This window comes from Prionailurus viverrinus, chromosome D1 (genome assembly GCF_022837055.1).
Source record: "Prionailurus viverrinus isolate Anna chromosome D1, UM_Priviv_1.0, whole genome shotgun sequence".
NCBI lineage: Eukaryota > Metazoa > Chordata > Mammalia > Carnivora > Felidae > Prionailurus > Prionailurus viverrinus.
Window position 1 is genome coordinate 111,460,446 of NC_062570.1, and position 69,376 is coordinate 111,529,821.

Genomic DNA, 69,376 nt, shown 5'->3' on the forward strand with positions numbered 1-69,376 from the left:
TTGTTCTGAGTTTGGATGAGGTTGTCCTCTTTCACAGTGGATTGAAATTTGTTTTGGCAGCCAACAAAGTTATTTGTGGATCAGTTTATGCCTTTTGAGGCTTGTTTTCTATCTCTGTTGGGGCAGTTCTAGAGTAGCCTATACTGCATGGCTAGTTTACATATATGACTAAGGCATGGCCATTCTGGGTTTCCACTGAACGCCCCAGGTATTCAACAAGGGCTTTCCATCCTAGCTGGTAGGAACTTGCATGGGTCTCGTCTCGGGTGAGCTCTGGGACCTGGCTGAGTTTTGCCCAGCCTTGTGCAGTTTCTCTTCACATATGTGCAACTTAATCTTCAACCAAATACTCAAGAGGACCCTGTGAATGTTTCTGGATTCTCTCTCTATAAATTCTTTCCTCTCTAGTACTCTGCCTCACGAAGTCTAGTTGTCCTGACCTCCCCCAAGCTCCCGTGTTTCCTCAACTCAGAGAGATCACTAAATACCCTTTCCCTGCATTCTGGGTCCCCAGAAAGAATGCCAAGTTGGCTGTGGGGCTCAATGTTGTTTTCTCCTTCTCTAGAGAATAACAATCTTAAGTTGCTTGTTTTCCAATACCTGAAAAGATCTGTTTCATATATTTTGTTTAGTTTTCTGGTTTTTAATTTTTTTTAATGTTTTCTTATTTTTGAGAGAGAGAGAGAGAGACAGAGAGAGAGAGAGAGAGAGAGAAGCAGGGAGATAGGGACACACAAAATCTGAAGTAGGTTCTAGGCTCTGAGCTGTCAGTACAGAGCCTGATGTGGGGCTCAAACTCACAAGCCACGAGATTACGACCTGAACCGAAGTTGGATGCATAACCATGCCACCCAGGCACCCTACTGATTTTGTTTTTTAATGAAAGAGGGTAAGTCCCATACCAATTATGTCTTCATGGGTGGTGGTGGAAATTCCACTTTTAAGTTTCTTTACCTGAGAAATTGGGATGACAATACCTACCTCCTAGGCTTACATGCAGTAAGACACAGGCATGTTGGACCCAATCCTCACGCCTTTTCAGTTCCTCTACTGCCTTTAAAAAAATCTCTTGGTTTGACACCTTATTCTTGTTGGGTCACTGCTCTGCCTTCAGACTTGGATGAGAAAACATTCCATGGGGAATGGGGTCCAGCTTCCTGAGCATTTTCTCTTGAGATGAAACAACCTTTGTGGTGAATCTTGACCTAAAGGAGATGGGACATGGGATGGAGCCAGGCTGTTAAATCCTCCCACCTCTCTCCCTTTTGTGGGCTCTTTGATGGTGTGATGGTGCGGACCCCTCCCCCCCCCCCCCTCCCCCGAGAGGAACTCCTCCCTGTCTCTGGAAAGCTTATTATAGAGCTTAGCTGGTGCAATGCTACATGGCCGTCCTCACTTCACGTTTCCTTTCCTTCTCTCGCATGCTCCTGAACCTGGGCTTGCTCACACAAGGTGTGGGTGCATCACACGCCATGCAGCACCAGGCAAATAGCTGTGCTTGGCGACCGGGACTCACCAGATTTCACTGGTTGATCTGAAATGGGAAGGGAGTGGCTATCCACACACACACACCATCCAAGGGAGTCAGAGTTCTAGATCTAAAACTCAAGGAGACAGCTTCTCCTTTAATTTCCACTTTAAACAAGACACAGAGGACATTACTGGATCTGAAGGACACAGTGAGGGCTCTTGTGAGGCTCCGGGACAGGTTAGAGAAGCCCTTTCCACTCTAAGTCCCAGACTGGTTGGGGGGGTGGGGTGTTGAGAAGGACCCCAACCCATTTATTTTGCTGACAAGAAGCCTGAGGGCCGAGGTGGGTTCCAAGCCTCTGGGTTCCTAGACCCAGCTGTTTCCCCTACACCATAGCTCCGTGCTTAGAAATAAGAAATTCAATTTTTCAAATAGGTTTGTGATTGAAACACAAAATCCTAACACTCATGTTTATGATCCTCGATTCTGCATTCCTTTCTGTGTGCCCAGCTCCCCGTGGCAGCCCTTAGGAGGGGGTCCTCCCCACGTCTACATGGGCAGGAGCAGCAGTGCCCCCTCCAGGTCACAAAGTCCCTCCCCACACCCTTTCCGCCCACTCCCCTGTCATCTTGCTCCCTTGTCCTAGACTTTACGTACATTTCTCACTCCCCAAACATTCATTAAACAAATATTTACCGAGCACCTACGAGGGTCTTGCTGGGTGCTGTGGCTGCAGCAGTGGGAACGTCGGCTTGGGACCCTGGTCTGCTTACACATCCCTCTTTGTCACCAGGGTCTCGGGAGAGAGATTTGAGCTGCTCAGCCCAGGATGGATCCTGCCTGGGTGGCACTGAGTCCTGATGGGGTCAAAACATTGAAATATGTTTGATTTACAGAGCAACTGAGCAGATAGCACATAGAGTTCCCATATGCACCCCCTTCACCCCTCCGTGGTTTCCCCTCTTATTAGCATCTTGTGTTGGTGTGGTCCATTTGTTACAAAGAAGGAGCCGATGTTGATACACTATTATTAACCAGAGTCCGCAGTTTACATTAGGGTGCACACCTTGTGTTGCACATTCTGTGGGTTTTGAAAAATGTACAATGTAGGGGCGCCTGGGGGGCTCAGTCGGTTGAGCTTGAGCGTCCGACTTCGGCTCAGGTCGTGATCTCCCGGCTTGCGAGTTCGAGCCCCGCATCGGGCTCTGTGCTGACAGCTCAGAGCCCTGATTCTGTGCCTCCCTCTCTCTCTGCCCTTCCCCTGCTCATGCTCTCCACAGTTCTGCCTTTTCCAGGATGTCGTGTGGCTGGATTGTACAGAATGCAGCCTTTTCGGATTGCCTCCTTTCTCTTAGCAAAATGCATTTAAGGTTCCCTCATGTCTCTTGGTGGCTTGCTAACTCATTTCTTTTTTTTTTTTCAACTTAAAAACATGAACAAATTTATTTCTTGACTGTCATACATTCACAGGGCTCAGAATTCTAAGGGCACTAAAATTCGCCTCTTACTCCTAACCCCCGGCTGTCCGGTTTCCTTCTCTGGAGGGCACCGATGCGAACACTTTCTTGGATGCTAACACAGCCTTCCGAAGACTCCTTTATACATATAGAAGCATTTTTCTTTTTTCCCATCTTTCTTACCGTCTTAAAAAACACACACCATAAAGGTTGCCATCTTAACCATTTTTGAGCGTGCAGGTCAGTGGCCCTGAGCATGCTGACAATGACACACAATTGTCGCTGCCACATCCACATGGAGAACATTTACATCTTCCCAGACTGAAGCTCCTCCCTGGAAACACCAGCCCCCCACTCGCCCCTCCCCCAGCCCCAGCCCACCATCCTACTTTCTGCCTTTGTGATTTGATGACTCTCCAGGGATAGGGGAATCCTTTTCAAGAGTCTCCAGGTGATTTGACTGGGGGGCCGGGTCGAGGTCCTGGAATCTCGGGGCGGTGGGTCCCCAGTATGGTGCCTTCCGAAGCGCGTCCTTGAACCTGTAAACGTGGCACTGCATTCCCTTTCTTTCCCTTTATATTTTGATGCAGCCTGTCTTTCGTTTCCACATTTCCTGGACTCAGCCGCGTTGCCCACCCCATTCACGGGCAAAACGCTGCATCTGTCTTAGGAGCTTGGGCATCCCTGCCCTGCTTCCTGTAGGCCTTGGGGCCGTGTGTGCCTCAGTATACCCACCTGCACAATGGGTGTCGGTCCGTCACGCCGACTTACTGTGGGCCCCCGGGGGTTCTGGCTCCCCACCCGCTGCACATTGTGGGCACGTGGTCTCATCCCCACCGTGTTTCCTGTGGCTCCCGTGTGGGGTCCCGTGCGGGAGGTTTGTGCCTGCGTGGGGCAGCGGGGGACCAGGGCCTGGGTCCGCCTGTGGGGACTGTGTGAATCAGAGCAGCCAGCCGCCGCTGGAAAAACCTGGCGGGACGCTTAACGCGGCCTCTTGGCAGACCGATTGTGCAAACGCCTTTCCTCCCAGGGAAACACGTCCGCCCTCAGAGAAGGTGCGAGAGCTTCCCGGACACTGAAGGGGTCCTGCTGGGTGAACTAACTAATTCTGTTCCCGGGCTCCTGCGTTGGCCCGGTGCCCAGCGCACAGCCGCGCGCCTGCATGGGGTCCCCCAGACGCTGGGCTGCAGATAGTCCCAGGGTCCCCCCCCCCCCCGCTCGGAAGTGCCCACGCCGGCCCGTCCTTGTCCGCTCGCCCGGGACAGACACCAGCGAGCTCGTCCTCTGGTACCTGAACGTCTTGTTGGTGAGGACACGCGGGTTCCCGTCTGCCTGCATAGGTCGGCTGCACGTGGGGCTGGGTTTTTGGCACTTGGGCTCGCTGTACCCCTCCCTCTCTGGGTCATTGTTTAGCCTTTTGTCACCTCCACAGCCCCCCCCCCCCCCCCACTTCCAGGACTGGAAACACCACCTGCTGTTACGACTTCCAAGTGGGATCATTCAAAACCCAAAGTGGCCAGACACGGGCGTCGAGAGCGACGAGATAGGCCTTGATCCCCAGGAGCAAGGGTGGGGGGGTATGGCTGCCCTGAGACCACCCCAGGAAGCCCCTCCCCAGGTCTCTTTACCACTACCTACCGCCCCCGCCGACCATGAGCTGGAGGCGACGCCTCCACCCCGCACCCATCGGCCCTCTTGTTTCTTCCCTGTCGCTTCCCGGCGTCCCACAGGCGCAAGAGCAGGGTCCGGACCCCGTCACAGTTCTTCCCAGCCACCTCGTCCCCCTCGCCCTGTTTCCTTGTCTGCAAAATGGGCGTGGAAGCCTTTGGGACATGCTTGTCCTGCAGAGCTGTTCCGGGACAGAGGCTGTTCTCGCCTCCCGGCTAGTTTCTTACTGAATCAACAAGCAGTCGCCTCACCTGGGTACCAGGGCACAGCACTGAGTACCGCCTGGTCCCTGCCCCAGGGAGGTGGCCGTGGGAGGGGCGGGAGCCTGGAAGGTGTGTTCGGGGGGACCCTTCCCAGGCGACACCAAAGGGCCCTGCGTGTGGGGGTGGCAGCCAGGACGCCGAGGTGGCCACAGTCATGGACGCGGATGCCAGACTCCTGGGCTCACATCCACGGCCTCCCCCTCCTGGCTGCAAGCCTCAGTTTCCCCAGCTACTCCCAGGGGGAGACTGGGGTGGGGGCGGGTCTTGTGCCGATGAAACGACTGAGTAGTTTTAGGAGGCACAGCTCAGCACCGGGCAGACGCTGCTCAGAGGTCGTGAGCACAAAACCGTCCTCGAGAGGCCAGAATGCGGCAGGTGGATGGGGACTTTGTCGCTGCTGGGCCCGATTTCAGTGTTTCTGAAAAATGGAGCAGCCAAGGGCACTGACCCCCGCTGAGGAAGGTCGGGAAAGGGCTCGGAGCGTCCTGTCCAACAGGGGCCGGCCTGCCACCCGCCAGCCACTGTCTGGGCTCCGGGGCCACCTTCCCGGGGGAGCGGGCAGGGAAACCGGAGCCCGGGGCGGGAGGCGTGGGGCCGTTTCATTCACCTCGGGATGGCGGCGAGTTCCAGGTGAAGCTATTGTTCCCGCGCACGGGTGGGGATAATGCGTCCCGACAGCCCCGAGGATGGGCCCCTGTGGGCCCCCGGGTTACAGACCGGCCCAAGAGTGGCCCCCACGGTCTGGCCTCTTCACGTGCTTCCGGCCCCCGGGCTTGGACACACCTGGGAGCGGTGCGGCCCATTCACTAAGCGCTTTGGCCAAGGTCACCATCAGCCGGGGACAGAGTGCGCCTTGTTGAGGGCGCCAGCCCAGCCTTTGTGCCCTGCGGGCTGCCCCCGACCACAAGAATTCCCCCTGCTCACCCTCATTCACACAGGAAGGGTGCTCACTGCCGGGGTGGGGGGGCTGCTCTCCCTCCCCCTCCCTCCCTCCCAGGCCGCCTTTGGGCCGGAGGCTAAAGCCTTCGCCAAACAAGCCTCGCCCACCATTTTCCAAAACCTAATTGCCACGCTGTGTCTGTGATGGGCATGGACCCAGGGCCGGGCCTGCCAAGAATTTCCCCGTGTGAATACCTGAGCAGGGCATCTCCTGTGGGAACCGGGAGTCACACAGGGCCTGGCGTTTGTCCCCAGCCTGTCTTGTGACATTAGGCGGATCAAAGCCCCATTGTAAAAAGTCATGTTCGCTCTGTTTGTCCGCCTGGAGCCTGCGTCCCGGGACGGCCCTTCCCTCGTCTCGGGTTCGGGGAGGGAGCTGACCATCGAGAGACGAGATGTGGGCCCCCGCATTCCTTCTGGAAGGAGCCCCGCCAGGAGGGAGTGAAATTGTCTCTCCTGGGTCGGAGGCTGGGCGCGCCCTGAGAAAGCACGAGAAAGCGTGGGGGCAGCCCAGCTCCCGGTGTCTTCAGAGGAACAAGCTTCAACCTGGCTCTGCAAATCGCAGCTAAAAGGCAGAGAAAAACGTCACCGACGCTGAAATCACCGAGGCTTCAGAGCCAGCGATGAGGGAAGGGCTGCGGGAAGGGGCCGGGGGTGGCCTCTGCCCGGCACCCCGGGGGGAGGGGGGATGGCGGGCGGGGAGGAGAGCAGGCTTGGACAGGCCTCGGCAGGGAGCACTAGGAAGGCGCTCGGGGCTCCCAAGGGGCAGCCTCCCTCACTCCCAAGACCTGCCACTGGGTGTCGGGGTGGGGGGGACCCGCCGCTGAGTGTCCAGTGAGGGGGGCCGGTCAAACCATTGAACCACCTGCATGGCAGCGTGTGAGCCAGAAGGGTCCTGCCACCTGCCGTGGGCCGCCCGGGGCACGTGTCGAGCGCCGGGAGGGCTCGATGATGTCTGTCTCCGCGAGGACGTGTGTGCCACCTGCTGCCATCCCTGGTGCGTTAGTCAGTAACAAGGTCCCCTCCAAATCTCCGTGGCTCAACCACAAAACTCGATTTTCTTCTCACGCGGAGCGCAGAGCGGAGGGGCGGCCGCTGTCCACGGGGCGAGCCCGAGATCCGGGCTGTTTCCGTGTCGCGCTTCTGCTGGGGGAGGCGTGCGTGCGCCTTTGGGCCGCTGTCCCCGGGAGTGACACATGGCTTTTACTCACTCCTCGCGTGTTCTTCGCCTCCCCCTCCTGGGCGCCCTGGAGGGAGGTCCAGTGGGTGTACACCATCACATCTGCCCTGCTCAGTGAGACCCGCTCGTGTGTTTGAGACGCCAGGGACGTGACGTGGAGCAGGCCACCAAAGGGACTGGGCAGTGGTCACAGTTGGACCCAGCCTAATGCTCATGCTGGCACTTTTTTTTGGGGGGGGGGCACAGTGCCACTCTATCTAGATCCCCTTTTCCATCCAATTCTCTCATGTCACCCCAGCTGTCCCTTCTCTCACTGGGAAGATGTAGGGACCATTCTGCCCCTGGGTGCTCCCCTCAGAAGCGCCGCGTCCTCTCGGCCAGGGCCCGGGGACTCGCCCAGCAGTGCTGTGTGCAGTCGATGAAGGCAAACCATAGGCTTCTGGAAGGAAATGTGAGGCTGCCCCTTAGCTAAGTGACTTCCCTTGTTCTCTAGAGAACAAGGCAAAGCCATGGAGCTTGATTGGGATTCTCTCTCCCTCCCTCTGACCCTCCCCTGCTTGTGTGCTGTCTCTCTCTCTCTCTCTCTCTCTCTCTCTCTCTCTCTCAAAATAACCAAACTTTACAAAAAGGAATGGCTGGGTCCAGAGGCTCAAATGCTATCATCAGACCTCAATCTCACCTTCTCCATTTCTCATTTCTGCCTTCCTCAGAGAGTTCTAATCCTCGGATTGGCTCTGATTGATAAGAATGGGGTCACATGTCTACTTCTCAATCAACTAGTTTAGCCAGAGGGGGATCAAGAGACACTAACTGGCCATCCTGGGTCTGGGGACCATCCTTGCCTCTCTTGAGTCTCGTGGACCGGGAAGGGGCATTGGTGCACGAGACACAGTACATCGCGAGGCTTCTGTCTGTTAACAGTAGCACACATTCCAAGGTTTTCTGTGCTGGAAGTGTAAACATTCTGCAGAAGCCCAGGGGAAGGAGACGCTTCCTCCACTCAGGGCATGGACGGTTAGAGAAGGCTTCCTGGGGGAGGTGTGTTTGCAGACAAAGGGGTGATAGCGAGGGCGTGGCAAGCAGTGGGAACAGAGGGAACAGCATGGGCCAAGAAAGGCCAAGGGCCAAAGAGCATGTCTCACTTGCGGGCTCCTGATGGCTCAGTGAGCCTAGAGAGTAGGGTAGGGGACAAGACCCATGGCAGGCGGTGTTGTCTGGGGCCTGTCTGACTGTTCCTCAAGATTGGGGTGAGATGGGTGGGACCCATCCCAAGGAAGGAGGAGGCACTGCGGTGGGGGGCAGGTCTGGACCTCAGGGTCTAGAATGAGCAGAGAACGTGCCATGGGCATTTCTCATGTTGTGGCACCCAGGACAGGGACGAGCATGGCCGCCCAAAGGGGCCGTTCAGGCAGAAATGGGGTCTTGGCAAGTGTGATATTGCGATTTATGATAAGAGATATCTATTTGGTCTTTGTCCCCTTTGCTGGCACAAAGCTCCTGAAACCCCTGGAATTTCCTGTGATGAGAACAGAAAGGTGTTTTGTTATGTTAATGGAGTGACTCTTGGAAAGTCCCTGAGGAGGGGGGCTGGCAGCCACGGGAGCCCACCCAGGGCTTGGAGGCTTTCAGACCCACCTCCAGAGAGGGGCTGGAGCTTGAATCCATTGCGAATGGCCAATGATTTAATCAATGAGGCCTGCGTAAGGAAGCCCGCAGGAAACCCAAAAAGACTGGGTTTGGAGAGCTTCTGGGCTGGTGGAGGTTTGGGGAGTGTGAGGTACAGGGAGGGCACGGAAGCCCACGGTGCTTCCTCACGCCTAGCACCTCTTCCATCTGGCCGTCCCGATTCTTTCCTTTTACAATAAACCAGTATCCTAGTAAGTAAAATGTTTCTCTGAGTTCTGTGATTAATGTAAAATTAGATCATTAGGTGGGGCCCTAATCTCATTTGACAGGTGTCCTTGCCTGTAAGAAGAGATCAGGACGCAGACACGAAGAAGGAGAGAGGCCTCAAGAGGAAGCAGCCCTGTGCACTTGTGGATCTTGGACTTCTGGTCTCCAGGACCTGGGGGAGAGGCTGGATCTTGGACTTCCGGTCTCCAGGATCGGGGGTAGGGGGGCTGGATCTTGGACTTCCGGTCTCCAGGACCTGAGGGGGGGAATGGATCTTGGACTTCCGGTCTCCAAGACCTGGCGGGGATGGATCTTGGACTTCTGGTCTCCAGGACCTGGGGGAGGGGATGGATCTTGGACTTCCGGTCTCCAGGACCTGGGGGAGGGGCTGGATCTTGGACTTCCGGTCTCCAGGACCTGGGGGAGGGGCTGGATCTTGGACTTTTGGTCTCCAGGACGTGGCGGGGGGGATGAATCCTGTTGTTTAAGCTCCCCCATCTTTGAGACTTTCTACAGCAGCTCGAACTGACTCTACAGATGCCTGGTTGCAAAGCAGTGGGTCTGTGAGAAGGACCCCAGGGTGCTGGGGACACAGGGAAAGCAGGCCGGACACTTGGAGACAAGGGCCGCTGATGAGTGCCAGAACACCGAGCGCACACGAGCTCCGAGGTGGACTGGGCGTGGCCCCGGGCCAGGTTAGAGCAAGGTCAAAGCCACCCTGAAGATTCCTGCTACAAGGACTGACAGTGGCTGTGGGTTTGCATGGCTCTCTACAAATCGGAGCAACGCCTGCTGTGTACGTCCCCAGTGCCTTCTTGGTGCCAGTGTCGAGGACCCCAAAGCAGAAATAACAGCGACAGCATTTTCGGCTCACTTGATGTAGGCCTTGCACCCACTGAGAGATGCATCGCCTCTGACCTTCACTGCAGCCTCCGGCTGATGTCCTCACTCCAGAGGCCTGGGAAGCCCAGGGCCACACTGCTGTTGGGCCACCCAGTTAAGATTTGAACCCAGGTCTATGGGACCTTGGAGCAGAGGCCCCTGGCCACTCAATTCTTGGCCTTGCTGCATCTACCAAAGGGTGGTTCTTGGCCACTTTTGAAAGAGTCTGGCGTTGATGCGGAGCCCTTGGCAGCTCTCGACTGGGCCCCCATACATCTCCCCTCATCCCCCCACCCCCGGATCCCCACAGTTGGGGGTCTGGGTTCGGGGGTGCTACTGGGCTCTAGAGCACCAGAACCCTGATGCAGGGACAGAGTGTGGAGTTAGGGACATGGGGTCACCAGGACTGCCCTTCTGCCAGGGAACAAGGCTCAGGCTGTGGCCTCTGCTTGTATTTTAGCTCTGGGGACAATAGGGCTGTGTCTGGGGTGCATGAAAACATCTCTGGCCCCCTGTGTGTGCTGATCAGAGACCTCAATCCCAGTGGCAGTCCAGGTGGCATTGTTCCTGCATTCTGAAGCCATAGCTACCCCTTCCTCTTGGGGTCCCTGTTTCCCCAGAGCAGGCTTTCGATTGGCCCCCAATCGAGAAAACTGAGAGATGGAGTCCTGTTCCCGGGGTCCCTGCAGACACTGGGGAGAAGAGGGATCTGGAGGAGAATAAGGCCGCACACACTGTCGGCCAGAGAGATGGGCCACAGCAACCTCCCGGGGGCCCCTGCAGGTGCCCTGCACAGGCTTGAGCTCTGTATGGGTGGGCACCACTCTATATGAGCTCTGGGAGGACCACTCAGGGAGACGGGAAGGGGATGGGTCCAGTGAGTGCCTGGGCTTCAGAATCACAGGTAGGCAGGAGGGTGACCACTCCTCTAGAGCACCTGTGTGCTCCTCTGACTGCCACCTGTGTGATCTACTGGAGGCTAGGTGCCAGCCCCTGAGCCTCACCTATGCTGTTCCTTCCACCTTCCCTACCTGGCTTTCATCTTCCTCTCCATGGTGGGAAGAAAGCTGAGGTCTCCTGTGTGCCAGCCCCCTGCCCACACTGCCATGTCTTGTCCTCAGAGGACAACTGGACTCACCTTGGGGTCAGCCAGAGAGCACTGCCCCACGGCCCACGGGGAATGACAGAGCCTTAGCCAACCTGGGGTTGATTTTTCTGAGATTTTCTGAGAGGGTATTTATTGAGAGAGGAAGTTGCAAGAGGTGAGAAATTCATCCAGAAACTTGAGGAATTGGATACTTAGAGAGCAAACCCTTTATCACAGGGGCTGTGTCTCCTTGAACCTATACACCTGCAGATTCCTGGCACTCACTGTTTATCTGCCGGAGATTAAAAATCTGAAAAAGTTAGTTGTTAGCATGAAAATCCCAGAAGAACTGGCTGGTGGTGATTTACATGAGAACATAAGCTCTCTCTGATATCCTGGGGCCCAGCCCAGGAGGTTACCAGTTTTCAAAATAGCCCTGACTCCCAGACCCAGTTGGGCTTCCTGCCCAGGCCTAGGTGGGGTCACCTGGGCCAGGGGTGGGAATGCAAAGTCTGAGGCTCCTCCTCAGACTTGCTGAATCAGAAACTCTGGGGGGCGGGGAATAGGGAGGTAGTCCATGTTCATGGATTGGGAAACCCAGTATTGTTTCACATGTAGATTCAACATGAGCCCAAAGTCTCATTAAGCTGTTTTGTAGGTGTTGAGGAACAGATTCTAAAATCTGTGTGGAAAGACACGGGTGACAGAGTAGTCAATGCAATTCTGAAAAAGATGAGACTTCGGGGGCAGGGTCAGCAACCTGTGTTTTAATAAGTCCTCAGGTAATGGGCACCTGGGTGGCTCAGTTGGTTAAGCATCCAACTTTGGCTTAGGTCATCATCTTCAGGTTCATGGGTTCAAGCTCCCCCATCTGGCTCTCTGCTGACAGCTCAGAGCCTGGAACCTGTTTCAGATTCTGTGTCTCCCTCTGTCTCTACCCCTCCGCCACTCACACTCTGTCTCTCTTTCTCTCTATCTCTCAAAAAAAAAAAAAAAAAGGTCCTCTGGTGAGTCTGGGGCACCGCCTGGGAACCACTGGGAAAGCACAGAAGTTGTGGGGGTGGGGGGTGAAGGGGACCACATCTGGAGGCTGAAGTGTTTAAGGGCTTCCTCCCTTAACACTCTTCCCTTAAACACTCACCTGGTGAGTGGGCATCTGCATTCTCCCACAAACATACCCCAAGGTTTCTTCTGGGGCAGGGGAGGGCGTGATTCTGACTGGGCCAAGTTGGAGTTGTGTCTAGCATTGAGGATCTGCTGGAGAAAAGGCAAGGTGTGCCCATATATTAATGAAGTCTGTCTCTGTCATATGTGTTTTAAACTCTAGCATAATCCTGGTGTCTTTCACAATCCCCCACTGGCCACTGTTCTGGTCCCTCTTGATACCTTCTAAAGGACCATGGTCACTTTCCTTCCCCTGGACTCCTCACCTCTGGGCTGGCTGCCTCCACCAATGTGTCTCCTATATGGGCCACCAGCATGGCCTTCCTAAAGCACAACGCTTTTATGTGTTCTGAGTACTCAATTTTAATTTTTTTCCCTTAATAGCTTCTGGGTTTTCTGTCTGGCCTAGGAATACTTTCTGCACTGTGAGGTTATAAGGATATTTATCTTTATTACTTTCCATATGCTTGAAGTTCAAAAAGCAACAACAAAACTCCTTTGCCTTTAACTCGTTTGGAAATTATTCTTGTGTACAGTGTGAGGTAGGGATTTAACTTTGTTTCTAACTGGATGGTCAGCTGTCCCAGCTCTTTTCAGCCCTTTGTCATGTTTTACGTTCCAGTGTCTATTGGGAAGAGCCTTTGAACTCTTTCTCTCCCATGGATCATTTTGTCCTCAAGCCACGAGTATACCATTTATTTGCCATAGCTTTGGAATCAGCTTTCATATCTGGTCAGTCACCTTCCTTCATGGTCGTCCTTTGCAGAGCCATCTTGACAATTTTTGTGGGTTGATTTCTCCCCCCTGAGCATCAGATTCACATGGTCCAATTTTCCCCCTAAAAAAGGAGAGGAGATTTGGTCTCATTTTTAAAGAAATGCCACAAACCCAAACTCAGAGTCTCGCTGGGATTCTGAAGAGAATAGAATAAGTATATATAATCCTTGAAGATTTGGCCAATTGTGATGGTCGATCCTTCTCAGAGAACATCTCTCTTCGTTTATTTAGGACTTGATTTAAGTTCTTTAACGGCATTTCATCATTTTGTCAAGGAAATCTTGTACGCTTCTGATTAGATGTGTTTCTAACCATTTCATGGCTAGCTCGGCGAGATTAGGGCCTCAGGACGTGGCAGGCCTGGGAGAGGCAGAACAAAATCTGCCACATGGTGATGAGGCACGTTTCTAGCAGGTGCTTGCTCTGGCCTTAAGTGGCCACACCAGCTTGTAAGCCCAGCTCGTGGGGATTTCCGGGGCCAGGTTTGGCTTTGATGTTGGATCCTTTTAAGCTCAGCTCACTGTCATACTGAACTTGGGTTATCAGGATTCATCTTGAATTTTACCATGAAATGGTGTCATGAAAGGGTGGGCTCCTCCTCTGTGCCCTCAATATGTCCCCGTGCTCCCTTCTTGCTATTGGTGACATAGTTAACACTCTTGCGACCCTTTATGATTCAAAGAGCCGGACAGCAGCTTTGCCTGGATGGCGTGAAGGGTTTGGCGGGATCTGAGGCTGAAGCCAGCGTTCTAGCGTGGCTCGCACACACAGGACTCGCATCCGTCCCTCGCACCAGCACGGTGCCCCTGACCCAGCCCCAGAGTCAAATGAGAGAGCCATCCCGAGCCAGGAGAATGGCTCTGAAAGTTTTCTGCTTCCTGAGCCGGTGGCCCTCGCCCCACATTAGTGCCTGCTTGTCACACCGAGCCCGGTTCAGAGGCAGAGGAACCACTATCCCTCGAGATGGCGAGATGGCGGGCTGGTGGCAATTCTTTATGTCCCTACAGGGGCCCCGCCTCTGAAATAGCTCTCCTGCTGGGGTGGGCGTCGCCAGTGGTCTTCTCCCTCTCACCTCTGTCCTTCAGGCCTTCTTGCTGGGCCATCTCTTGCCCCATGTGGGGGGTCGGGCAGATCCTTGACAGAATGTGGAGTGAAAGAAGCTGGTCACCAGTGGCCACTTACAGAGTGTGGTTCCATTTCTGTGAAGCGTCCAGAACAGGAGAACCCACGCAGACAAGAAGTAGACTAGTGGTTACCTGGGGCTGGGGGTAAATGGGGAGTGACTACTAATGGGAACAGGGTTTCTTTTTGGTGTGTCTAAAACGTTCTGGAAAAGACCGTGGCCACGGGTACGCAGCTCTGCGAACACACTAAAAACACTGAAAGTCGGTGAAGTCTATGGGACGTGAGTTATATCTCAATAAAGCTGTTACCAGGAAGAATATGGCCCTGACCTGCCTTTCCGGAACACAGGGACGAGAGCCAGGGCGCTCCTGAGCAGGCCCCCTTCCACTGGCCTCTCCCCGGCTCCCACGTTTGCCCCCGCTGCCTGGCCGCGGTCCCCCTCATCTCCTCGCTTCCCACCGCTCCGGTCCCCCCGAGCTGGGGCACGAGGTCGGCCCTCGCCACCCCGTGTAGCTCCCCCCAGAGGCGCCCAGTTCTCGGCACAAACGGGACCTCGGCCGCAGTGGACTCCCTTCCACCAGGCGCCTCCATGGTCCACTGGCACCCGTGGCCTTCATCCCCAGCACTGTATGTGGTCAAGGCGCTGGAAGGATCCAGAAGGATCTGAAAAGAACTGAGGGCTGGCATCCCATGCCTGGCACAGAGGAGGTATAAGGGAAGTCCTTATGGACAGGCCGAATCACCAGCGTCCCTGGTTTAGGCCTGGATGCTGGAGGAGGAATCAGGGAGAGGAAGAGGCGTGTAAGGGGGGTGATGGGAGTCTGGGGGCCTCTCGCGCTGCGGCCTCAGCCCCTCTCACCGTGCTGCGGCTCCTGGGCCCAGAGCTGAGGTTGGCCAAGGACGCTCGGCAGGCAGAAGCTTCCAGAGCAGGCAGGCACTAGCACCGTGGGAGGAACACGGAGGCAAGCCCACTCGCCACAGCTGTGACTCGCCAGGACCTGCTCAGCAACTGGTTTTGTCTGCATGTCTGGGCAGAATGGGACCATCCTGGGTGTCACCAGGGTGGCGGAATTAGGGCGGCTCATCAGCCTGGAGGGGACACACTCATCGCTGGGTCTTTCCACCCCTTTTGCGGACCCTTGTTACCAGACACCTTGCCTCGCAGGCCCTGACTTACTGTCTGTTGTTGTTACGTCTGGAAGCGTCCATCCGTCCTGCTCGCGTCGCTTGGTGCCTCGCGAGGGCCGAACTTTCCCACAGAGACGTTCCCCACCCAGCGGGCGCGCTGTGTGTGGGTGGCGGCCAGGGGGACCCGAGCGCCTGCTGCACAGCCCGGCACCGAGCTCTTTGGGGGCCCCAAGGGTGACCCGACAAGGCCGGCCTCCCGGAGCTCCCAGCCAGGCCTCGGGGGTTGGGATGGGGGCCAGGCTGGTGGAAGATGACAGCGACTAAGCCGGGGGTCTCCATGCGGTGCACGGTCTCCGCTGAGGATCCCACAGAGGGAGTGAGGGTCCCGCAGGGGGTTAAATCAGGCCCCTCCCTTCTTTTCTTTTAACTTCGTTTTTATTTGTGTTTCGTTTCAATCCGAGTTAGTTAATGTAGAGTGTAATGATGATTTCGGGAGCAGAATTTAGGGATTCATCACTTACCTACGACGCCCTGGGCCCCTCCCAAGAAGTGCCCTCCTTAATGCCCGTCCCCCGTTTGGCCCATCCCCCACCCACCTCCCTCCGGCAACCCTCCGTTTGCTCTCTGTGTTGAAGAGTCTCTTCTGGTTTGTATCTTAAATTCCACATGTGAGTGAAGTCGTAAGATATTTGTCTTTCTCTGACTGATCTCGCTTAGCATAACACCCTCCCGTTCCATCCACGTAGTTGCAAATGGCAAGGTTTCGTTCTTTTTGATGGCCGAGTAATACTCCATTGTATATACATCCCACGTCTTCTTTGTCCATTCATCCCTCGATGGACATTTGAGGCCCCCCTTTTCTCACCCTCAGTAAGAACTTATTGAGCACCTCCTGTGTGCCAGGCAGGCACCAGGCCACTTAAAGACACGGTGGTGAGGCCCTCGTGGTGGGGACGACGGTCTAGCAGACAATCCTACACACGCATCATTTCACCCCATGGAAAGGCCAGGGAGGTTCAGGGAGCGGAAGGAAGTGGCCTGTCCTGCTGGTCAGCTGGGGCCCGGGATGGGAGTCCCCCAGCGTGTTGCTGGGGGAAACGCAGGGTAGCAGTGGCCCGGGGAGACGAGACAGGGGCACGAGGCCAAGTCACAGGTGGGACCTTACAGGACTTTACCCTGGAGCCTCGCTGAGCTCCGGGTGCAGGGCCAGCTTCAGGGGCCGGCGGTCGTGCCCAGGACCTCACTCCGCCAGGCCCCTGCACTCGGTCTAATGCGTCATACTTGCCAGCTGGAAACTCTTACCCAGTTTTGAACAAGGGGCTTGCGTTTCCGTTTTGCTCGGCATCTCTGTGGGTCCTGCTGCCGCCCAGGAGCCCGAGCCGGGCCAGGGGCTGACTCCGGAGCCCAGGCCCCTCCACCATCCCATCCTGGCGGTGGGAGGAGGGCTGGGGCTTGCCCTCTCTGCTGGGCGGGGACGGGCCTTTCCAGGACCCGCTCCCCTCCCCTGGAAGATAATCTCCGGTTAGGAGCCCAGGCCCTCAGCGGCACACGGGCCTCTGATGTTTCACGTGGAGGGCGCTCCCCGGCGGGGCCTTGCGGGGGTGGACGGCGTGGGCCCGGCTGGGAAGGGGCGCGGACGCTCTCAGAGGCCGGGCCGAGGGCCCTGGGCTCGGCCTGGTCACAGGGCTGCCTGCCGCAGGCCAGCGTGAGTGCCAGGCAGAGGCACGCCGTCCAGAACATTCCTCCCGGAGTTTGGCCCAAAGGGCAGGAATTCAGGTCCCGGCACCCGCAGCAAGCGAGCATAATTCCTCACCTCACCTTGCTCATCTGCACAGCGGGGACAACTTCCCGTCTGCAGGGCGGTGGATGGGGGGCTTGTAACGGCTCCGGGAGCCCCCGGCCATGCTGGGCACGTGCTTCCTCTCATCTTGGCTCCCCAACAGACACACTGCTTCCAGAGAGGACCACAGACGCGGGCCCCTGTGTCTGGCCCAGAGGAGGCACCCAATGAGCACTGGGTTAAAGGAGGGAGTGGCTGACGTTCTGCTCCAGGAACGGCCCCCCCCAGGCTCCGGGCTGCCCGTGTCGCGAGGCGAGGCCATGGCCGGGAGGGAGGGAGACAGAGCAGGAATGTCAAGGGGGTGAGAAGGAGCTGGGCGTCCCTCAGGAGAGAGCGGTAAGTAAGCAGCGTTTGAGGATTAGGAAATACCAAGCGGAGAGAGGCCTGAAGGGCCCTTCGCAAAGCAGATGGGAAACCGGATTAGACACTGAATCGCTAGGAGAGCCTCCCAGCACATTGAAGACACGGCTTCGGAAATGTGGAAGGAAGGTCTGGGCACCCAGCCGTCCTGCCAGCCCAGGCGCCCGGCAGCTGGGCCAGGTGGTACCCGTGCCCGCCTCTGTGGCGGCCAGACCTCCCAGATCCTGGGGCCCCTGCGGGGCTCCTGGCCGGGGGAGTGGAAGGGAGGAGGGGAGGGTGGGCAGGGGTCGAGGGGCAGGAGCAGACCCTGCCTGCTGTATTCTTCCCAGGGGGACAAAGCCACCTGTACAGGCCCTTCCGTGTCTCCTGAAGCTTCCGCCGCGGGCTGTGAGCTGCAGGCTCCACTTGGCCGGGTCTCCAGGCCCCAGGAGGGGCTGCCATTGGGCCCCACATCCCTGGTGGTGGTGCCATGGGCTTCGGTGCCGCGTAATCTTCAGAAAAGGGAGGCAAGTCCAGGCAGGGTGGGCACCTTCCCTCCACTGGTCGCCGGGTGTGGGCGGGGCCGTGCCAGAACCTTGGGCTTGGTACCCTGAGCGCTTTATGCACCCACCTCCGACCCAGCTTCACACTGGGCTGGGCCTTCAGGGCTTTGGAAGCTACTTGGGCAGTTTCTCGAGGGTTCCAGGGAATGCTGCTCCCAGAAGATCCTCTAGGAAAAGGACTTCTGAGGTCAGCTTGGCTTGAGAAACTTTGCTCGCCGTCTCCTCTCGGAGGGGCCTGGAAGGGCTCCAGCCAAACCTCAGTGAAAACTCTGCTTCCTCCTGTGATTTCCAACCCCTGTGGCCCTATTCACGTCCCGCAGAACCAGAGTCTGCTTTGGGAAACGACTGTGCCCGCCCTGTGCTAAGAGGGCGTCTGCACGGCGGTGACCTGTCTGTCCTGGACCGGCTTTGGGCCTGTGAGCCTGCTCTGTCTGGAGGACCAGTTAGCTGCCGCCCTGCCCCAAGCTGCAGAGGCCCCCTCCTCCCCTTCCGGAGCCAGATACGCCCCAGACTCCTCCATACTGTGTGGGGCAGAGGGAAGGGCACCCCTTTCTGCCTGTGTGGCGGGAAGGAAAATTGCCAGCTGGCTAGAGCAGGGGCCTCTGTCCTGGCCGGGTGCTGGCGTCTCAGGCAGTTCCAATGAAACAGCATAGAGGTCTTTTTCAGGCTGCTGGCCCTGGGAGAGACTGGGGCAGGGGGCCCAGGAAGGATGCAAAGGCAGGAGGGCAGGAGGGTACCGCTGGGCCCGGCAATGCTGGCTGCGTGCACAGGACGCCGGGGAACAAGTCGCCGGGGCAGAGACGGGCTTCGCAGCTTCAAAGCTGGATGACCCAGGCCTACCCAGAGTCTGGTGGGGAACCAGGGACCTACGGCAGGCTGGGCAGGCTCGGCACACGGGGACAGGGCCAGGGAAATGCTCAGGGAAGTCAGAGTGGGGGAGCCAGGCATGCAAGGGGGATTTGGGCAGGGGTCAGGGATCAAGGCTTGGGAAGCTCCACCTGGAAATGCCTCGGAGCCCAGCGGGCTGCCCTGGGGGCAGGACACGGGATTCCCCCGGGTGAGCTGGAGCAGAACCCAGACCCTGACAGGGTGTGGTGAGGACAGCAGTGCAGCTAGCTATTTAGGAGAAAGCTGGCACTTTCCCAGTAGTGAGTACCCCATCTCTGGAGGTATTTCAGCAGGAGCTGGGCCCTACCAAGCAGAGATGGCACAAGATAGAGGTTAAGAGCATGAACTGTGGTATTCATCCATCCATCCAACCATCCATCCATCCATCCATTTATCTATCCATCTATCCATCCATCCATCCATCCACTCCCACATCCATCCATCCATCCATCCATCATCCATCCATCCGTCCATCCGTCCAACCATTCATCCAACCATCATCCATCCATCCATCCATCCATCATCCATCCATCTATCCATCCATCCATCCATCCATCCAACCATCCATCCATCCGTCCATCAGCCACCAGGGCCAAGACACAGTTCTGGGTTTGAATCCTACCTTTTCATCACTCTGCAACCTTGGGTTGCTCACTTAACTCCTCTGAGCCCTGCTTTCCTCATCTGAAAATGTCTGTGTTTCTATCCCTTTCTTCACTGGGAAGAGCGAGTCTGAAAACTGGGATCTTGAACAGCCCTCAGGGAATTTCAGGTCCCCAGTCTGGCCAAAGTGGGTGCTGTTGCTTTGGGGCAGCCCCACCCCCGGGCCATGCAGGAGGTGGAGTGCAGGTGTGGGCATGAGGAGGGACCCCAGTGCGCTTGCCTTCAGCCTCTAGCTGTACCACCTCAGCCTTTGTGGGACCCCAGAATCTACCAGAAGAGCATCGCAAGGAGGCCTGGCTCTCCCTTCCTCGGTGGGCCAGCTGCCCCTCCCAGCACTCTCCCCAGTGGCAAGCCAGAAAAACAGCTGTGTGTGCTCTGTAACTGGGCGACCGTGAGGGTCTCTGGCGGGCTCGGTTTGCTGAGTGGTGCAATGGGGACACACAGAGCTTCTGTGTGCAGACATGGGGACCCCAGGCCTGGGACAGGCAGGGATCCTGCCGCTTGGGGCCCCTCCTCAAGGGCTGGCACGGCGTGGGAACGGTCTGGCTCAGGCTTCATGTTCTCCAGCAGATTGACAAGGTCCAGGGCCTATGCTCTGCCTCCCAGGGGACAAGATTGACGGCTGATCGGTGGGGGGCAGGCGGCCAAGGCAGGGTGTGCTGGGAACAGTGAGCCCTTGACTCCCTTCTGGTCCCTCCCTCTTCCCCCAGTTCTGGCCCCAGCCCCTCTGTGGGGATATCAGAGGGGAAGAGCCCAGCACCCCACGGTGGCCCTGAGATGGTTGGTGCACCATGGCAGGAAGTCAGCCCTAGGCATCTGCCACACCGAGGCCGTGAAGTGTGTGGAAGGTGATACGAGCCCTCATTCCCTGAGTCTGCCCCTGGGTCTCCTGCTCCTCCTGGCTGCTCCTTTTCTCTGCCTCTGGAGCATGTGTGGCTCCCATAGCCCTTCTAACTCCTGCTGCAGGCCTGCTTCCTGTCAGCCCAGGACCTCTTGGACCCCTACCCCAGAAAAATCCATGAGTTCCTAACCTACACTGGCTCCCAACATGGGTGAGGGTAGAGATGGGAACATGGCACCTGGGGAAGGACAGAGATTGGCTAGACTGAATGTGGAGCCTGGGGAAGCCAAGTGTCTTGTCTTCGTCCAGCTGCCTTTTCCTTGCAAACTGTGACGACTCATTTTCATGGCCAGGGCCTCAGCCTCCTGACACTGGAAGGCCCCTTGCAGATGGTCCCAGCCAGTGGGGTCCGGAGAGCCCCGGGCCCTGAGGAGGAGCACCGGGGGCTGCGGCCAGGGTCAAAGTGAGGGCCTCTGGGGCTCCATCGGCTGCAGCAGACCAACTCCACAGGTGTCAGCCTTGTCCTCACTCCTGTCGGATCACCCACTGTGGTAGAGTCCCAGCCTTCCAGGGACAGGCATCAAGGCTGGAGACACCTCTAGGCCTCTTCTCTCCCATCCAGGGCTCTTCCTCTGGCTTCTTCAGGGGGATGGGGAAGGGGCTTCTGGTTCACGTGTGGCTTCCCAACCTCAGTGGGAGGAGAGGGAGCTGAGGAGGGGAGGCTGTGCCTGGAGCCCCGACTCGGGATCCTGGACTTGGCACCATTGGAGAAAACAGTAACCCCCAAGACCTTGGCCAGGGCCCTGTGTAGACTCCTGCTGCACATTCCACCTGCCAGAGGGTTGTTGGCACAGTGCAGGGGATGCTGGCTCCGTAAGGTGGCTTGACATAAGGTCCAGGCAGCACCTGGACCACAGAGCTGGACCTTGCTTGGGATGGACAGTGGGTATTTGAGAAAGAGTCTCCTTGTGCAACCAGAGTTAGATCAGAAGGACGCACCCATCCACTCACCATCTAACTTCTCACCCATCCTCCAGCCAGACTTCTACTTTTCATCCCAGTCTTCCTCGTAGCCATCCACCTGCCAATTGGTTCATTAATTCATTACTTACTTATCTGTCTTTTCAGTCATCTGTTGGCCCATCCATTCAAAGGTCTGTCCATCCATCCATCCATCCATCATCCATCCACACATCCTTCCATCCATCCTTCCATCATCCCTCCATTCATCATCCATCCACCCATCCTTCCATACATCCATCCACCCATCCACCATCTATCCATCCATCATCTATCCCTCCATCCATCATCCATCCACCCATCCTTCCATCCATCCTTCCATCCATCCATCCATCCATCCATCCATTATCCATCTATCCATTCACCCATCCATCCAGTCACACATAACCCTTTTAATCATCAATCCATTCATCTACCTTTCTACCTACTATTCCATGAATCAGTCTACCTGCTGATAGGTCATCCATCCATCTAACCACCTATCCACCCTTCCATCTTCCCACCCCACTCATAAAGGTGGCACTCCTTTATCCAGTTGTCCATCTGTGGTCTGCTAATTATCCCACTGTCCATCCACCCATCCACACACCGATCCAGCCAAGTATTCATGGACAGATAATGCCACATGAAGCTGCCATAATGGCAGAGTGCAGAGTGATGTCATAGTCTCTGAGCTCCTTGTCACCCTGTGCAGATGGCATCTGTCCTTCCAGTGCAGCTGACTGGTGCCAACACCAGGGAGGTCTTGGGGCCATTGGGGACCACTGGAAGCTTGTGATCCTCGTGTGGTCTTGGCCTGGCCTCCTGCCACTTGTGAGGGCAGCCCTGCTTCCCCGGCCAAGCCTGCAACCCGAAGACCCACGGCCCTGCACTCCTAGGATGCAGCTTCCCACTGCCCCCTCTGCAGGTATGCCCTGGCAGGTACCCAGATGCTGGGCATGGAGGCGTGCACGGAGCATAACAGAAATCAGAGCTGAAGGCCTCTGAGCTCATCTTTGCCCTAATCACCAGGCGGACCTGTCCCTCTCCCATCATAGGTAAATATAGGACTCTATTTACCTGGTAACACAGCTGGCCAGTGGTGGCCGGGTAGGTGGCTTATGTAATGGCAGCATGGCTCTCAGCAGCCCTTGTGTGCCCCTTCATGATGTGGCTTGTACACTGGGGCCCATCCCTGGGGGTCATCTGTTTGGTCCTGGGAGCCCCGGATGGCCCGGGTACAAGGCCTCACCTGCTAACTGGGCTCCTGGATGTTTTTGCGGCCCCTCTGGAGGGACGCACATCTTCAGGCTCATGAGTGCCCAGCAGGCCTCTCACAGAGTCCCCCATCGTCTCGTTACAGATGGGACACTTGGGGTCCAGAGATGAGACATGCTTGTTCCAGGTCACTTGGAAGATTCTGGAGGGCTGAGGCCACTGCTCTGGGCTGTCTGTCCTCAGCCTGGCCCAGGTGAAGCCTTCCCTGGCCCCCTCACCCCTGGGAGCTCTGAGTCTGGCAGCCGCTCTGTGTGGTGGGGTGACCAGGCTAAGGTGGACCCCATCCTCCTAACCGCCTCCCATCCATCACACGGCTCTCAATACCAGAAGCGCACCGACCCTTTCCACCTCTGCTGGAGGAACTCGGGGTGTCCTGCCCTCACCTGCTTGGGTTGCCTCCTCTGAGAAGCCCTCCCTGAACCCCAAGTCCCAAGGCCGAGGCTCCTGAGGCTCTGTAGACCTGTTTCATCATCTGCCACAGGGGAGAGTGACCCTGACCTGGCTGTCACCTTGTAGACTAAAGGAGGAAACCACTGTAAATTTCCTCCTGTGTCCCCCACACGCAGAAGGGGCCCAACAGGCGGAGTCTGCATTTTCCTTGGCCCAGGACTGAGGGGAAGGAAGAGCCGCTGGGGGGCTGAGTGGGTAGATGGACAGATGGACAAATGGAAGAATAAATGGACGTGTGATTTAATGGACAAGCAGGAGGGCAGGAAGGGGGGCAGGGAGGGATGGAGAGAGAAAGAAGAGGGGGCGGCTGGACAGCTTGATCAGCCCACCACCTCTGGAGTCAGACTAGGGCTCTATCCCAGCTCTGCCACAATAGCTGTGTGACTTTGGTTAAGGGCAGCACCTCTCTGTGTCTCATTTCTGTTTTTTCATGTATAAAAGAGAATATAACTGTACCTACCTGGCAGTGCTGTTGTGCAGATAAAAAAGAAAAAAAAAAACCCATCATGCAAGGGTCTTAGTGCAAGAACAGCCTCAAGCTCTTGAATTTCTTCTCTCCCAGACTGACCTGGCTCCCGTTCCCAGCAAGCCTGGGTATCTGCACAGCTATCCCTGCGCTGGGCGTGCCGCTGCCCTCCTCCCCCGCCAGCACCCCCACCCCCCACCCCGGCCTGTTAAAATCCCCTGGATCAGCGCCTCTCCCAGGTATGTCCGCTTATGTAATCATCACTGGAGCGGCTACACACAGACTCAGCTCTTCCCTCGCTCTCGCTCTCGTGTTTACTCTTTGGCTCAGGGGACGGTTCCATTCAGAAGAAATTGCTATTGTTTCTCAGCCTTCCCTTGGGAAAGCTGAGTTAGGGAGGAGCTCGATGAGCCAGAAGGGGTGGGGGGGAGGAGGGCGGGGTGGTGGCAGGACAGGAGGAGAGAGGGAAGCAGGCCCTGGCACAGCCCAGGGCTTTCTTGACACACACGCAGCTTACGATGCACTTTATTTCCTTAAAAAGAGAAGCCTCAGAGAAGTTTTTGCATGGGCTCATTTTTTGATACACCTGAAAAATGGTTAGGAAAAAGGTGGACTGTTGTCCAGTTCCCTGGTCGTGACCTTTTACCGTGTCTTGCCGTCCTTTTTGTTCATTCACACATGGATGCGTCTCTCCATCACACATCCACCTATCCACCCACTCACCTGTCCACCAATTCGTCCATCTGTCTCCACGTCTAGCTAGTTAGCTATCCATCCATTCATCATTCATCTATCCACTTGCCCATCAACTCATCCATCCATCCATCCATCCATCATCCACTCATCCATCCACCAACCCACTCATCCATCCATCCATCCATCCATCATTCATCTATCCACTCGCCCATCAACTCATCCATCCATCCATCCATCATCCACTCATCCATCCACCAACCCATCCATCCATCCATCCATCCATCCATCATTCATCATCCATCCAACATCCATCCACCCACTCATCCATCCATGCATGCATGCATCCATCCATCCATCCTTTCCTTCCTCTAGCATGTATCGAATTAGCAGTAGAAGAAATTCTGCACTAGAAGTTCTGGAACCTGGTTTCCATTCTCAGCACAGCCACCATGTTGAAGCAGATTTCTCCATGCAAGCAACATTTCAGATGGTCATCTGCTCCTGTCTGAGCCTCAGGTCTGCCATTTTCTCTTGTGTCCTTCACCAAATGCTTCCCTTCTTTGAGTTTCAGTTTCCTCATCTGCGAAACAGGGCGATGGTGGTACTTGCCTTATTATTTTGAGGGCACAACACAAGAATATACATGGGAGTTCCTGGAATCACATTATGTTTCCAGCGGGAGCTATTCTAGAAGCGTGCCTTGGGTGGAGGATGCCGAGATGGGCCAAGAGCCTTCCCTTTGGGGCTTCCTGGGCAGTGAGGCAGAAAAAGAGCAGCGGGCCTCAGGGCGGTCTATGCTAGGATGAAGAGTGAAAGGGAATGAGGCCAGAGAGGCCTTGTAGGGCAGGGTCTTGATGGCCATGGTGGGGAGAAGCGATGTAAGGTTTTGAGCAGGGTAGAGTGTAGTTGGATTGGTGTTTGGGAAGGACCCTTCTGGCTGCTGTGTAGAGAAGGGTTAGGAAGGTTGGAAATGGGGTCCCAAAGGGAGGGAGACCATGTTAAAAGGATTGTAGTTGCCTCTAGGAAAGACCATGAGACTAAATGACGAGGGGGTGCAGCACTAAACCTTACAGTTATTTTTTTTTTCTCTCCTAAATGTCAAAACTATTCAGGTGCCAGAATCCATGGTTTAGGCCTCAGGTCGTCTGGATGTCTCCAGATCCCCGGTCATTTGGTCATGCAGTATTCAGGCCTTACTCTCCAATCCTTTGTCCCTGGCAGACATTGCCAATCAATTGGAGCTCTCCTTCCCCTAAAGCCTAAAACCATGCCGTCCAATAGGGTAGCCACCAGCCACCATTCAAATATGGCTTTTTAGATCTAAGTCAACTAAAACGAAATACAATTAGCAACTCTGTGGCTCGACTGTAACGGCCACGTTTCAAGCCCTTGATATATACCTAGATGCGGCTCGCGGCTCTGTGCCAGACAAGCAGATCGAGAACATTTCCACCACCGCCAAAGTCCTCTTGGACTGTGCTGGCCTCAGTCAGGCTACCACGGCCAGTCCGCCGGAGCTGGGAGGGCATTCTGCCCTCCTGGGGCCAAATGGGTGAGTTCTGCCAGGCCCCCGACTTGCCGTGGTCACATCTCCCTCCAGGCTGGGTCTGCCCTGTTTCTGTTCTATCCGAATTTTTACATACGGTAAAGTCATACTTAGAGCAGAGTCCTTCTAGGTGGACCCTTCCTAAGGTTACTTTCTTTCTGTCTCTTGAGGGAAATAAAACAAAACCAAGGAAAATCCTTGCCTCGCCGTGCGGCCACAGACATAATTGGCAAGTGTCGTTGCTGCCCTAAGCTCACCTTATGCCTCCAGCCTCCAGAGACTCGATGCTTCTGTTTTCGAGTCTATTTTTAGTGCTTCTGGGTGAATGTCGCTGCCGCCGGAGGCTGACATTTCATCCTCTGGGAACCTTGACCCGCTGCCTTTCCGGTTGTGAGCTGAACCTGCTTTTTCATGCCCCAGAAGGAAAGAACAATGATCATTAATGATTGGCATCTTCTGGAAAATCGGAAATGGGGCCTCCGTGATCCCAGGCTGCCCTTAACCCCAGCTGTGCTGCCTGCGGGGCCACCGTGTGACGGACGTAGCCAGGGTTCCACGGCTGCTGGGGTCACACCCTGGGGTCACCAGCCATGCCAAAGCAGGGCAGGTGGGCGGTGGGCTGGCCACGTGACCAGGGGGCAGAGGAGGCCGAGACAGCGGTTAGAAGCTGGTGTAGAGACCTGTGGTCCACCTGCAGAGACCGGCACGGGGGGACACCCTCCCAAGGCAGGGTTAGGTAGAAGTGAGAGGAAGACAGGGAGCCTTGCTCTCCGTACGGGGCGAGGAGGGGTGTCTCAGCTGGGCGGGGGAGCTTGATTGAGCCTCTGACTCTGGGCTGGGTCCTATTCTGGGTCCTGGGGGGCGCAGAGGGGAGGGAAGACCAGGAAGGAGTTGGGGGGTGGTTAGTGGGACGGGGAAGGGGCACTGGCTGGCAGGTGGCTCAGGCAGCGGGCATAGAAGCGGGTGAGGCCTCGCTCCTGCTGGCAGGCGTGGATGGTGTTTCCTACAGGTTCCCCCAGGGCCCTTACCTCCCCCAGGTGCCAAGAGGGCCCTTTTAGTCCCTTTGGGAGAGGGGAACCAGGGCTGGCCCGGCCTTCAGGGAAGAGAGACGGCACTTGCCGAAATCGCCTCTGACAAGGAAAGCAAAGGTCACGGGAACAATTCCTCCCTTTCACGCTGGGTGATCTGGCAGGAGCGTGCTGGAGCGGACGGAGGGTGGCCGCCCCTCCCAGGCGCCCAAGACAAACAGGGCGGCAGGAAGTTCCCACGCTCCCAGGGCCCGTGCAGTCACCTGCTCGGCTGGGGCTGCGAGGGGGCGGGGCCTCAGCCACCCACAGGTGAGAGGCGGCCCCACTGCCTGGGGGAGGGGCCGGCAGGCGCACCCCCACCGAGCACCTACCTACCAGGCGCCCCGAGTTTTGCAAACATCCTCGCCGAATCCTCACGAGGCTCCTGCTAAGTGAACGTGACGATCTTCATCTCACAGCGTGGGAACCTGAGACCCACAGAGGTTAAGCGTGTCGCCTCGGGTCGCACGGGCCATTAAAGGGAGAGCTGGGGTTTGGACGCGGGCTCCTCTGTGTCCAAAGCCTCTCGGCTCTCCTCGGTCAGGTCACGCGCTCACTCTGCTAACTTTGCTGGAGCCCCACCGTGTGCCAGGCGTGCTCCCGGGGCTCGGATGGGAACGGGTCAGTGGCCCTGTGGGGTGCCGGGTGCCCCCCATCACAGCCAGCGTTCTCATTAGCAGCGACCTAGGGTTCCATCTGCCACATGGGTGAGTGGGTCCCAGACCGACCCCTGGGGAACGTGCCAGAAGGCGATAGGTCAGCACGCCCAGCCGTGGGGTGAAGGCCCTGGAAGGACGCACCCTGGGTTCCCCGATTTCTGTTTTGGCCCCACTTGTGGAGGCCTCTGGTCCAGGGCGGCCTGGCTTTCTCTCAAAATCAGGGTAGCTGAGACTAAGCACCTGTGCCACCCAGGAACACCCACTTCTCAAGGAGTGGACGGAAAGACCAGATCCCTAGGCCAGGGCCGTGTGTGGCTCGCTTCTTTCCGAGACACTCGGAGAAATGTGTCTGGGCGGCAGCCCCTGGATGACCGGACTGTCTCTCCTCTTGAGTGACACCGATTGAGTGCCTGCCGTTTGCGGGCTTGGGGCTCTCAGGGGTGCAGACAAGAACCTCCCGGCCCTCGACTCCGGGTCCGGTGCCTGACGCACAGCAGGTGTGGGGGAGAAGCCACTGCTGGAGAATCAAGTTGTCACCCCCGCTCCCAGGGACAGAGGCTCCTGGGGCTCCCCGGGGCTTAGAGGACCATCAGGTCTCAGGGGACCCCTGGAAGAACCACACGGCTCTCTCACGGGCACCCGGCCTCGGCCGGTCCCCCCAAACGGGGCCACACATCGGGGCACCATCGTGCTGGTTCTGGGGGCTCCTCAGAGCCTGGGGTGAGGCCGGGTCGAGGGGGCAGGCTGGAGTTCAGGGCGGGCCGAAGTTGCCGGAGCCCAGATGATGGTCAGAGCCGAGAGGCCTGGACCTAGGGTGGAGCCCTGGGGTTGGTCCTGGCTGTGTGGCTGCGGGAGAAGGTCTCCCCATCTCTGGGCCCCCAGCCACGAAACCAGCGTGACCACTGTGACCCCGTTCGCCGGCCAGGTTCCAGGAGCCACTTGCACTGCAGTCTCAGAGCTCGTGTGAACGAATGACAGGTGCCTGAGGGCAGGTCCCTGACAGGTCCCTCCTCGGCCGGCCTCCCTCTGTCCCCTAGCTCCCAGCTGCAGGAACAGGGAGTCAGGCCCACGATCAGCCCTGCCCACCCATTTATTCCTCTGCCCACCTACCTCTGGACCTGTCTGTCCATCTGTCCCCACTCCTAGCCAACATTTACCGTCCTCCTCTGGCACTTATCCGGCCGTCCCTTTGAGTTATCCACCGGCCGGCACATGGGCACCAGCCCCCACCGGGCCGTCTGTCCGTCCACCCGCTTAGCCCTCCCCCGCCCGCGGAGTGGTCCTTCTGTGCGCCCACTGATCCACCTGCAACCCCCTCGCCCCATCCCTCCAATCCCCAGCACTGACCTCAAGTCGTATGTTGGCTTGAGCAAGGCTGCTGTGAATTCCGGGTGACGTGGCAAAGGCTCCGTGGGTCGGGAGTAAACAATTTCAGTCGTCACCCCGTGCCGCCCTCCTTGCCTGGGAGGTCAGAGGGCGCGGGCGTCAGGAAGCACGGGCTTTGGGTCCCCTGTTCATTAGCTGCGGGACCTCGAGCAGGCTAACCAGCCCGTCCGAGGCTCCCGGAGTGTGAGGAGGCCCAGCGGTACCTGCTCTGAGCCGTGGCCACGGCGGGGGGGGGGGGGGGGGGGGCGCCCACGGGAAGCAGGACACCTCGTGGCTGCGATCAGCCTGCGTTATCAGCACCCACGCCGCCCAGGTGCTGCCCGGCTGCCGGGGGCCGTGCTTCGGGCAAACGGCGGCCTCAACAGGACACAGGCTCACGACAGACGACCTGCTTCTGCAGCTTTTCATTCATCCACGCCTCCCCCCCGCTGAGGCCCGCGTCCCCTGCCTTATTTCTGGTTCCACGTCGCCGTGACTGTCTTGTTGGCATGGGGAACATTTGTCCGGAGCTCTTGTCGTCAGCGGGATGGCCCCGACACACGTGGCTGTATTCTCTGTCCCGCGTGGGAGAACCAACCAACCACCCCGCTTCCTGGGGGGAGACCGAGGCCCAGGGCGGGCGTGGGGGGCTTACGCAAGGTCACGCCCCCCCGTGGACACATGTCAGACCTGGCACCAACATCCGGCTCTTGCTGCCCCGGCCGGGAATGCGGCGGTCCCCCAGGGCCACCCCGTCCCTAGGTCCCCTCTGTGTGCGTGTCTGAGGAGGAGGCCCCCGGGCCCACCCACCCCTTGTGTTTCCGCGGCTGCCTCTCTGGGACAGCCTCCACCTCTGCCAGGGCCCGGCTGTCTCCGAAGTGACCTCGGATGCCAGAGACCGCAGTGTGGATGACCACCGGCCCGGTTGCAGCTCAGGAGAACCCCACAGGCCGGGGGCGGCCGCCGGTTCAAGATGGCCTCCAACGAGCCTCAGCTCTCGCTCTTCCCTCCCTCAGGGACCTCCTTCCCCCCTCAACACGCTCACTTTGTAACCGATAGGAGGCTGTGTGGAAATGAGGGAGGACGACCCCCGAGGCCGTGTTGCAGAAGGCCTGCGGTTTCTGTCCTGCTTTCTTCAACCGCTTGCTCTGGGGGAAGACGCCCGCCATGCTGTGAGGACACCCCTGCGGCCCTGTGGACAGGTCCCCGCGCTGAGAAACAGGCCAGTGTGGCGTCCTGGAGGGGGACCCTCCAGCCCTCGTCAGGCCTCAGATGAGCCCAGCCCGACGGCCTCGTGAGAGGTGCCGATCTGGAACCACCCGGCCCGGCCGCCCCTGGGTCTCTGACCGGCAGGAACTGGGGGTCACGATAAGTACGTGTCGTTTTCGGCCGGTGAGTTTGGGGTGACATGTTACGAAGCAAGAGAGCGCCAGTATAGGAGGTGGGAATGGTGCTCTCCTGCTTACTCATTTTGAGCCTCAGTTTCCTCCTGGGCAAGACAGGATCATCATGGCTTCCCCTAGAGCACTGGACGGGAGGTGTTTGTAAAGCATGCCGCCCCGTGCCCGGCTTCCCCCGCGGCTGGGGTCATCGGCCAAGGAGCGGGGGGGCACCCTACCAGCACGGGCACCTTCTCGGTCGGGGATGTGTGCCCACACACACACACACACACGCGAATCCCCCGGGCCCAGTGCCGACGGGGGCACCGAGGCTCTTAGTCACGGCTGTAGAACCAATGAACGAAGTGAATCGTTTCTTTTTCAAAAATTGATTAAGGAGGGGCGCCTGGGTGGCTCAGTCGGTTGAGCGTCCGACTCCGGCTCAGGTCATGATCTCGTGGTCCGTGAGTTCGAGCCCCGCGTCGGGCTCTGTGCTGATAGCTCGGAGCCTGGAGCCTCTTCCGATTCTGTGTCTCCCTCTCTCTCTGACCCTCCCCCGTTCATGCTCTATCTCTCTCTGCCTCAAAAATAAATAAACGTTAAAAAAAAATTAAAAAAAAATTGATTAAGGAAAGGTTAACCATGAAAAAATCCACGTAACACAAAATGTAGCATCTAAGTCATCTTCTTAAGTGTGTGGTTAGTAGTGTTAACTATGTTCACACCGCTGTGTCGCCGTCCCCACCATCCCTCGCCAGAACGTTCCACCTTCCCAAGCTGAAACTCTGTCCCATGAATGCTAACGCCCGTGCCCCCTCCCCCGATGCCCACTGTCCACCTTCTCTGTCTCACGCATCTGGAGACCCCAGGGCCCTCACGTGACTGGGACCGTGCGTGTCGGCCCCGTGTCACTCAGCATCGCGCCCTCTAGGTCCGTCCCTGCTGTAGCAGGGGTGAGCATCTTCCTCCTCTTTGAGGCTGAAGAATATTCTGGAGCGGAGGGTCTCTTACGCTCCTTTGCCCTGACCATGAAGTCACTGAGGTCAAGCATAGAGTCATTTTTTAAAATTTATTTATTCCCAGCCCCTGTGCCGGAACCTGGCTCTGAACAAGCCCGATTCAAGATGTATTTGTGGAAGAGGTGAATAGAGTCCACACCTCTGGGTTTGTGGCTGGCTGTGCCACGCGCTGGCCGGGTGGCCTCAGGCAAGTGGCTTTCCCGCTTTGGGGCCCCATCTCCTCGTCTGCAGGATGGAGACAGTGACTCGCTTGCAGGGCAGCCGTAGGGCTCACGTGCGATGACCGGACTCAACTGGTGGGGTCCGCTCTTCCCAGTCTGACCTCCAGGGCCCTTGAGTCACCCTGGCCCCACGGCTGTGCCCCTCAGCAGGGGGCCGGCTGTGGGCGCCCGTCTGTAGTTTCCACATGGTGGCACAGGATATTTTAATCAGCACCCGTCTTCTGAGCTAAGGCAGCGGGTCCTACATTCCAGGCGTGGTAATTCCGCCGACAAGCCCCGGGGACCAGGCTGAGAGGTCTCGTTCCCCGGGAATGCCAGCGGGCGACAGCCAGGGCGCGGTTCGACCCCGGTTTCACGCAAGGCGTAATTTCCGACGTGAGCCAGTACCTTCCCTGGCGGCTAGAGGCTCCGACTGTCCTCGAGGCACCCCGCGTCAGGAAAGCCGGCGGCCGTTTCGCGTCCAGCCTGGTGGCCGTGTCACCCGGGGCGTGACTGCGGGGGCTGTGAGGTCAGATGGGCTGGGTCGAACCTCGGGCCAGCCACTGGCCTCTCAGGTGGCCCCGGGACCTCGTCGAATTGCTCGGTGCCTCACTTTCTCACTCTGTAAAATGTGGATATCACCCTCCTCACGGTTTTCTGGGGTTGTTGTGCGACCGGACACGTTGAGGCCGGGGGCGCACTCGACACATGCCAAGTACACGGGGAGCTTTCCTGCCTTTGCTCCCCGCTCTGAGCCTGGGTGCCTTTGTCCGTGCACTGGGGGTGCCCTCGCCGCACCCCGCTCGAAAGGCCTGTTGGTCTCTTTTCTTCCCCACCCGCTTAGGCCTGGCGTACTGGTGATGATGTCTTTCCAGAAGAGAGGAGATCTGCCAGTACGTTTCTGGCGGACTTCCGTCAGCCCCGTCCCAGAGCTGCGGGTCACCCGACCCGCCACCCGCATCCCGCTTGGCTGGTTCACGGGTACCGGCCCCCTCGCCTCCCCCGCTCCTGTCCTGCCTTCCCTGCTCCGCAAATGCACCACTGTCTCTGCCCAGGTGGCAGGCCGGAGTCCACTGTCAACGTCCCCGGGCCTCACTGCCCGCACCCAGCTCCTCACCTAAGCCAGGCCACCCCTCCCTGCTCCGTGTCTCCCGCTCCCAACCCACCGCCGCCCGGGGGAACTCAGTGCTGTCGCTGCCTGCACCCTACCCTTCTTCTAGAGCCTTCTAAGGCCCCAAATCTTAACTGCTGCAGTGGCCTCTCTGGACGTCCCTCCCCCTGCGGCTCCTGGTACACCAGCCTCGCTGCATTCTTTCCCGTGCCTCCAACAACCTGGATCCTTTCCTGCCCCAGGGCCTTTGTACTTACTGCTCCCCCTGCCCGGAATGCCTTTCGCTCCATTTCCCACATCGCTGGCTGCTTCCCATCCCCGGGCCCCAACCTCAGGGCTCCCCTTCAGAAGACCTTCGCTGCACTTTATGTAAGTGAGTTGAAACACGGCACTGAAAGTGCTGAAGCGGCTCTTCCGTGTTCCTAAATTCCACTCTCAGAACTTCACTTCTGGCCACCCAAACCCTTCTGTTTCGTCACGACTCTCAGAACCTTCTGGAACACTCTGGCCACCAGAGAGATGTGCGGGTCCTTCTCCACACCGAGCAATTGTCGGGCTCTCCAGACACCAGCTGGGTGTCCCACAGATGAACTCAGTTCTGCTGCTGTCTACCTGTCCGGACTGCACAGGGGACGGGCTCGGTCCCCCAACACTGTCCCCACTCAGATGCCTCTTGCGAGCCCAGGCTGTCACCCGTGATTCTGACTGCCCGGCTGTAGATCAGAGGTTCCCACCGCCTCCTCCTGAGACTTGAGAATTGCTAGAAAGGCTCATGGAACTCACTCAGCACAAAGAGTTCACTCTCCAGATTCCTGGTTTAGTACAAGAGGACAGAACTCAAGAACGGGATGCAACTCTCCAATGGGAGAGGCATAAAGCTGAGGCGGGGCGGGGGGCGCGGAGTTTCCACGCACCGTCAGGGGGAAAGTTCCTCCACGCCTCCGTGTGTCCACCAGCCGGAAGCTCCCCCAACACAGACATTTTGGGGTTTCCACGGAGGCCTCCTCCCACAGGCATGATGGATCAAGTCATTGGCCATTGGCGGTGAAGTCAACCTCCAGCCTCCTCCCCACCCTCTGGTCACATGGTTGGCCTCTCCCGGCAGCCAGCCCTGTCCGGGGGCTGCCTTCGGGCCTTCCTCCTGTTGCCTCCTGACCGTAAGCCCAGGTGTGGCGGACAAGGTGCCTTCACTTTCTGCCCATTCTCCTTTCTCTCTCCCCCATCTTTCCTTTGCCTGCTTACCTCCGGCTTGACCTGGGGCTCTGTGGGTCTCACTCCGTTGCCTCTTCTTGGGTTCAGGGGAAACCTCCCTCAGCTTCCCTGGAACTGCGGCCCTCGGTCTCTCCAGATGCCATCCGGGTCGAGGCAGTTCGAACCGGGTGCCTCGCTCCCACCACAGACCTGGATCCCCGCGTCGCTGCTCGAGGGGACCCACCAAGAAGACCCTTGCTGGCCCGAGACGAGAGTAAAGAACCGAACTCTGTTGTGTTGAGACCCTCAGACCGGAGCCTGTTTGTTAGTGCAGCCCGGCCTCGCTCGTCCTGACTCACGCGAGGTCCCACCTTAGACAGAGCTGTCCCTGTGAAGGCCTGTCCTGCCCCGGCTGGAGTCAGGCGCCTCCCCTGGGCTCCCCCAGCACTTGGCCTTTCACATCGTGTCCCACCTTGCGAGAGTCGCCGCGGCACGGGGGCCACCTCTCGGCCTGGGTGAGAGTGCCCCGGGGGCAGGTGCACGCCTACCTTGCCGCCCCCCCCCCCCCCCCCCCGCCCCGTCCCCATCCCCAGGCGCGGTGCGGAACCTGGCTTCCCTAGGGCTCAGGCCCTGCCTGTTGAGCCTGTTGAACGACCAGGCTTGGCAGGGACCCAGCGGTCCCCCGTGTGCACATTCTTCTTTCAGAGGAATGTCCCGGCCCAGGTTCCCACAGAAGCGTCCGGACCAGGGGGAGTGACTCTTTGCGCTCTGGCTGTTGCTCTACTGTAGAAAAAGCCATTCTTTTGAACTCTGCTGAGGGAGCCCACAAACGGGGCGTAACTGAGACACAGGAATCCCGGGGTCAGTGGGCAATCACTCAGGCGGGGGCTCCCCTCCCCCGGCGGGTCAGCAAAAAATGTCAAGTGAAACCCATTCTAATTAAAGGGAACATTAAGCAGGGCCCTTTTAAACACGGCTATTTCCTAAAGTCCTCTTTTTTGCTACCAATGAATTCCCCTGAGGAAGGGACAGGGGTGAGGGGGTGAGCGCCCGAGACTCTCACCGCCCCGACCCACTCGCCCTGCCTTTATCTAGAACCGTATCTCAGTGGCGAGTTAAAGACTTCAGGGAAACTTCTCCGGGCCCTAATTCACCAGCTGCTTCATGAGAACACAGTCTCTCAGGCTCCACCCCTTTCGGGGAGGAAGATGATAAGCCAGGGGACCCCCACAAGGCGGCTGGGATGTGACCTGCCCCGGAGACCGTGCGATTGGTCTGAAAACAGCTCGGACCCATAGGTGCCCTTGGCTCAACAACTATTAATTGAGCGACTTCTGTGTGCCGGGCACTGTCCTAGCTAGACCTTGGGACAGAGCGTCAAACGGGACTGCAACTGCCCTCCAGCACACGGCTTGCCCTTGACTTTGTCTCCGACGATGTGATACATGCAGTCTTGTGTTCCTGCGAGCGTGTGCATGTGCATGCGTGGAAGAGGGGGAGGGAGGGAGAGAGAGATGTTTATCTCCTCCCCCCTCAATGCTGGCTTCTACAGTTTTCCAAGCGTCTTGGCCAACGGCGGCCAGAGGAGGGGGAGGGCAGTCAGGCCCTCGCGGGCTTCACGACCGAGCCGGGTGTCCGTCTCACGGGGAAGGGTGGACCAGACCCCGAAGATCACTCATCTGAGTACTGGGTTGAGGGTTCTACAATCAATTAGTCATGTCTGCCACGAGTGCAGACATGGAGAGCGGTGGCCTGTGTGCTCTGCGTGTGTTGACCTTGGTCTAAAATCGAAATTGAAGTCCATTTGAGGAAACATCATGAAAGCTACTGGACAAAGCCATCGAACTTTCTCATCTCAAGGGCCAGGAGGACCCTGTGACATGTCCTGAAACCCACAGTGCTCGGGGTCACCTGAAGGACTCAGACACCCGTGCGGGCCAGACTCACACCAGGTGAGCCCACGCCCACCAGCTTCGTGGCTGCTGTTCTCGCTCTCCGGGGGCTCCCCGGTGCCCCGTCTGGCCGCTTGCCGGGAAAGTAGCGCCTTCAGTGAAATAATCATCACGGTCAGTCTTGGAAGGGACAGAAGCTGAGACAGGAGTCCCATCCAGAGCAAGGCCCGGGGCTCCTTCCCAAAGGAGGCGGCCCACCTTTCATGCTGAACAGCTTGTGGTTCCTTTCACGCCACGTCTGTTGTAGCCTCTGTACCTTTGCCTGGGCTGTTCCCTCTCTTCCTGGCATGCTTTCCCTCGCTGCCTCTCTGACCGGCCCGCGCTTGCCACCGATCATGCCACGGTGTGAACGACCTGTATGCTGGGGTCTGTCTCCTCTGCTAGGTTCCAGAGGCCCAGAGGACTCCGCCCCGGGTGTGGCCCACGACGGGCGCCCTGGAAATATCACGGAACGACCGTGTCTCGACTTTGTGTCTCACGCCAGCCGTCACTTCTGAGTCTGCCTCTCTCGGAGCTCATGGAAACAGCAGGTTGGTCCATTTTGGTCTCCCGTGCAGGCGTCGAGGTCACACTCCGTCCTCGGATGCAGAACAGGAGGCCCTCTGAAGTTTTCTACAATTTGCCTTTTATTGCTGTGTAAGAAACACCTCCTTAAGCTCTCTGAAAGGTTCTTGAGGACATGAATGTGTGGTCTCTTCCCCTGGAGATGGGCAGGGTCCCCGTTTGCCCCAGGAGCAGGCAGGGGGAGGGGCCCCAGGCCAGCTTCTCTATTGCCCTTTGGGAGTGAGAGTCCCACTGGGGCTCCAGCCAGGGAGGCAGAGAAGCCAGAGTCACTGTTACCGCTGCAGGACTTTGCCTGGGCACTTCGGTCACCCGCGTAAAACTCACGAGGCAAATGTTGTTAATATTGGCACGCTGTTCCCGTCCACGGTTTCTCAAGCACCCGACCAAGCTCCAGGCCCTGAGCAAAGCACCACTGGACGCATTCCCTGTTTTACCCGGCCGCGGCTCACCGGCGTCACCTTTGCTGACGAGGAACAGGAGGCCCCGAGCGGCAGTTCGCGGTCTCCCCGCCTCCCGCCGCGGCTTGGGCCTGCCCCGTGGCACCTGCTGATTCTGCACGCGGGAGCTCTCCGCCCTGACCCCGGGGACGACTCAGGCCTCGGTAACTCTCCAAGGAAGGCCTCCCTGACTGGGACCCCCAGATGAATGGTACAGATGAATGCGTATCTGTACCGGTTACCCATGCTGCGTTCCAGGTCACCCCACGCTTAGGGGCTTGAAACGACATTCTACTGGCTCACAGCTCTGTGGGTCGGCAGTCAGGCACGGCTGAGCTGGGTCCTCCGCTCGGGGTCTCACGTGGCCGACAGCATGGCACCAGGCAGGCCGCGTTCCTTTTGGAGGCTCTGGGGGAGAACCCAGTTGCGCGCTCATTGAGGAGGTTGTCCGGATTCAGGTCCTTGCCGCTGTAGGACTGATGTCCCCGTTTCCTTCCGGGAGAAAACCCTCCGCTTTTAAAAGCAGACCGACCGGCCCACCTGGCTAATGAATGTCCCCACATCCCAGCGAACGAGTTAATTGGGCCATCCTACCCAACCTCACCATGGGAGCGAAAGCCATCGTGTTCACAGTCTCAGGGGTAACATTGCCGTAGGCGTGGACACAGGGTGGGGGAACCTGGGGACCCAGGACTCCAGCGGCCACACTGTGAGCGATTAACCGGCACCGGGCTGGTGTGCTCTCGGCACGGGTGCACACTTTCCCGAGGAGGCCGCGGTGTGCGGGGCTGGGGTGGGGGTACGTGTGGATTCAGACAGGCCTCCGTTGGGATCGTGGTTCCATCCCCCGTGGCGGAAGGCTTTAGGGAAGCAGCTCATCTGTAAAACGGAGCGGGGGCTTCTGGTGGGGCATGTGGAAAGCTGAATGAGGCTGTGCAGATCAGCCTTTTGGCAGAGGCCGGCCCTCAGGCACGGCTTTTTAACAGTGCGGTCTCCTGGTGGGCCAGTTGTTCACGAGGGGAAGGAGGTCAGGGCCGTGCCTGATCTATTGGAGCAGGAACATTGGGTGGGGGGTGGCGGCCGATCGAACATTCCTATGCCCTCCGCGGCGGCGTGGTGATCCCTCCTCGGCTGTGCCCTGAGTGGCACCTGCAGCCCCACGGACAGCCCCACACTTCAGGGCCCTCAGCTTCCTCCCTGTGTCTTCCTGGGGCAGAGCCGCCAGACTGATAATTGATGGGGGGGCGGTGTGGCCCTTTGGGAGTGGACAAAGAGTATCAGATGAGGGGGCCACAAAGACAGGCTCTTCCGTGACCAAAGGCAGGGGAGGGCGGCGGTCAGCGAGCAGGTTCTGGCACGACTGTCCGCGTGTGCCTCTCAGCTTCGCTGCGAACGAGTCATGTGACCAAACCTCTCTGTGCTGCACTGTCCTTCTCTGAAAATGGAGAGGAGAGCAGACCTAGCTCCCAAGGTTGTCCCGAGGGTGAGACGAAATAGTGCGGGAAGGCAGCTGGCACGTAGTGACTGCTCAACCAAAGTTACCTTCGCCATTATCTTCCTTTTCCTCGGCATCATCACCACCATCACCGTCAAGACCACCACCGCCATCATTACCTCTTCGTTGGCTTAACAGGTGGGCTCCTGCTATGAGTGTCACAAGCAGAGGGAGAGACTCAAGCAGGGATGGGTCAGATTTCTCTGACCCACCACCTCTCAGCAGGGCCCAGCTGGACTGTCTGGGGAGGGGTGGTGGTCACAGAAGCAGACGCTGGCCCAAAGGCACGAACTTTGTCCACCCAAACTGGGCTCTGGTGGGCCTGAGTCGAGGGTCGGTGTTGGGGGTGCTGGAAGAATCTAGGAATGTTGGAGACTTGACAGAAGGCAAGAGGGGGATGAGGCGTCTCCCGGCATCTCCCCCCTTCCACCTGCTTCTCTAAAGGGGCTCTTTGGAGAGAAGCTGCAAGGCAGGATTCCGGAGGACTCCTGCTTCTCTTGGCCTCAGTTGTCCCATCTCTAAAATGGGGACACGCCCGGCCGCACCAGGACTCAGGGAGACACTGCTGAAGGCCTGACCTGAGCAGTCAGTAGGTGGCGCTGGTGGGCACGAAAGCCACTCTACGGCTGGCGGCGGGGAGCGGGTGGGAGGCGAGAGATCCTGCTGTGGCTCTAGGGCAGCTGTCTGTGGGAGTAGCCCCAGCAAGGCGCTGGTGAGGACTCTCACGACTCCTGGGGGCAGAGGAACCGGCTGGTGTTGGAGGCTCTCCCCTTTGGTGGAGCTGCAGACCCTGCCTTGGGTACCTTAGCTGTCTACGGACATCTCCAGCTCAGCGTGCACCAGACAAGGGGTAATACCCCTCCGGAGTCACCCCTAGCTCCCCGCCCCACTGGGTGGGGCCTCCTCCCAGGTGTGTTGGAGTGACATCCCATGCCCTTGGCCCTTACCTGGACCCTGTCCCTGAGCCCTGCCGGGGTCACCTTTAAACCCCCCACCATCGGCCCCCTGGGACCCGTGTGGCCGCGGTAATCTCCTCTCCCACTCCTTCTAACCTCCGCCTAACATCTTAAAGAAGCTTCCAAAGTGTCACGTAAGGCCCTGCATCTGCAACTTGCAGGGTCCCTGGCCCTCAGGATAAAGTGCAAGGCCCTGATAAGGCCCACGAGGCCCTGAAGTGTGGGGCTGGCTCATGGCTGCAGCCCTGTCCTTAGTCACGGGCTGGCTTGCCCCAGTGTCCAGGCAGCATGGTGTCCCTCCCTCTGGGTCTTGCTCAGGCCTTTCCTACTTTTCCTGTCCATCTGCCTCGTGGGTAGGCTGTGTGGGTTCCGGGAGTCACCGCTTGTCTTGTTTGTGGGGTGCCTGGCATGTATGAAGCCCTCAAGAATGTTCTGTGTTCGTATGCCTACGATTACTCTTGCCCTCACCCAGCATGGGATGATGAAGTAGGTGGATACACAGATGAATGAATGAATGAATGAATGAATGAATGACACTCCCCTGCATCTTCCACTGGCCGCCCGGATGGTTCCGAGCTCACGGAAGGAGGTGGCCGTGTGGGTCCCCTGCAGGTGGGACCCAGGCCAGCTGGGGAGTCCCGACTCCCCCGGGGGGGAGGGGGCAGGTCTTAGGTTGGCCATGGCTCCGCCCTGACCTTAACCCCAGAGGAAGGAAGGAATGGTGGCCGGGCAGAACGCCCCGCCTACCTGGGCAGCCCCGCCCTTCCGTTTTCTTTCCGTTTCATTCTGTTGCAAAGGAGGAAAGGCGACCAGGCGGATGGGGCTGCAGGCACAGACGGACAGGTATTTTGCAAGTGAGACCAACGGACTTCTGGCGAGGGGCTGGGGCCACTGTTGAGCCGTCTAGGCCCTCCTGGGTGGGCGCCTCCCAACCCAAGATAGTGCCAAGGCTAGATCACTCAGGCGCGGCCTCCAGCCCTCCCACCCAGGATGGCCCACCTGGCTTCTGCCTGGTCATTGCCTCATGCAGAGGTAAGGATGGTCTCGAAGCCCCAGAACCGGGGCTGGAGCCCCTGGTGTCTGGGTCAACCTGTGCCACTTATAAACTCAGGCCGAGACGCCCGCTCTCTCTGAGAAGGGGAGGTTGGGGCTCTGGGGTCAGGGGGAGGGACCCCGCTTCCATGGATTTGGGCAGGGCACTCTCTACCTCTCAGGTTCTGGGCCTGGGAAAGGGAGGTGTGAAGGGACCCAAGGCCACGGGGGCCTGCATAGGAGCCAGCCTCCCACGTGGGGTGTAAAAATCATGACATATTCAGAAGCTGGAATGTTCTTCTCAGGCTGTAAATCAAGCGTGGTCACATCACCTCTCCGGCCACCAAGACCTCTCCAGGCACTTGGGACAGTTGTCCACCCCACGAGGCCCTGGAGGTCTGGCCCGGCCTGCCCAGGTCTATCCCGCTCATACGTGGTCCCGGCTCCGGAACTCTGGTCTCGCTGGCCCAGCTCCCGAGCTCCCCTTCACGCATGCTGTTCCCTCTGCCTGGAACTACGCTGTTCCCTCTGCCCAGAACAGTCCTACCTCCTGACCCCATACCTTCTCTCCTTAGCCCGCTGAGTAGCCGCCCCACGTCCGCCTCCTCTGGGGCTCTGCACACCTGTCGTCGCGGCTCGGGTGTGTGATCGTGTTTCTCTCGCCTCGTCCCTGTGCCCCTGGAGGACAGGTTCTGGCACCCCTTATCCACTGGGCGGGAGGCACATGTTCCACGGAGAGATCCAAAGCTGGGGCCCTGCTGCCTCCCCCTTCCCTCCCGGCCCGGCCGGCCCTGGGAGGAGACGTTTGTTTCCCTGGGGAAAAGGGCCTCTCAGGACGGCATCTGCCACTGGAGAAACCGGGAGGAAGAGGGAGTCCAGGCAGACGTGGGCTCCGGGCCTCCGGAGGGCCACGGATGCCACAGGCGTCCCTCGTGGAGTCAGCGACAAGGGGTTCTGGGAAACGGCTCTCCCTGAGAGATCGGCCGTTCAAGTGGACGTTGAAAGAGCCATTAGCTTGAGGCGCCAGGAGACGCGCAGGAAACAGGTTCTGGACGGAAATGACACGGTCCCGTGTGGGTGCGCGCTCAGCCCCTTGGTGGGGTCTCCTGGCGGTGCAGGGGGGAGTCTGTACCACCCCGAATGCCCTCTGGCTGTGCAGTGGGGAGAAGGGCAGGCCTGACAGCACTCCCCCCCCCCCCGCCACGACCCCCTCCAACCTGGGACCCTGTCCTGGGGGTGCCGGGCACCTGTGAGCGTTTCCATTCTGGGGCCTGGGGACGTGAGTTAGGACCACCGGCCAGGGTGGGGTCCCCGAGCTCCCACCTGCAACCCCCAAGTCCTTCCACTGCGGACGCCCTGCCCGTAAGTGGTTTGCACGCCTCACTTAACAGTCGGGACCACTCCCCGAGGAGCTAGCTGCTCTAAATGGCCATTTAACAGATGAGGAAAGTGAGGCCCAGAGACGCGCAACAAGAGGCTTGGGAGAAGCTTTCCTCCCTCTCCCAATCTCTCCCTGCCCCTCCTTTACTAGACAAGACTTTCCTGCGCAGGCGTGGGCCGGGTGTTGGGAATACCAAGAGGGCCCTCCTGGGCCTCTCCCCGGCTGGTTACCAGCAGGGGACAAGCAGGTCAGTCCCCAGGCCAGCTCTGGCACGCTGGCGGTGGCCCCTGGAGAGCTGTGCGGGATGGGGCTGGGAGGCAGGGTCTGGCTCGGGGAAAGTGTGCTGCGATCCATTAGTGATGTCTGCCGTGGTGCACGTAGGCCTGGGGAGAAGGGGCGGGATTTGCTGTCCACCCCTGGAGCCCAGACCCGCAGAGCCTCTAAAACCCCTCCCGACAGCGCCAGGGCTCTTCTCTCCATTTTCAGATGAGAAGGCAGGTTCTGTGTGAGGTCTTACGGCTCAACCATGGCCGAGCTGGGACCTGAGCCCGGGCCCCGAGGGTCCCCGCTTTCCTCGGCCTCCTGCTACTGTGCCCTGGCTGCCTCTTTGCTTCGGCTGCTAGGGAGCTCCGAGGACAGCTTGGGGCCTGCCCTCAGGTGCCCCCTCAGCCTGGGGTTTGGAGCATCTCTCTTGCCCCCTCCTCTGGGCTCTTTATCCTCCCTGCCGGGCCTCCCGTGGAGCGGGCCGGACATAAGTTATCAACTATAAATAAAACCAAGACTTCCGTTCTGGCCCTCACTTGGGTTTCCCGGTGCATTTTTTTAAAAGTCCTTAATGGAAGGAGGGGAGGGGAGCCTCCTAACGGAAGATGACATCACCATCAGCTGGCCCCGGGGGGGCAGGCCCCCAGCCCCACAGGCCCGCGTGGGCCCTGAATGCCCCCATTATGAGGGGGAACCTCATTACACAAGTTGCGCGGGGCGGCGGAATTTCAAATGGGGTTTTGTGGTTTCTGCCCTTTGCTGCGGAGCACACACAGGCAGCTGCAGTCACCAGCTTCCTCTGCCGCCACAGCCCTGGCGCCCGGCCAGCCCGGTGACCACCTCTTCCACCATGAGTCAGTTTCATTCTTAACTCTGTGACTCAGGCCTCTTTAAAGGGACAGCAGAGCCGACTGGCCCGGGCAGGGACGGGAGACAGTGGAGGAGCCTGCCCCGGGAGGGGGGAGGGAGGGGAGCGGAGGGGAGGGGCCCTGGGTCCCGTGGACGTGGACGGAGGAGGGGTGGCTCTCCGCGGGCGGCCGTCCCTCCACCCCCCCTGCCCCGAGATGCGGGGGGTTTCCTGCCTGCTCCCAGGGAGAGCAGCCTGTGATTCCCCCAAATCTGACTGTCTGCAGGGCGGGAACCCCCGGGCATTCAGCGACCTTGCTTTTTGTCTGGCCAGAAGCCCTGCCCGAGCCATGGCCCCGGAGGCCGGCCGGAGCCGTGCACACCGCCCTCTCGGTCCTGCCTAATTCCCATCACTGTGCCCTTCTGCTCCCCCTCCCCCCCGCCAGGCGGTGCCCCCTGCCACCTGGGACGTGCGTCCCAGGCTTCCCGTGGCTCTGCCTCCTCCCTGAGGCTCCCCCTGCCACCCCGTCGGAGCAGCTGAGTCCTTCCTCTGTGGCATGAATAACGACCCACAACTCCGTCCGGTTTGCTTGTGGGTTAACTGGCTCCCCGCCCCCAAAGACTGTCAGCCCCACGAGGGCAGGGCCCCTGCACGTCTTGTCACAGCACAGGGCCTGGCACACAGTAGGTGCTTGGACGAGCGAATGGGTGAATGGCCGGCAGGATTCTTCCATAGCCCACGCCTGTCGGCCCCCCCCCCCCCCCAGAGAGTGTGGGGCAGGTCCTCCCTGCCAGATGGGGCACCAGGGGACAGAGGAACCTGTGTGCTGGACAGGCCAAGGTTACCCGTGGATGTTCCCGAGCCCAGGGGCTCCTGCAGGGGCAGGTCTCTGTATGGGGCCTCAGTGAAACCCAAGAAGAATTTCCCTGTTTTCCCTTCCGTCTGACTCACACTTAGGTTGAGAAGTTCCCCTTTTGGTCAGCGCCTCTCCCAAGGCTGCTGAGTGGCCAGGAGAGGCCGGTGGGACCTGGGCTATGGTTCCATTCACAGAAATAAGACCTACCTGGTGCCCCCATCCTGCCTGCATTTGTGGGCCCCCAGCTGGGCCCAGCTCACAGCACTGGCAGTTTTGCAGGGGGCGCGGGGGGGTGCTTATGGGGGTCTCAGCTGCCCGGATTCCTGCATCCACATGGCTGGTGTTCATCTGGGCCTCTCCCTGCAGCCTGCTGGCTCACCGTCCTTGGGGAGGGGGGGGGGCTGGGGCAGGGACTGGAGTCTGGACCGGCCCCAGAGAGGGACTGACCCGTCTCTGTCCCAGGCAACCAGGAGGCCGGGGTGGGGGGTGGCAGCCGGCCTGTGTGATGGGCCCATTCCCCTCGGCGATTCCCCTCTTGAAGGCTGGGGTGGATGGAAGAATGAGGGAAGAGAAAGGAAAGAGAAGAAAACGTTGGCTTTGGGGGCACAGATTCTTTAAAAAAAAATTTTTTTTAACGTTTATTTATTGTTGACAGAGAGACAGAGCATGAGCAGGGGCAGAGAGAGGGAGACACAGAATCGGAAGCAGGTTCCGGGCTCCGAGCCATCAGCACAGAGCCCGATGCGGGGCTCGAACCCACAAACCGTGAGATCATGACCTGAGCCGAAGTCGGACGCTCAAGCTCAACCGACTGAGCTCCCCAGGTGCCCCTGGGGGCACAGATTTTCCACGCGGCCACGGCCTCCTCCGAGGGGCTGTCCACAGGCAGCCCCAGGGGTCTCACAGCGTCGCTCATTCCTTGCTCGGCAGCCGGTCCCGGAGCCCCTCGGTGCCAGGGCACGTCGGGGACATCATCAGTGACTTGCCGCGATCCCGCCCCGCCGAGCTGCCAGTCTGATGGCGGAGCCGGACAGCGAGAATGCGGTGTGGGAAGTGACTTAGCAGAAATGCACAGAAGGGGACATGCCCAGCTGGGGGGTCATGGAAGCCTCCCAGGAGGAGGCGGCATCTGGGAAAACCCCGAGTAGGGAGGAGACATCAACCGGGGGAAGGGTAGAGGGAGGCAAGGAGGGGAAAGCCTCTGGGAGGAAGGGGGTATATGCAAAAACCGGAGGCAAGAAGGAAGGTGTCATGTTGGAGGCACTGAGGCCATCGGGGCAGCGGGAGAGGACAGAGTGCCCGGTGCAGGGTGGACACACGCTCAGGGCAGGGGACACAGAGGCTCGGAGGGAGGCCGGGGCCCTGCTGGGCTGCAAAACCAAGCTGAGCAGCTCTGATGTTTCCCAAGGATGGTGAGGAGGCTTTCCGGGCTTGGTCTGCTTCTGGAACCAGCTTCTGGCTGCCTCAGGGGTCACAGTGCCGGGGGGGGGAGGGGGGGGAAGGGGCACCTGGGCAGGGGCCCTGGGAGGGGGGGCGAGCTTCCTCCTCCTGCCAAGGCTCTGCCAGAGCTGTGGGGCTGCCCCGGGGGCGGCGGGGGGTAGGGACACCTCCAGGCCCGGTGGGCAGGGGCAGCCAAGACCATCGCTGGAGGGAAAGCTGAGTACCAGCTTGGGAAGAGCGGAAGCAGGTGAGCTTAAACCAAAGAGGAGGGACTGGTGGGTGAGACACCACCCGGGCCTGGACCCTCCCCTCTGGGGCCAAGCAGCTCCCCCGGGACCATCCCCAGAGACGCCTCAGCAGCTCCCTTGTTGGCACAGGGACAGAGATGACAGGCTGTGGTGCTGGGTTCTGGTCGGGACCTTGGCTCCCAGTGCATTTGCGGGTCTCATCGGTCACCCGTGGCCATTTGTTACCTGGAGAGACTCTTCTGCTGGGCCCCTCCGTGTGTGGCCGTGAATAATGGAGAGCGGCAGTCGAGCGGCGAAGGTAAAAGATGGGGGTCGATACTCAGCCGCGGGGGGCAGGGCGCGGGTGGAGGAGGCAGACGTGGGGTGTTGCCAGGGAGCCTCTCCCGGTGGCACCTTCCGGGCCACTCGGGGGACCCGGCGTCTCCACAGCAGGCGAGCATCACAGCCTCCTGTTTTGCGCCCCATGGGATGCAACGATGCCTCCTCTCGTGTAGTTGAGGAGACGGTCCCGTCCGGGGCCACGCGGCGCTGTGCGGCTCAGGGGTCCCCACTGCCCCGCCGCCCAAGTCAGGGCTGCTGCAGGCACCAAATCCAATCACAAGAGCGGAGCGCTTTGAAATGCAAAAGCCGTAAGGTAGAATCACAATGAGACAGACACAACCATTTATGGTTTTATGAGGCTGGGCTGCCCCTGTGCTGGGCCAGTCCAGAATTAATTAGGCCCCGCAGCCAAGGACCACAGACCCAGCTAGGAGCGCTGGGAGGGGCAGGCTGGGGCCAGACAGGAAGCGACAAGCATTGCTCATGCTTACTGCTGCCCCAGAGTCTGGAGCCTCAGGCCTTCCCAGCAGCAAGTCCGTTCTCCTTGAGTCAGCTGGCGGGAGAATGGAGGGGGTGGGGGGAGCTTTGGGGCCTCCCCCTCCCCAACGAGGTGAGGGGGGAAGGATAAAGGTCAGGAGAAGCAAGAGTAAGACCAAGGGTCCACAGTCGACCAGGAGGGTGGGACGGATGGGGGAGGGGCGATTCTGCCCGGCCTAGAGTTTTCTCAGTCTAGATCCGGAAACCTGGTGACTCCGAGCTCCCAAAGGTCACGGGCCATGACCTGGGTCACGGAGGCTGATGGGATGGACAGGTTTGATGGCCAGAGAGAAGAGAGTGGGGCACGGAGGACTGGAAGGTGAAAGGAAAGTCACAGGACCTTGGTTCAGCGAATAAATAATTGATGGATGGGTGGATAGATAGATGATGGATAGATGTGTAGGTGAACAGATGGATGGGTGGATGGATGGATGCGTTAATGACGGACGGATGGATGGATGGCTGATGGATGGGTGGACAGATGTGGTGAATGGGGCGTGAATGAACATAGGGATGCTGAAGACATGGGCAGGCTGCAAGGAAGGGCTCCCATTGGACAGATGGATGGACGGATGGATGGACAGATGGACGGATGGACGGATGGACGGATGGATGGATGGACAGATGGATGGATGGACAGATGGACGGACGGATGGATGGATGGATGGATGGAGGAATAGATAGATAAGTGGATGGATGGATAGATGGATAGATTAATGGATGGGTGGGTTGGTAGAGAGTGGAAACAGCACCTGAATTTATCTCAAGGAAGGAATGTGGGAAAGTAAGGTGATTCCAGCAGAGGCCTTGGTGGGGCCAGTTGGACCTCCTTGTCAGAGTTTTGGCATGCATGGTGTGATGCCCATGGCCTCCACCAACGGGGCAATAGCCTGGAGGTTGCTGACCCAAGCTAGGACAAGTATACTTGGATCCTCCTCTTGCCTTGGCTTTCTCAGCCCCTTCACCTTGGCCTCATCTCCCCTCCAGGCCTTGATTCCTCTGTCTGAACATGGAGACTTGCTAGATGAGATGGGCCTCTAAGGAAGGCAAGTGGAGGCTCCTGGGTTCTCCAGGGGCCAGAGGCAACACCCCAGCCCTTCTCCCGTCCTGCTCATGGGCTCCTCCTCCATCCACTCCTGGGCTCACTCCAGGCACCTGCCATGCACCCTCCTCCCCACCATTCTCCAAGCATCTGGCTACAAGGCCAGCCCAAGAGATGAGCCCCGGGGAAAAGGAGAACTGACCTCTGCCCCGAGGTGGGCAGCTGAGGGGCTGCCATGGCCACAGACGGCTGCTCAGACCGCTGGCAGGTTCCAGGCTGAGTCACCCTGAGTCACCACTGTCACTTCCTACCACACATTCCCTCATTCATACAGTGTCTCATCCCTAAGGCCACTTCCCTGGAATCTTCTCGGGCAGTTGCCAAGGGTGTGGGGGCACTCAGCCTGCCCCAGATGGACGGGCCAAGAGCTCGGCCCTCGGAGCCCTGCAAGGAGAGAGGCCCGGACAGTGTGGCCTCCCTGGAAGGGGGCGGATGCCCTCTGAGCCCCGCTCCGGCCGGGGAGCCCTCCGACCCTCACTGGCCAGGCACTCCCTGGATGCGCAGGGCAGGTCCCTCCCGCTGTGAGGTTCTGCACCTGCAACCTTGAGACTCGGGTACCTGGAAACACACTGGAGTGCACCCGGCAGAGGAGGGGGAAATGGCTCACCTGCCCTCCTCTCCCGTCTCCCGCATGCGGCTCATTCGTTCCTTCACCTCCCACATGTTTCTCGTGTGCATTCAGCCCGTCTGGCACTGGGCCAGCTCCGGAGAGACACCGACCCCACTCCTCGCCCGCTGTCTTTCCACCTTGCCCAAGGAGGAGGCGGCTGTGGCCAGAACGTCTCGCACGCATCTCTCCCTCCACCAAACGCTGTGTCCCACTCATGTGACTCTCGCCTTGCGTTTGAAATCCCACTGGGTCTTCAAGTCTCTGCATCAGCGATTTCTCTTTAAAGGTCACAGGGAGCCACGGGATGTTTTCACTCCGAACCATTTTATACGAGAGCCCCAACCACAGGCTGTGTTCGGTTCGAATTCCCAAGGTCACCAAAGGAAGTGCAGCTGATTACAGACAGTCCCCAACTCGACGTTGTGGAAGGGACACATGTGCTTCGAAGCTTGAATGTGGATCTTCTCCTGGGTCTGCGATCGTCTCTCGGGGTGCTGGGCAGCGGCCGGGGCCCCAGCTCCCGGTCAGCCAGCGGTCGCCAGGGTCAACAGCCGGTGCTCGGACCCCCGTCTCTACCCACACAGACACTCTGTTGGCCACTTTCATTACAGGATTCAACACGTCACATGAGACACTCGATGCTTTGTTGTAAAATGGACTTTACTTTCGACGATTTTGCCCGACCGTAGGCCGATGTCATCGTTCAGGGCCAGTAGGCTGAGCTGTGATGTCCGGTAGGTTACATGTGTAATCAAATGCAGCTTTGACTTTGCAACATTTTCCGTTTGGCATGGGTTTTTTAGGACGTTACTCCAATGTCAGTTAAGGAAGGTCTGCATGACCTGATAGACATCAGAGTCTGTCGATTCCCGATTGACTTGAGGGCTTGCTGTCCATCACCGTGTTCTTTGATAAGATTTTACCAATCTTTTGCAGGAATCCCAAGAGGCACCCCATTGTGGGACACATTTGTGTTCCTCCCTCAGGAGGAACCTGCCCGCGTTACACCCGGAGGATATGGAGGGCCTGGATTACGCGGGCGTAGAAGCAAGAACGGAGGCTTTGGAGTCAAGAAGCCTGTGCGAGTTTGGCCGGCGCCTGCTTTTCTGGACCACCTCTGCTTCACGGGAAGGGAGGCAGGTGGCACAGGGGTTGAGAACATGGGCTCTGGGCTCCGGCTGCCCGTCTCCAGCTGTGTGTCCTTGGAAAAACTCTTTGAGCCTCCTTTTCTTCATCTGTAAAATGGACACACTCGCGATCATCGCTCCCTTGCAAGGGCGTTTGGCGAATTAACACGTGGAGGCTGATCTAAGACGAGCGATAACGTGTGAAGCGTCTGGTGTGAGGGGAAGGCGCAAAGGGCACCAGCTGTTTTCTCACTGAAGCGGCTCATTTGCGAGGGGAGCAGCCAGCACCATGGGCGCAAGCTGCGCATGAGGCCTGTTACGGTCAGAGCCACGAGGGGCCGGGGTCCCATCTCACAGATGGCAAAACCGAGACCGGAAGGCTCTGCGGCCGCCTTCTTAGTCACCCAGGCAGCCGGACTGTCTGCGTGTTCCCCTTTCCCGGCACCGGGCCTGGTGGCCTGTCGACGTGGAGCTTACTCAGAAGGAGCACAGGACCTTCCAAGTGGCATTGGCTTGGCAGGAGGCCGGGCACAGGGCAACCGATACGACCAAGGCCTTCTTGCCTCTGGTGTGGGGATCAGGGCCCCTGGCGGACATCTTGAGAGCATTTGTGTTTGGGGGGGTGGAGGAACGGGGGACACCCCCCCAACTCGCTTAAGCCTCAAAAAGACCCCAGTCGAGGGTGCCTGGGTGGCTCAGTCAGTTGAGCATCCGACTTCGGCCCAAGTCATGATCTCACAGTTTGTGAGTTCGAGCCCCACGTCGGGCTCTGTGCTGACAGCTCAGAGCCTGGAGCCTGCTTTGGATTCTGTGTTTCCCTCTCTGCCCCTCCTCTGCTCATGCCCTGTCTCTCAAAAATAAACAAATGTTGAAGAGAAAAGAAAAGAAGAGAAAAGAAAAGAAAAGAAATATTTTCAGGAGTGCCTAGGTGGCTCAGTAGGTTGAGCATCCAACTCTGGCTTAAGTCATGGTCTTGTGGTTCGTGGGTTCGAGTCCCGTGTCGGGCTCTGTGCTGACGCCTCGGAACCTGGAGCCTGCTTCCGATTCTGTGTTCCCCACCTCTCTGTCCCTCCTCCTACTCTCCCTCTGTCTCTCCCTGTGTCTCAAAAATAAATAACCATAAAAAAAAAGACTCCAATCAGCCAGAAGGTGATTCTCGGTGTTGCTGATGATGGTATGGCTCCCTGACCCCGCCCCCTCCCCAAGCCTGCCTGTGGTCACACGTGCCACATACGCTTTGCAACAGTGAGATGTTTCACCTGCAGTTGCTTATAGGTCACTGTCCCTGTGTCTCCATCCCCGTTTTCTCTGTCACCCGTCCCCTTGTGTTGGTGGCCCTGTGACGGCTCTGGACATGTTGGGGCTTTGGCTCAGGAGAAGCTGAGCTGGGGATCCATTTGGTTTGGGCTCACGAGATGTATTTGTGTCATCTGTAGACACGGCTGTGTACAGTTGGGCTGATGCTGGGTCCCTGGTGTGGGAGGGGCTTCTGGGGACACCTGCCGCTCTGGGGGCTTGCCGGGCACCATGTCGGGAAGACGCAGCGTCGGGGAGGGGGCTGCAATACACATGGGCCATCCTCAGCACTGGCGTGTGGACAGCGGTCAGGGGAGAAGACTTGAGGCGCAGGCAGCGTGGATCAAAATTCTTCCGATGGGTGGACGGAGGGGACAGCTCGTGGATGACGGTCCGTGTGGGCGTGCCTTCTTTGCACGAATGCACCCAACAACACAAGCAGGGGACGCGGAGGCCCTGAGAGGGCAGGGGACTCGCCCAGAGGCACAGTCTCCTTCTCCTGCCACACGGTGGGCTCGGGACCGGACCCAGCCGACAACCTCTCAGGCAAAGAAACGCATCAAAACGAAAACTGCTGACAGGCAGAACCCCTTTTCACCAGCCACCCGGGTGCTTGTCTCCAGAATGTTCTTCCTTCCTGTTCAAGGAGCATTTGCAGTATCGCAGGATGCCACGTCCCTCGGCTGCCAGGAAGTCAGCTGCGGGGCCTAGAGGTCAGTTGAGTTAGAATGTGCCGGTTCAGAAGCCAGTGGGCGCCCGGCGCTCCCGGACCCCCTGGGTCTCGGCTGGTCCTCCCACCCAAGATGCAGGAGGACGCCGAGTCCTGCCCAGCCAGACCCGGGAGGACTTGGGACTGGACAAGATGTCCTCCGTTTTCTCCCACTGGGGCCGCACGATCCCCAACCCCGGTTGTCCACACGGCCTTCCCAGACCCAGCGAGGAGGCCGCCACTGTCCTGCTCAGAAGAGCTGTCCCCTGGGGCGCCTGGGTGGCTCAGTCGGTAAAGCGTCCGACTTTGGCTCAGGTCATGATCTCACAGTCTGTGAGTTCGAGCCCCGCGTCGGGCTCTGGGCTGACAGCTCAGAGCCTGGAGCCTGCTTCCGATTCTGTGTCTCCCTCTCTCTCTGCCCCTCCCCCGTTCATGCTCTGTCTCTCTCTGTCCCAAAAATAAATAAACGTTTAAAAAAAAAAAGAAGAGCTGTCCCCTGTGTGTGGCCTGAGTAATTGTCGCTGGCCCCTCCATATTCGTGTTATATGAATCAGCTATTGGCCAAACGAAATTCCCCGGCCCCCAGAGTGTGTAACTAGTGTTGGGCACGTGCCGAAGCACTCTACGTGTCGGCCCGGCCATCTGCACGGCGTTTGGAGCCTCGCCGCTTCCTGCCCTCTTCCCCGATCACTTCGGCCCAAGCCGCCTTGGCTTACTACATGGCCCCCTGTGGCCCTCTGACCCCTCTCTTGCCCCCGAAGGCAGTGATCTTGTCACACCCTGAGCCTCGTGTTCACCTCCAAGGGCTCCGTCTCAGAGAAACCGCAGTCTTGACCAGACCTGCAGCCCACGCGTCTCCCCGCTCAGCCCCGACCGGCCCGTCTCTGACCGTCTCTGGCCGCGTGGCCCCCTCCCCCATTCCTTGAGTGTAGCCACGACGGCCTTCCTGCCACTGCTTCACATTCTGCAGGCAGCCTCCTACCCCAGGGCCTTAGCACTCGCTACGCCCTCCACTGGGGACACTCTTTCCGGGACACCCACACAGTTTGCTTCCTCTTCCTCTTGAAGGCTGCTCAGGGGGCCTCCCCTGATCCCCCTGTTTACAGCCACCCCCCAATAGTCCGTAGCGTTCAGCACTACCTGACGCACTGAACAGCTTATGCGTTGGTCTTGTTACCTGCTGGACGTCTGCAACCTTGCAGCAGGGCTTCTGGCCGTTTCCCTCCCTGCTTTCTCCCCCGCATCTATAACCGCGATCGGCACATAGTGGGTGCCCCATAAACACGGTGGAAAGAATGAAGGGACATCCCCGAAGGACGGGTCACATCGTCCCCTAACTTTTATACGTGGAGACGCAGCGGGTCTTGGAAACGGATGAGCTGCCTGGGGTCTCGCGGTTCTTGTGCGGGTCTGAACCTGGCTGCGTCTGGCTGTGCGATCCAGCTTCTCAGCAAGGCCCTCGCTGCCTCCCACGTGCACAGGGTGCCCTGCCCGGTGAGGGAGGCAGAGGGCGGTGCCCAGCACACGGTGGAGGGAGGAGGGTGCACTTCTGGAGCAGAAGCATCCGGATGCCAGGGAGGGGTCTCTGGCTTAGCTGGGGTGGGGGCAGTGCTTCGTGGGAGAGGGGACAGCGCGGGCAACGACAGAAAACAGGCGTATCAGCCAGACGGCCTCATAGGGCCCGACTGGAGCTCAGGGGGAGGTGCGGGCAGCGGCGGGGACCCTGGGACAGGGAGAGCAGGCGCGCTGGAGAGTGGCGAGGTCGGCCGGCGGATGGCCTCACAGGCCGCTGGGGGCAACCTGGAGTCTACAGAGAAGGGAGCGGGGCCGGGAGCCGACACGGGCAGGGTCCCGTTGGGACGACGGGCAGGGGTTCATCAGAGCGCGAGGGTGCATGTGTCACCCGGGGGAGATGCCAGTGCGGCCGGAGTCCCGAGGGCGGGCTCGAGAGCAGAGGAGGGGAGTCGGAGGGGCACCGGGGAGGAGTCAGCGTGCCCCCAGGTGTGTGGCTGGGGGGCTGCTTGCAGGGAGACAACTTACCCACGGTAAGGGAGGCGACAAGGGGGTTCCGTCTGGGGTGTGCTGATGTTCGGCTGCTCTCGGCCCAGGAGAGAGATCCGGGAGTCCCGCTGCCCGCATGGTGACGTCGGCACGGAGGGGATCGGGTCCCTCCAGAAAGGGGGCGTCTGGAGGAGAGCGGGCCCTCCCCGCCCACCACACCTGTTGCTCCCAGGCACAGAGCCCCTGGCGCCCGGTTCGTGCCGGCCCCTTGTGACACAGGAGGCCAGCCAAGGCTGGGGAAGCTTCTGTCTGCTGCCTCCGATTTCATAGCATTAGTGAAACGTTCGTCTTTGGGCTTCGTCCACCCTGCGTCCTCTTGGAAAACTACCAGGAGGGCTGGAAAGAACGTCCGGGCCAGGGAGGGGGCAGTGGAGCCTGGGCCCTGGTCCCAGCTCAGGGAGCTGGAGATTCTGGGGCGGAACATGAGCAGTAACTTCCGGGCATCTCAGAGCTGCAGCGTCTCCTCTGAGCCCTGGATCTATGTCCCAGGCATCTCCTCGGGGTCCCATGGGGTGACCAAGGGCACCCCCAGATCGATCTCCCAACCTTCTCCTTGGTGTCCCATCAGGTGCTCAGAGACACCCTCAGATCTATGTCCCAGGCATCTCCTTGGTGTCCCATCAGGTGCCCAGGGGCACCCCCAGATCGATCTCCCATTGGGTGCCCAGGGGCACCCCCAGATCGATCTCCCATCAAGTGCCCAGGAGCACCTCCAGATTGATCTCCCAACCTTCTCCTCGGTGTCCCATCAGGTGCTCAGAGACACCCCCAGATCTATGTCCCAGGCATCTCCTCGGGGTCCCATCAGGTGCCCAGGGGCACCCCCAGATCAATCTCCCATCGGGTGCTCAGGGCCACCCCTAACTCACCACACCCCTAACCAAACTGTTATTCACCCATCAGCCCCAGCCTGGTGCTCCATGGTGCTCCCAGCTCAGGGAATGGTACCCAGCCTGGCTCACATCTGTCACCCCTGACACGTCCTTCCAGAGACCATCCGGGGGGTCCTGTCCGTTGGTCCTGTCTTGGATCCAGACTCCTTCCAACCTCCTTCCAAGAATCTCCAGTCCATCTCCTTCTCTGTATCTCCACCACCGCCCCTGTTTGCCACCCTGCCCTCGTGGCCTCACGGTGGGTTTCCCCGCGGCACCTCCAGAGTGACCGCTTTAGGCCTACTTCCCTATCCCTCTGGGTATGGCTACCCAGAGGTAAGCCATAGCCCTGCCCTCCAGGAGCCCGGGTCCAGTGGGACATAGGCCCCCCTGTGACCTACGAGGGACGTAGGGAGTGCTGAGAGAGGGGTGTGTGGAGTGTGGGGTCCAGCTGGGGTAACCCGCAACCCGAGCCGGGAAAAGCCACCAGGAGGAGGGCCGTGTCACAGCCGGGCCTCCAGACAAGGGAGGCCAGGCGGTGGGGACAGGAGAGGAGCTCCAAGCAGAGAAAGTGCATCCTGACCTCTGTCTGGATGATGCTTGGGGAGGTGGCTGGGGAGCTCAGCTCCAGGGACGCCCAGGGCTGGCACCAAGCTTAGGAATGAACGGCTAACAGTCATGGACATTATGCTAACGTTGATTGAGCGCCTACTGTGTGCCGGGACCTGAGGTGATATGTATTAACTCACCGATCAGCCCAGCCACGCAGTAATTGTACCCAGTGTTTGGGTTTAGAGACAGAGGCCCAGAGAGGTTCAGTGGCTTGCTCAAGGCCACACAGCCAGTAAGGGCTGAAGCCAGGCTGCCTGGCTCCAGGGCTTGGGTATGGATGGAGGGGTCAGAGTCTTGGGCAGAATGAGCCATGGAGGCCCCAGGTGCTCCCGCAGCTGGGCTGTAGCACCAGCCGAGGGTGTCTCCTGACCCTGGGGCCCTACGTGCCACCTCGCCCCTGGAGCTGAGGCCCCCTGCTACCCCCAGCCCTGGGGCAGGAATGCTGCTGCCCTCTGCAAAACCTTATGCACATTGCCCGCCTCACATGCTCTGCACAATCCTGAATGTTCCATCGCCCGTTTCGCAGCAGGGATGCAGAAGGTCCACGGAACGAGGTGACATTCCCAAGTACACGTACGTCCAGAACCGGACCCTAGTCTATCCGATCCCAAAGCCCACCCAGCCGCCTCCACAGTGACCCACAGGGGTCACTGCCAATGTTCGCTAAGCTTCCCTCTCTGTCTTGCCTCGTTTCACGTCCTTGGCGAGGGCAGGCTTCTGCTAACCTCTCCGTGCTGTGAGCCCGCGGAGCCAGTAGCTGGGAGAATCCTGTCTGTACCTGTTGCCTGTCTCCCGACAAACCGAGCCGAAAGAGCCTAACGTTTACTGAACACCTACTACGTGCCAGCCCAGCGATCTCACGCCATGACTTTGCAGGTGGATCTTTATCACATTTTACGAATGAGGAGGTGAGACTCAAGGAGGTAAAGGTCTAGGTCACCTAGCAGGTGGGGGGGGGGGGGGTTGGGCAGAAGGTTGGTGGGGGGGGGGGCAGGATTCACTGCCTGGGACTCCAGGGTGCCTGCTGGAGACACCAGAGCAGCCTGGGGGCGGTGCTGGCGCCCCCTTCAGCAGCCTCCTTCCTTCTCCCGCTTCCTGCCTGGGGAGAATTAAGTGGTGAATGTTTTCAAAGTCGACTGTCAGAAGAAAATGGTTGGAGGAAGGAAATGTGCAATTAGGAACTTCAGAGCAATTTCCATCGTGTGGTTTGAGCTCAACTGTAAACACTCAGGATGGAGGGGACGTAGCTCTTCTCCCTGGCTTGGGGTTCCAGCCAGCTCTGCTGGGTCCCTGGGGGGGGGGCGGTGGGGAAGGCAGCGGGGCCAGGAGCGCACAGGGGAGGTGCTGGGGGCTGCGGGGAGCTCCCGTTCCCCAGAGAGAACCTTCTTCCAGCAGAAAGTGCGGCCTTACAGAAAGGAAATATTAACATTATAATTATAATTCTGTTTATTTAATTAAGTTATTAAACAGGCCTGGCCTTGGGGAGAGAGAAAAAAAAAACAACCCTCAGATTCATCCCAATTGTTTCTCCCAGGATGTAATTAGAGCCTTTTAGAAGGGATCGGAGCCAGAAGAGGCAGGGCCCGGGGTCGGGGCGTTGCGGGTAGGGTCGGCCCCAGGCAGAGGCGGCTGTGCTTTGAGAACAGGCTCCATGAGGGCAGGGGTTCGGCCTGTTGGAGCCTCCTGCCTGGCACACAGTAGGTGCTCAAAAAGCAGCCGTTTGGTGAGCGCCTCGTGAGCTGTGAACCTGAAGGGGCCGGAGTGGTGGTCTCGGCTGCCCTCAAGACCCTCCGTGGATGGTTTTTCCAGACTCTTCCAGAGAGAGGACTGAGGCCCTGCTCTGGCCTCCCTGGTGGCCATGTTGGCAAAGCGTGTTCCATGCACGGTCCCCATCACGGGTGGCTGATGACTAAGGAGGACAGCACCACCCTTGGGAGACGGTCCCCAAATTCTGCCAGCACCCAGACTCTCCTAAGGTGCTGGAACCCGGGGTCAGGAGCTACACGGGTTGAGGAGGGTGGAGCAGCTAAAGCCTCCTTCTCAGAGTCTCCATCCCATTCTTTCAATCTGAGAAGCCAATTCTGGGACCCCAGACCAGCCCTAAGGGAGCCTCCGCCGAGGGAGGGGGCGCGGGGAGGGTGCTGGCCCTGGGTAGGCCCCAGATCCGGTTCTGCGCCCCCGAGCCGACAGCTGCCCTCAGGCTCCGTGCAGAACCTCCCGTCGGACGGGAAGTGTCTTGTTCCAGCTGGCACAGCCTTATCGAACAGTCGGGCTTTGTGAGTGTGGACAGCTGCAGTGATGGTGACTGACTCTGGGCTGGGGGTGGGGGCCGGCTGGGGGACTGGATTTGGGAGGCCGAAGAGGGGGAGGCCAACGCCAGAGGCATCTGCAAGGGGTGGGGGGGTGAGGATCATGGAGGTTTCATTCAGAGCCTCCCAGAAAGCTGAGCCCCTCAAGTTGGTGCCAGGATATGAGGCCTAACAAGGGAGTGACCGGGAGGGAGGAAGAATGTGGCTGGGGAAGGTGGGGAGGGGCAGGGCCTAGCCCCTGGCCCCCTGCACACAAAAGAGCCATCTTTCAATGGGCGGCACTGAAGTAGTCACAAAACTAACCATTTTGGAGGGATGGGAGGATGTAGAGACCCTTTCTTTATACAATAATTCGTCCACCCATCTCCCCATCCATCCACCTACCCACACATCCATCTACCCATCTATCCATCCATCCATCTACCCATCTACCCAACCACCCATCTACTCATCCATCCATCCATCCATCCAACCATCCATCCATCCATCTACCCTTCTTTCCTTCCATCCATTCATCCAACCATCCATCCATCTATCCTTCCTTCCTTCCTTCCTTCCTTCCATCCATCTATCCATCCATCTACCCATCCATCCATCTACCCATCTATCCATCCATCCGTCTACCCAACCACCCATCTACTCATCCATCCATCCATCCATCCATCCAACCATCCATCCATCTACCCTTCCATCCATCCATCCATCCATCCATCCATCCATCCATCCTTCTTTCCTTCCATCCATCCATCCATCCATCCATCCATCCATCCAACCATCCATCCATCCATCTACCCTTCCATCCATCCATCCATCCATCCAACATTCAAACAATTTTCACTCAGTCACTTCCTCTGTTAGGCTCCAGGGATCCAGAAAACGATCAGACTGCCCCTGCCCTGGTGGCATTCCCAGTGTATGTATATGGACATGGAAGAAGGGGAAACAGTCAGAAGACAAATAAATCCTTATGGTGACTCAGGGAAGTTCTGTAGCTTGAGAAGGTGTAAACCAACTATGGATGGGGGGGGGGGGGTGTCTCAGTGACCGACCCTCAGGTTCTCACCCGAAAAATGGGGATAATTATTGTGGTGTTAGACAAGACAATGCACGTAAGATACACACCTTGTGCCTGGCATGGAAGGTGCTTAATGACCGTTCTGCTTATTATTTTCATCACCATTGATATTATTATTATCATCTCTGTCCAGGATGGGAGTGGCGTGGTTTAGGGAAGCCTTCCTAAATGTGGGGTCATTGAGACTGGGTATCAAAAGATGAGTAGGAGTTTGCTAGGTATAAGCCTTGGGCTCCCTGCTCCCCCCCACCCCCAGCAGCCCACATTTATACCGCATATATTTCTGCCTCTGCACCTTACTTACAATCCCTGCTCCTCTTCTCCAGGGTCTCCTTCCTTTGAGATCAGCGTTACCTCTAACTCCTCCAGGAAGACCTCTTACCTACTCCGGGCGCTATCTTGCTTCCTCCTCTTTGGAGAGCGACGAGTGCTTGAAGATGGGCTAGAGACCAGTTTTGGGGGTGGAGCACCTCAGTTAAGTGGTTGGGGCAAGACTTGTAACGTTTGACTTGAGACCTGATGAGAAGTCAGCCATGTGAAGATCTGGAGAGGACACAAAAACAGTAAAGGCAAAGGTTCTGAGGAATGAACAGAGTTATGCTTTCTCAAAATGTTTGAAAGACTTGTGCACCTGAAGCAGAAGAAGCAAGGGCTTAGAACGGAGGTGAGGGCGAGAAGGAGGGAGGGGCTGGTCGTGCGGGGCCCTGGAGGTAAGAACTGTGGATTTTGTTCTGAGCAGAATGTGAAACCAAGGGAAGGTGTTAAGCAGGAAAGCAACTGGTCTGAGTAAGTTTTTCAAAGTACCACTCAGGCTACCGTGGGGGGGGGGGGGCGCTGTTCAAGGAAGGCAGTGAGAAGGGCATCCCAGTAGACAAAGCTGGAGAGGGTAGAGGAGGTGTAGCCGGAGAGACGGGGCCAGTTCAGGGCATATTTTGGAAGTAGAGACAACAAGGTTTGGTTTCTAAATCGGCTGTTTGTGGGAGAAGGGAAGAGGGATGATTCTCAGGGGTTTAGCCTGAACAACGAGGAAAAGGATGAGCCATTTGCAGAGACCGAGATGAGCCTAGAAGAAATAGGTTTGAAAACCAGATGGGCACACACCTCAGTCCAAACACACAGGCTCTGGAGTCGGAGAGACCTGGGTTCAGATCCTAGTCTTAACTGCTTTCTGTCTTGTCCTTGCGTTGTTCCCCGAACTCTAAACCTCTGTCTCCTCACCTGGAAGATGAGGGCTTGTCACTTCATGGGGGATATTAGGGCAATTAATGTAACATGCTTAACACAATGCTCCAGGTAAGAGCTCAGATAAATACTATAATTAGTCATTACCTGTCCACTGGATGGGGAGCTCCTCGACTTCATCCAAGCAGCCTGGCTGAATCCCTTGTTCCAACAGGTCTTGGGACCTAGGCTGCCAAGAGCAGCTCCTGACAGCTGCCACTCCTCCCCCCCACCCACCACTCAGGTTCCGGGAGCCTTGGGGTATGGGGCCTCCATGGGAGGGCTGCTGGTTCCAGAATCAAGCAAGATCACAGAGCACATTTTGCAATGGGTGGGAGGGAGTGGGTGCCTGGCACCCAGCAAGGAGCCCCATTCGTAGTTATCTTCCCGAACCAGCTCTAATTGGCAGAGAAAGCATCCCCAAGGCCCCTCTCTGCTTCATGAAGGGCTTGTAATTAGTATTTGGGGATCAAAAGGGGGAAAGGTTGGCTGAGGCTATGCTTGGAGGGGGGGAGGGAGAGTCCTCTGAGAGGTGGGATTGAAAGAGTGGGTGTTCTGTTCCAATCCTTTCCCCACCCAACAGCTCGAGAGAGCAGTTACCTAATCTCTCTAGAGGTTGGTGTTTGCTTGCTCATTTTATCTCCCCAGTGGGAGTGAAGGCTTTGGCTAAGGCAAGGATTATCTCGGTCCTCACAGCGTTAGGTGCAAGTTTACCCATTCTCCCCTCCTTGCTGACGACTTTCGAACACCTGTCTCCCAGTCTGGTCTCCCTGCTGAATTTCAGACCCCATCTCCAGCTACGTATGTTAGCGTCTCCACGCGGATACCCTACGTTGTGGCAGGTTTCACGCTGAATAACTCATGATTCCATCCAATGAACTTTCCATTTCCGTTGTTACTCTTTTCGGTTCTGGGATTTCCATTGTGTTCTTTATTTACTATTCCACTTTCTCTGCCTAGATTCCTTATCTGCTCCCTTATTATAGCCACGTTTTCCATGAATTCTTCAAGCATATTTTTCTTTACTTCTTTGATCGTGTTTATAACCATTGCTTTGTCCGAGAAGTCTATTATCCCAAATATCCTGGTATTGATTTCTATCGACTGTTTTTTCCCCCTCTTGACTATGAGTCACATTTTCCTGTTTACTTGTGCATTTGGTAATTGTTGATTGCGTGTTGGACATTGTGGACGATACGTTCATCATATCATCTGGATTCAGATACCTGTCTCTAAGAAGGGTTGGTTTTTGTTCTAGCAGACAGCTCAATTCCTGGCTGATTGCTTGAATGTGCGCGCTCTTGTTTTGCTATTTGTTATCGCGGACCTGCCAAAAGCCTTAGATGTCTTCCAAACGTCTCTAACTTGGTGAGAATCAAGCTCCAAACTGAAAATCTTGTCGAGGCTTGGTTTCAGGATTTGTACCCTCCAGTAGGCTTTACTCTAAAGTGTGGTCTTGGGGCGCCTGGGTGGCTCAGTCGGTTAAGCGTCCGACTTCGGCTCAGGTCATGATCTCGCGGTCCGTGGGTTCGAGCCCCGCGTCGGGCTCTGGGCTGATGGCTCGGAGCCTGGAGCCTGCTTCCTGTTCTGTGTCTCCCTCTCTCTCTGCCCCTCCCCCATTCATGCTCTGTCTCAAAAATAAATAAACGTAAAAAAAATAAAAAAAAAATAAAGTGTGGTCTTTACTACTAAGATAGGGTCTTTCTGGTGTCACAGCTAAACGCCTCAGGGTTTAAGCAGGTTCTGCTCTGGTTGAGCAAGAGCCCCCAAGGTCCCTAGCACTGTTTGACATCCAGCATCTCTGTCCCGCGCTCAAACCTTTAGGGGATGATACCACCTGTTAAGCCTTGGGTGACCTCACATAGACTGACTTCCTCCTCGTCCCCTTGAAGCTTCCCCTTCTCCAGATTCCAGCCCTGCAGACTGTAGCTGCTTCAGCTATCCCAAACTCTCTGCTCCCTCAGTTCAGTGGGATCTCTTTCTTTAAAAAAATTTTTTTAAATGTTTGTTTATTTCTGAGAGAGAGACAGACAGAGCACAAGTTGGGGAGGGGCAGAGAGAGGGAGACACAGAATCCGAAGCAGGTTCCAGGCTCTGAGCTGTCAGCACAGGGCCCGACGCGGGGCCCGAACTCACAGACCGTGAGATCGTAACCTGGGCCGAAGTTGGATGCTTAACCCACTGAGCCACCTGGGCGCCCCTTGGGATCTCTCTCTTCTACTTGGATGCTTGCTCATTGCACTGCTGTGGGGAAGCATCCCCAACCACAGGCCCAGGGAGATCGGGAGGCTCACTTTTTTTCCTTCCCTTGGGGGTCACAGCCTTGTTCTGCCTTTGATACAAGTTGAAGACCATGGCTTCGTATCTCCTGTTCAGTCTTAGGATTGTTATGGCAGAGGGGCTAATACGGTTCCAGTTACTATGCCGTGACCAGAAAAGAGAAACTCACTCTTATTCCAGACTTACTACAATCCCTCCATTTCGTCCAGACGGATCCCGCGGGGTCCTCTTTGGTGCCACCCTCTCTATCACTCCCTGGCGGGGGGTGGGAGCCATCAGCAAATTGGTCTCTCAGACCAACTGGAGACCAACTGGTCTCTTTGACATTGGAGCTCTTGGGTCTGTCAAAATTTCCTTCACTGCCCCCGTGACCACCGTCTCTTCTCCCTGGGGCTGCTCTGACGGTCTCCTCGCTGGCCTTCCAGCCTCCAGTCTGGCTCTGTTCCAATCCTTTCCGCACCCAGCGGCCAGAGGGCCTGTTCTCGACCCGTACATCAGCTTTACATAAAACCCTGCCATGTGGTCTTGGCTGGCAGCCCTCGAGGCCTGCCCCCCCGCCTACGTCCCTGCCCCTTTTGACAGCCAGGCCCTCACGTCCCGTCCCTCCTCACGGGATCTCTGACTTCCAGATGACATCATCATTTCTCGTCTCAGAGCCCTCACTTGGTGGGTGAGGGCACCGTCGTGCTCTGGGTGTTTCGCCTGACAATTCCTCAGGCCTTAGGTCGTCTCACGCCTCCTGAGCGACCCTCCCTGACTCTCCAAGCCTGAGTCAGGTGCTTTTTCTATGTGCAAACACAGTGCCTGCGTTCCCTGTGTCTTAGAAGGCTTGGAGCTCCTCAAAATCGGGAGTAGGAGGCTCGCTGTGCGTCCCTGGAGCCTGGTTCAAGCTCCCTCAGCAGCGGCTCGCGGTTGCTAAGGAACCAGCACAGTGGAGGGTTTGTGCACCATAGTGCTGCGGGGTGGGGTGGGGGCACCCTGGGGATTTTTTCTGGGGATGCAAGTCCCAGAGAGGAAAGGGTGTCTCCACGGGCTGACCACCGCCGGAGACGATTCTGGGCGTTTTGTGAAGGTCTCGCACAGGAAAGGGGCAGCAAGAGCTTGTCGGAGGAAGACTGAGAAGGTCATCTGCACCCCAGAGTGGCCCCCTGATGTGGTGCTGCTCTCCCAGGGCGCTTTGGTGGAGCACATCCTCAGCACTGGCCGGGACCCCCTCGCCATTCTCCCCACAGAGGCCCCATCTCACAGTGGGGCTCCCCAGTCCGTGATCGGGTGGCAGGGCCCTGCCTTGGGACAGGAGGGAACAGCCTGTGGCAATCACGACAGTGAGCTCTGGAGACACGCAGAGTGGGGTTTGAGTTTTGCCGCCTCCTGCCCTTGAGACCGCACAGGCTCGGTTCCGTCCCAGACCCCACGAGGGAGCCCATGAGACGCTGGACACACGGCCGCAAGCTCCAGCCCCGGCTTCCACTGGCCCCCAGAGGCTCATGGGGCGGACGCATGTTTTCAGCCTCACCGGCCAGTTTGCTGGGTGAATCTCTGCTGAGTCAAAGTTAGCAGGTTCCCAAAGTAGAAACCTTGTCAGATCCCCGGGAATGTCAGCCCCGGTGACTCACGTGTGTTTCTCCCCAGAACACTTTGGAATCAGCTCAGCTATCTTGGAAGAGGCGTTGCGAGGCTGGGAGCAGAACGCTGGGACCCCGCCACACGAGAGCCGGGCCCGGGCCCGGCTGCCAAGAAAGGAGTTCCCACTAGGAAAATCTGACTCAGTCAAATCTCCGCCTTCGTTTTGGTCCACAGTTCCTTGGCTGTGGCTGCAGCTAAGAAGTATGGCTCTGCGACGAGTTGCCTGACGGAAGGCGGTCGGGATGTTTTTGTTGTTATGGTGACGGTGTTGTCGGCGGTGGCGACGGCGGGGATGCTGGTGGGGGTGGCGGTGGTAGGAACGGGGTGTTGGTGTCGATGGCATTGACGCCTCACGCCCGAGAGCAAAGCTGTGCAAGAAGCCGGGCCACCCGATCCTGCCACTTACTCCCTGGTGGCCTGGGGCGACGTATCACTCTCTCTGAACCTCAGCTCCCTCGTCAGCAGGGGGACAATGGTATTGTCTGCCCTTCTGGGCTGCTTGGGGATCAGAGGGACCAGGACCAGCGAGCGCCCGAGACCCCGTGGAAACCTCGGAAGCCGTACAGCTGCAAGGCGCTGGGCATGCGCTAGCCGTGTAGACAGGTCCCGGGGTCCACCGAATGCGGCTGTGGGGGATCGTGTTCCTGTGATTTTCTTTTTCTGTGCAGCACGGTTCCCCCTCCTTCTTCAGGCAGAAACGCCGCCTTTTACTTGGATAATTGTTTTTTTTTTTTACCATTTTTCTTCTCGTGGGGTTTCGAAGGGACTGTCAGTCTTGGTACCCACCCCACGTCCCCTCGTCACGAGGATGGGCGTGTGGCCCAGACTGGAGTAAGTCGAGTTCTCCCCGGGGCTTGCTAAGAGAAGCAGGGTCCGAAGGGCCGAAGGAAGTATATACGGAGAAACAGGAAGAGGAAGAGGAAGAGAAACCGATGGCAGCCAAGAGAACCCCAGGGGCTTTGTGTAAGCACCTGGATCCAGCTAGACCTGCAGATAGAATCATCCACTCCTGAATCTCCCAGTTACATGAGCCGTGTAACCACCTCAGGGAATCCAAGCTCTGTGCCTGTACTTTGCCAACCAAAGCGTCCTTCCCTCTACCTCTAACCTCCTCAGGCTCCTAGAAGCCCCAGAACCTTCCCAAGAAAGCGAAATCTGTGACAGGGCTGACTTCCAAGTTTGAGGACAAAAGCCTCTTGTTTTGCCGGACCTGGCTCTTCTGTCCCCTCTTTCCAGACAACAGAGCGAGACCGACCCAGGTCCCAGATGTCAGGGGACAGAGGTTGAGACCTAGCGCAGTTCCCCTTTCCCACGTACGCAGGGAGCACCTGTACGGGGAAACTGTGCCATAAACTGTGAAGTTCCATGGCTACTTTCACTGATTATATAAACAAACAATCTGAACAGTGTAGGAAGGCACAAGGAAAGAAGCAAAAACCACCCAATCACCACCTCTGCTTCCAGAGATAACCCTGGGACACCTGCAGCCTTCTCTCCAAGTCCCCAGATAGAAACATTCCGTTCCCTGTCAGCGGACCACAGACCTGATGTTCCGAAACCTTATCCAGGTACCCGCACATCGTGGAATCTTCTGGACACTGAACCCAGCTCCCCACTTTGTTAGAGGGGAACTTCTTCGCGGTATCACGTAGATGTATTGATTCACCCCTACCGATGCACATTTAGGTTATTGCCGATTTTTTACCATTTTAAACACAACTGTGATGGACATACACATATGTTCAGATTTGGTCCATTCTGCTCAAGGGTTCTCTGAGGAGTTGAGGGTCCACGATGGCAGGAAGGGGCCGACAACACTGGGTTTTACCTGCCTCCAAAGAAATCATTTTGGAGGTGGGAGAGAAAGGCTGGTGAGAAGGTCCCACCTTTAAGAGCGGTGGCTTCCTCGGTGCTCAGTACAGGTTACCCTGCTCTTTGGGAAGGACAGGTGGCAGGAGGGGGAGGACGAGGGGGAGGGGGTGGCATTGTGGGTGGTGGTTCTGTTACACTTGCCTGGTTTCATCATGAAAAGCCCCCTGCCCTGGAGGCCCCCTCCGCCCGGGCAGACTGGGACAGTGGGTCACCTCTTGCTGGGACACTCTGTCTCTGGGACAACGGGTCCCGCTGCTGCCTCCCTCACTGGCTTCTGGGAAAGTGTGTGCTGAGAAGTGCTCAGGCCGAGTGCCCAGGTAGGCTTGGCCCCTGGCTACCAGGGGCTGGCAGTGGAGACCGACCCCAGCTCCTCTGAATCCAGCACCCAGGGGACACTATGCCGATTCCCAAGTACAGGGTGCTTTGCTTTAGTCCACCTGGCAAGGGTGCCCATGCTGGAGGCTCACAGGTTCTCACCTCTCCTGCCCTGACCTTGGACAGAGGAGGAAACTGAGGCACAGGGAAGGAAGCGACTTGGCAGAGAGAGTGTGATAATGATGGGGTTCCCTGTGGTTTTCTTTGTGTTGCTTGTGTCAAGGTTCATTGAACTTCTTGGATCCCTGCGCTTAGAGTTTTCAACAAATTTGGAAACTTTTTAGGTTACTTTTCCAAATATTTTGTTTTCTAGCTCCCTCCCCTCCTTGAGGGATCTCATTGACACTTATATTTGAACACTTAAACATTTCCCACAGTTCCTGTCACCTGTTCATTTCTTTGCCAGTCGTCTCCCTCTCTGTGGTTCATTTCGGCTAATTCCGGTTTCTCTGTCTTCAAGTTCACCCTTCTTTCTTTCTGCAACGTCTAACCCACCATTCATCCTCCCGGCCAGGGTGTAAGTCATCTGAAATGTTATTGTTTCCTTCTCTAGAAATCCACACACGGTCTTTTTGTATCTTCCTTGTTTCTATTTCATACGTTCCATCTTTCCAGCAGCTTTAGAAAACATAAAACACTTGCTTGGGGAATAACCTTCCATGTGCAGGAAATGTACAGAGATCTTGTATGCTTCTCCGTCAGTTTCTGCTAATGCTTCCCTCTTGTGTTAGTGTCGTGTGGAATGCTGCTCACACCTGCTTCCATGCTCTGGTCTACTTGATCCTCTCATTTTTGTCCTTTGTCTGCCTGTTTGAAGGGTTGATTTTTTTCCCCTCATTTCAGGTTGTAGTTTCCTGCTGATGATTTTGGTTGGATGGCTGACATGACAAAGTTTACTTTGTTGGGTGTCACTTTTTTATTCCAAAAACACGTTCTTAACCTTTGTTCCTTTTTTTTTTTTGATGTTTATTTATTCTTGAGAGAGAGAGAGAGAGAGAGAGAGAGCATGAATGGGGGAGGGGCAGAGAGAGAGAGAGGGAGACACAGAATCCAAAGCAGGCTCCAGGCTCCCAGCTGTCAGCACAGAGCCCGATGCAGGGGCTCGAACTCATGAGCCGTGAGATCATGACCCGAGCCGAAGTTGGACGCTTAACAGCCTGAGCCACCCGGGCGCCCCTTAACCTTTGTTCTTGGAGGCAGTTAAGTTCCCTGGAGATAGTTTGATTCTTTTTTGGTCTTGCTTTTAATATTTGCTGGGTGGGACCAACTTCAAAGCAAAAGGCATTCTTAGTGTTCTAACTGACGCCGATGAATTATGAGTTGTTGGTGTCAGGCACAGTTCCCAGCTCTGTGCACTCAGGGCACTGGTCTCTCACATCTCTTTGGGTGGTTCATTCCCTACCCTCAGGTGGTTTTCTCACATAGAGTTACTAAAACCATGCAGCCCTGCCCAGAATGCCTCCTATGTCTGAAGGTTTGGCTGCCCAGAAATGGGAGTGGCCTGCTATCTACTCCTATTCCCACCTTAGCCCATCATATGTGAGCAGCCACCAGGGACAGATGTGCAGGTTGTGCACTGCACAACACTAGGGGTTGCTATTCATTAAGAATGGAGCCAACTTTAAAGAAGCAGAGCTAAGAGACAGAGAGAGAAAACAAACAAACAAACAAACAAACCAACAGTTCCTGGCCTTACAGTTTGAACTTCTGGAACCATCTGTGCCTAGGTTCATGAAGTCCCATCCCCGTGTTGTTTAATCCAGTTTGAGCTGAGAGTTCTGTTCCTTGTAATAATAAGGATCCTCATTACACACTTTTTGGTTGATGTGGAGGGGCGGGGAGGAAGGGCAGTTAGAGATGAAACCTAGGCCTCTAGCCTGGGGGACAGGGGACCGTAGGGCCACCAGTCGGTGAAGAACAACTCGGGAGAAATGAGTCAGCGTGGGGGACTGGGTGATGGTTCGAATTGCCAAAGGGCTCCTTGTCCCAGATTGTCCTTCGTCTTTAAGTCTCTGACCTTGCAAATGGGACTGTGGGTATGAGAAACCTTTGCAGGGCATGAGGCTCTGTGTAGGATTCCAGTGTGTGTGTGTGTCTGTGTGTGTGTGTTGGTGGGTTGGAAGATGTGATCTATGCCATTTGTGTTCACACTTGATTGCATCCCCTCCCCGTAGGAGAAGGGGACAGCCCCCTGGAGGCCGTGAGACTCGGTAGTGCCTCCTGCAGAAAGGGCCCACGTTCCTGCCCAGGGCTGCTGGGCTTGGCTCTCTGCTTACTCTGCTCAGCGGAATGTATGACGATATCCTCCTTCGGAACGGAAGTGTTGACGTGCCATTGAGCGTTGCCAGGAAAGACGGCATGTTCTACCCCAGGACTGCGCCTTCTGCTTAGACCCTGGCGTGAAGAGTGTGGGGCAGGCTGGTGGCTACGATGCAGAATGTGCAACACACATGAACCTTCACTGTTGTAGACCTTTGTGACCTGGGGGTAGCTGGCTGACGTGGCACAGCCATCAGGGGACGCGGCGCTCGTGGGTGATGTTGCCATCGGGCTGATGCTTGTCCCTTCCATGCACACCCAGGAATCCAGCCCTGGCCAACTCATGGAGAACGCATTTGGTTTTGGGCACTCACACCTGCCGAAGGTGGGTATGCAATCTGGTCTGGGGCAGAGAGGAAGGGAAGAGCAGACGCCAGAGCCTTGGGCTTGAAAAAAACCAGCCTTATGGAGGTATAACTCACATCCAACGAAATTCGTCACTTTTTAGTATTCAATTCAGCGGGGTTGGCAAACGCATGTGGTTGGGTAGCCGCAACCTTGAACCTTTCGAACCTTTCTAGAAGGTTCCCTTGTGCCTCTTGGCAATCAATCAGCCCTCCCCCCATCTGCGGGTAACAACGACGTGCTTCCTGCTGCTGTGGTTCGAGTCGCCTGCCGCGGAGCCCCGTGGAAATGGAAGTGTACATCGCGTATTCCCTTCTGGGACCGTCTCCTTTGGCCCCCCGTGGTGGTGGCGAGGTGGTGTGAGGCCGTGTGTGTCCACAGGGTTGTCCCTTTTCGTTGCGAACAAACTCTAGAAGGCTTATCCGTTCACGTGTCGGCGACCAGCTCTGGATGCACGTGTAGGAGTCTCCCGCGGGCACACATTATCCTCTCTCGTGGGTGAACACCCAGCTTTGGAACAACTGGGTCGTAGAGTGAAAGGGTGTTTGAATTCACAGAAGCTGCCCAGCGAGTCCATCGACGCAGGAGAATCCCTGTTCCGGGTCCCTTCCCACACCCGGTAAAAACCTGTCTTTAACGTGAACCAGTTGCGGTGGGTGTCGAGCGTCGTCTCACTGGGCTTTCGTTTTTTGTGTTTTTTCATTCCTACGATCACTAACGATGACAAGCGGCATTTCATGAGTTTGTTGGTAGCCAGTCGGATATCTCCGTCTGTGGAGTGTGGGTTCATGTCCTGTGCCCATATTTTCATTGGGTTATTTGTCTCGGGATTTGACGGTAAGAGTCCTTTATATATTCTAAGAATCTGTTGTCAGAGATGTGCGTTGGGAATATTCTCTCTTAGTCTGTGATTTGCTTTTCTGTTTTTTTTTTATCACGTTTTCCCAAGTGCAGAATATTTTACTTATTTTTTTTTAATTTTTTTTTCAATGTTTTTTTTAAATTTATTTTTGGGACAGAGAGAGACAGAGCATGAACGGGGGAGGGGCAGAGAGAGAGGGAGACACAGAACCAGAAACAGGCTCCAGGCTCTGAGCCATCAGCCCAGAGCCCGACGCGGGGCTCGAACTCCCGGACCGCAAGATCGCGACCTGGCTGAAGTCGGACGCTTAACCGACTGTGCCACCCAGGCGCCCCAAGTGCAGAATATTTTAATTTCGATGAAGTCAATTTATTTTTTTTTCTTTGATGGTCAATGTTTTTTGTGTCCTTGTAATTACTGCGTTGGCCCATGAGTCATCATGTGGTTAGTTTTTACTGACCGCTTTCTTCTGACTGTGGGTCTCACTTTCCCGTTTGTCGGTTTTTTTCTTTTTTCTCCCATGTCGACTGATTTTCTCTTGTGTATTGCACCTTGTGGGTGAGACGTTGTGGGGATGGTCGGTTCTCTTTTCTGCCCCTGGAGGGTGTTGACTTCTGTCCTGGTGGATAGCATCACTTCTCCCTGCTGCCCCCGAACTTGTATGTACTTGACCTCCTACTTTGTTGGTGAGCTTTGGGGAGCCCCAGGTGTCCCCAAACTCCTCTGACTCAGGGCATGCACTTCCTACACCGTCTCCCATAGATCCCACGGGGGCTTGA

At 57.7% G+C, this 69,376-nt stretch overlaps 4 long non-coding RNA genes across 7 annotated transcripts; 2 read left to right on the forward strand and 2 right to left on the reverse strand.

Moving 5' to 3' along the window:
• Nucleotides 1–24,507: 24,507 nt before the first annotated feature.
• Nucleotides 24,508–26,760, reverse strand: LOC125176108 (uncharacterized). The gene is made up of 3 exons (XR_007156124.1): nt 26,632–26,760; nt 25,861–26,004; nt 24,508–24,637 (listed from the first exon to the last, which is right to left on the reverse strand). It is a non-coding gene; the product is annotated as an uncharacterized LOC125176108 (long non-coding RNA).
• A 4,368-nt stretch (nt 26,761–31,128) lies between these two features.
• Nucleotides 31,129–34,999, reverse strand: LOC125177021 (uncharacterized). The gene is made up of 2 exons (XR_007156479.1): nt 33,646–34,999; nt 31,129–31,914 (listed from the first exon to the last, which is right to left on the reverse strand). It is a non-coding gene; the product is annotated as an uncharacterized LOC125177021 (long non-coding RNA).
• On the forward strand, nt 33,383–42,210 carry LOC125177020 (uncharacterized). Of its 3 annotated transcripts, none has more exons than XR_007156475.1 (2): nt 33,383–33,584; nt 33,703–42,210. It is a non-coding gene; the product is annotated as an uncharacterized LOC125177020 (long non-coding RNA). The 3 variants fall into 3 exon arrangements; XR_007156476.1 differs by having other exon boundaries at nt 35,931–42,210; XR_007156477.1 differs by having other exon boundaries at nt 33,383–33,570; nt 35,931–42,210.
• Nucleotides 42,211–44,884: 2,674 nt separating this feature from the next.
• On the forward strand, nt 44,885–49,564 carry LOC125177019 (uncharacterized). Of its 2 annotated transcripts, XR_007156474.1 has the most exons (4): nt 44,885–45,065; nt 45,196–45,364; nt 46,912–48,370; nt 48,573–49,564. It is a non-coding gene; the product is annotated as an uncharacterized LOC125177019 (long non-coding RNA). The 2 variants fall into 2 exon arrangements; XR_007156473.1 differs by having other exon boundaries at nt 44,887–45,364.
• Nucleotides 49,565–69,376: the final 19,812 nt, after the last annotated feature.